The sequence below is a fragment of the Nannobrachium achirus genome (assembly GCF_963921795.1).
Source record: "Nannobrachium achirus genome assembly, chromosome: 2".
Classification (NCBI taxonomy): domain Eukaryota; kingdom Metazoa; phylum Chordata; class Actinopteri; order Myctophiformes; family Myctophidae; genus Nannobrachium; species Nannobrachium achirus.
The window spans coordinates 64974793-65046881 of NC_137811.1; the positions used below are offsets into that span (position 1 = coordinate 64974793).

General features: G+C 41.6%; 2 protein-coding genes across 2 annotated transcripts in view; one reads left to right on the forward strand and one right to left on the reverse strand.

Moving 5' to 3' along the window:
• Nucleotides 1-13276: 13276 nt before the first annotated feature.
• On the reverse strand, nucleotides 13277-49366 carry LOC308304954 (putative serine carboxypeptidase CPVL). Its single transcript, XM_080749578.1, has 13 exons — nucleotides 49296-49366; nucleotides 48873-49063; nucleotides 47061-47188; nucleotides 45397-45511; nucleotides 44768-44826; nucleotides 44550-44629; nucleotides 43053-43119; nucleotides 41513-41635; nucleotides 40259-40390; nucleotides 38902-39000; nucleotides 16934-17107; nucleotides 15020-15202; nucleotides 13277-13782 (listed from the first exon to the last, which is right to left on the reverse strand). Exons 2-13 carry the CDS (start codon nucleotides 49060-49062, stop codon nucleotides 13684-13686), a joined length of 1449 nt encoding a protein of 482 aa, XP_080605704.1. The 5' UTR covers nucleotide 49063; nucleotides 49296-49366; the 3' UTR covers nucleotides 13277-13683.
• Nucleotides 49367-53763: 4397 nt separating this feature from the next.
• Nucleotides 53764-72089, forward strand: part of chn2 (chimerin 2) — a gene marked incomplete at its 3' end in the record, with an annotated part of 100971 nt that continues 82645 nt past the window's right edge. The window contains exon 1 of the mRNA XM_080745911.1: nucleotides 53764-53850. Within this exon, the coding sequence (XP_080602037.1) occupies nucleotides 53802-53850 (49 nt within the window). The 5' untranslated portion in view covers nucleotides 53764-53801. The remainder of the gene's footprint in view (nucleotides 53851-72089) is intronic.

Below are 72089 nucleotides of genomic sequence, written 5' to 3' on the forward strand. Positions count from 1 at the left end.
TAGCGAGACACTCTGTGCATTGATGTAAACAAAGCAATGAGCACGGTCACTTCCTACCTAGGCTCTGAGAGCTGGAGCGGAAGTTCGAGGCAGCATTGCTTTCCTTAGCCCTGGTAAACAGGCTATTAACCTTTCACAGGCTACAACAGCGTGTCTGGTATGTCTAGGAAGCATGTCTGGACGATTCATAAAAAAAAATCTTTTTGAAGCGGCCAAGACGGGCGCTTTTGGATAGAGACTATACGCCCGTTTTAGCAGTGGGGACTAATCTACAGATCTCAGAACAGGGGCAGAAATGAGACATATCAATCGAACCAGGTAAGAACGTCTGTGGAAATATTCTCATTCGGGGGGGTCCTATTTTGGTCTGTATTACTCCTTTAACCAATATACTGTGTAGCCCACTTAGTCGTCCGATGAAGCTTTTAAATCGGCTATTTTTAAAGATACTTGAAATGTTGCCTATAATAACATGCCCAAAATAGAGACAGTTAGAGTACAGTTAAACACCCTGCCTAAAAGGAACTTCTCAAATAAGACCTCTTTTTTTTAGGTTGGAAGTGGTTAACATTTTATTTAAGAACAAAGATAGATTTTTTTGTACAACCAATTGAAAAATGTGATTACAAAAATATTAAATGATGTCTTCATAATTTATTCTGCGGATGAGAGAAATTTGTTTAACTTTTGATCAATCAGACCAGTCAATAGAACAAAAAAATATATATATATATATTCTTTATGACAAAGAACTAATTTATTTCTGGCCTTTTTCTGCCTTTTATTGATAGTCAAGTAGAGATGGACAGGAAACAGTGAGAGAGAAATGGGAGAGACAAACAACAAAGATCGTTGGGTATGAACCCGCGATGCGCTGTCAGGCTACATTAGAGCCTAAGCGGCCGGACCGCTAAGCCAGCGGTCCGGGCGGGCCGTGAGCACAACATTATGTGCGCAAAACAATCTTCAAATAAAACGACGGGCCTCGTCTCTCTCTCTCCTACCTCAAACGCCTCCACCCATTTCTGCTGCTGAATGAGCTGAACACCAGCGTCGGTCTGCTGGACCACATACTGCCTCTGCAGCTCATCGATCATCCCTGTCTGGTACAGGAAGTCAGCGTACCCGCCCAGCATCTGAAACACACCCAAAACAGAGCCAGACAGACTGTCAGAGACACTAAGCTAGTTGTCGTCCTTCATCAAACTCCCAAACATTTATGATTGACAGCGGTGTACTGTAGCAAAGAAAGCGCTCACATAAAAAAACTCAAAAGTGAATCACACGTCGACGAGGGCAGGTCGGGTTGGGTGTTAGTGGAATTTTCACATAATGTTGGATCGTTACAGTACGTAAATGTTGCGAAACTTGGACAATCATTTCTGTTTCAAGGTAGCCCAACAAACACATTCAACACCTTCACAAATTAAATCATTTTATACAACGGTTCCCAGTGTTTATGCTTCGTCTGAAAGGTCTTTGCCAACTAGCTCTCCGTGGATGCCAGAGGAGTTGGTACAGTATAGCAACGGATTAACATTTACCAACTAGAAATACTGTTCCTTCTAAACAGCGTGGGCTCGCATGTAACACCATGTATGGGCATAAAGATCTACCCTTTGGCTGCACCTCATTGGCTAAGGGCCCTTCCTTTGTACTGTCGACGAGAACTTGACTGATAGATAAATAATGAAGATAACATTACGTGTACAATTAGCAGCACGGCTAAAACACAACTTTGACAAATCCGAGACACACCAACGTAGGGCTGTCACGATTATGACATTTTACATGACGATTAATTGTCACTAAAATAATTGCGATTAACGATTCAATTGTGTTTTTTGTCGTTGACAATTGCATTTCTGTTTGGCTTTTAGGCTTTGAAGTTGCACATGGCAGATATGACACATAACCTAAATATACAAAGAAATGACTGACATATTTGACAACTTTATGCTTAAAAAAGAACACTGATAGTGGAAACAGCCGATCTACAAGCTCACAACGCCGCGTTGTGAGCTTGTAGATCTGCTGTTTCCACTATTTTTTTTTTATTTTTTTTTTAAACATGAACATTTTTCAACATGGAAACAATTATGACGATTATGAGAAATAATCGCGATTATGTCAAATAATCACGATTAGACGATTAAAATAATTGTGACAGCCCTACACCAACGTGCCCAATCAGATCGCTTGTTTGAAAACTACCAGCTGTATGAGAAGCTAAACGTTCAGAAACATACCAGTTCTGGGTCACAGAGTCCATCCCCAATGGCCATTCCTTTGAGGTTGATTTTAACCTTGGCATTTGGGTTGCTCTTATGAATGTAGTAGCTGATAGCAGGAACATACTTCCCTGCATAGGACTGCAAGGAGACAAAGAAAGAGAAAAACTCATTTCAAATCGCTGGAACATCTTTGTGGATTTGACCTTGAACAAAACATGACATTTGGTTGCTTGTAAAAATGTATAACGTAGGTTTGCCATTGTGCCATTGCACTTGAGTCGCTCTGAATAAACGCATCAGCTGAATGCCGGGAATACAAACAGATGAGCGTTTTAATTAGGCCATTCGTTTAGATACCAGTAGTGGTATTTCAAGATGCTGGATTGACTACCTAGCTAAACAACTGTCAAAGTGTTTCGTCTTGCTGGCTCTTTGGCATCTGCAATTATATAATGTTAATCATGGTCTCTGGCCGTGTGCATGAGACCTGCATAATAATCCCCTTTTGACAACAAGATAAGATGTAACTTTATTGATCCCAGAGGGGAAATTAGGTCGTTACAGCGGCCAGCGCTCAGATACAGATAAAAGATAAAGCTACAAATGGATAGTAATTAAGACCGATGATAACAAGCCTTTCGTAGATTCCTTACTTGTTTGAATCTACGTCAGTGTTATAAATGAATAATAACCGTGCTAAAAGAAGCAACACATACCTCTCCAGTGGCATAGAAGTCGTTGGCCTGATACTCTGGGAAAATCTGGAAGAACTGAGTCAATGCACTGGAAGAGAGATGGGGGTGGGGGGAGAGAGAGGAGCAAAGGAGAGAGAGGCGTTATTAGAGATTAATATTTAGACCATTTGAAATAATCTGAAAACACATATTTTACAGGCAGCCGAGGCAGGTTTTTAATGCGTCTGGTTTTAACATGGTTACGTTTTTGTCTTTAAGTTTTAAATGTTAGTTCTTTTTAATTTCATGCATAGTGTTATTGTAAGCATGCATCTTACTGTATAGGCCTATGTCTTATTTTACTGCATCTCAACTCTGCAGGAGTCGAGGCATTCATAAGAGTGTCAGTCTGTGTGTCTGGAGCATGCAGAGCATGTGCAAAACACATGCATTTTATACTTGAAATATTTCACTTCATCTGGGTGGAAACTAGCCCACATTTTAGTTTAGTGATAAGAAGAAAATATAGTCTACTTCCAATCAGTGTTTCAAGATTGGACAAAATGTGTACAAAATGAGCCATGTTAAAAGGTTGTCAAAATGCCCCTTACACCATTCATATGCAAATTGGTTCCGCCATTATCGAAACATCTATTTTCACTATCCACTAAATTTCACTTAGTTTCACTATTCACCTAACTGAACAAATAAGGTGTCTAGACCTATGTTTTGAGGGTCATGGATCACATTAGAAACGATTCTTAAAGTGATCACATGTACCTGTGGCATGCAAATGAGTGCTGCCTTTACAATATAAGAATTGTTCACATAGGTGTCCAACACCTCTCAATTAAATCCATTCCATCCCAGTGCTGTCTGTCTTCTAAAAATCGACGAATCGACGCGTCGTTTTAAGCCCCGGGAATCGACGCCAATTGTTTGAGTCGAAGCGAAAATATATATTTTTTTATATCACCAGTTAGCCTACTACTGCCAGTACTGCGGTGCACTGCTGGACTGGTGTGGTGTCATGTACTTCCAATGAGAAGTAGCAATTGGCGAACAGTTATTTATTGCACCAGCGTCGGGTTGAAAGTGAGACGGAACGGCCAGAACTGTTCAGACCGCCGCTTCGTTAAAACATTCAGAGCCGGGACAGTGTTCCGTTAAGAGGAGGAAGCACGCTGTCAAAATCCCATATTAAATAACCTGCCACAGCACAAACGCGCGTCCACGAAGTAGTAAACAATCTTCTAAAGTCAAATTAACATACACAAGTGTAGGCTACAAGTTACATTTTCTAATTAAAGTGCTTCTGAATTGTTCCAGTGTTGTAATCCATGATGAATGATTGTGTTTCGCTGTGTTTGCGTCCATGACATGTCCACACTGAGGGCTCTAGCTGGGAGCTGTGCCTCCACCTTTTTATGATCAGTTTCTGAAATGAATCTGTTCTCGACACTGACTCATTACTCTGTCAGTGCTCTGTGTCCCGCGACTGCGGACTGGATCCCATCGTTCATTTAAAAGAGCCGTTCAAGAGAGCGGAATCGTTCGCGAATGTCTCATCTCTACTGCACGCTGCAGAGAGACGGGGCAGAGTTGAAACAGCGGAGATGTTTTATTTGTTTTAACGGTGTGTGTTATAACTCTATGGTTGTACACTGCTATGCAGATAACATTTGTGCTCGCGCACCGATATCACCGAAAACACTGTGTATTCAATTCATCTCTTAATGTATTATTCTATTATGTTGACGTGGTTTAAAGCAACACTTTTTTTTTTTTTTTTTTTTTTACACAAAGTAGACTATAAAACGATTCGTCGACGCGTCGGATTAACCCCCGCGACTCGAATCGACTTCATAAATCCTGTGTCGAAGACAGCCCTAGTGCTGTCATTCCATAAATTCAACTACTACCATGGTGCAGCCACCCCTATACCAACCAAGTTTTCCAGAGCAGAAAGCGTCAGCACTGGGCAAAGCAGGCAGCTGCCCGCCCAGTTAAGCCCTTTGACCGCTGCTGAAAGACGGACTGAGTTCAGTTCGAAGTAATTAAGAGGTGTTAGAAGACACCTTTAAGAACACATTGGAGAAGAAAGCCATTATTACAGTTTGCTTAATAATAATAATTGGCACATTTTGTCCAACCTAGAAACACAAGATCGCAAAATCTACACGATTAGATTTGTATGCAGTTCCTTATTTGTCTGTCATACAGCAATTGGCATGTAAACATCTGTACACAGTATAGCACAATTAGTATGGCCACCACCACTGTTATAATAACTATCACTGCTAGTGGTATTACTATAATTAATTCTACTACTGCTAGTGAAAACTGCTATTACTACTACTTGCACTACTAGTGGTAGGGGAGAGCCTGCACGATTGTAACGTTTTTCACATTTCAATATTTTACTCAGAGATTCTTTCACCTACATATGTAATATTTTCAGGCAAAGGACTTACACATGTCTGCTATCATAAACCACTTCAAGTTTTTCATTTGATAAAACAGGTCATGAGTTATTAAACCGAGAGTGGGCGCTGTTCCGATGTTACATTTGAAGCCCACACGGGATTAATTGTAACAGCAAGATTTACAAATGTAACACAGCTAAAGAACCTTAATAAACAAATATTTTTTTGTTTAAATCAATTATATTTCATTCAAGCAACTCTTTTACAATGTTTTCATACCAAGTGTGTGATAAGATACTATATCATACTTTAGGAAAATATTAAATATTACAAGATGTACCAGTTTAAGCGTTTGAGTGAATTCCATGGGAAAATACATTGATTACCTAAATAAATAGCAAGTTTGATTAATGCAACATGTTATACATCCCTAATCTGACTTAAAATACACTGTAATTGAATGTCAGCTGACTGAACACAATATTGGCCAATATGTCAAATATTTCAATATGATATTATCATGTTAAATTGTGTTACAATTGAACCGTTTTGGCACCCCTGCTTTGACGTTGCCTACAGAACAGAACTAACATGCATAGCAAGGTAAAACGATGTAAACTAATGAAGAACAGATATATGCAGACAGCCATCTAGATTTTATCTCTGCAACATTAAAGAAAAGATTTGCAGACCAAAGATACTCAAGGTGAAAATTTTTACGCATTTTGAGAAATACCAGTTTTTCTGCAATAACTCGGTCTAGGCTGGATACAAATAGTTCTTACTTCCTGGAGACGTTCATTACGGCCCTGGTCACAAACTGATGTGATGACGTCATGATGGCATTGACCAATCAGGAGATAATGTGCTTGTTACAATTATGAAGCGTTACAATTGAGGCGGCTCTCCCCTACTAGTACAGTAGTCATGTTACCTATACAGGTCTCTGCCAACATCTTCCTGGTTCTGAGCAAAGCCCCGGTCATCGTCTGTGAAACTGAAGCCTGTTCCAACCTGCCACAAGCACAGATATACATACACTGGACATTAATATCATAAAGTAAATACAACACCATGCATTGTTGTTCTGTGTGTATACAAGAAACCATCTAATCAGTCTATCCCCTCTCTCCCCCCCCCCCCCCCCCTCCCCACACACACACTTTTGTTTATTGATCAAACAAATACCTACAGGATTGTCGATATACAGCACAGAATATCTGGACGCCCAAGAGTAATCCCTCGAACCGACTGCAAAGAGAGCAAAGATTGGGTGTTGTTAAGACAGCTGGCGTAGAAGGTTGTGTTTATATGAAGGAAGTGTTGTATACAGTATGGATCACTCTTTGTTCACACTGCAGTGCAGGCAAATACGATTAGATATTAAAATACAATCTTTAGGACTGACTGGCCACAGTTCACACTGTTATTTGCAAGTGATCAGATTGGATTTGTGCATTCACACCTAATTTGCGTTGGCTGCTGTGGTAATGACATTGGCGTGCACGAGTGATGCTTAACCCATTATCTCCTTATTCTAATATTTTTTCGTAAATGAATGCCCTACTCATCATACTACAGCATCACACAAATCTGCTACTTTTGCTATTTATGAATTTGAATCCTGAAAAGTTACAGTTTTGGACATTTCCACCAGAGGTTTTTCTGAAAACTTAGGGAGGATTTAGAAGGCTTTTTTTCTGTTTTCGCTGTTCAGACTTGACCAAAAGAAATAACAATTTGATTCCAATCTGGAAAAGCCAAAACTGTGATGTGGGCTGCCAGTCTGAACATAGTCTCTGATAGGCACACTCTTGTACCAGTCATGTTCTTGTACACCACATAAGGTCCATGCTCCACAAAGAGTCCAAACATGGAGGTTCCTCCAGGTCCTCCCTGGAGCCACAGCAACACTGGAGCCGTGTCTGGTCTCACCTGCAGAACAACAATACATTTAAATTAAATAGGCAATTTATGTAATGCTGGACTTTTTATGCCAGTAAAACATCTGGATCTTGAACTAAAGGAATGATTAGAGCACCATCTTGTGGCGACTTTGGCGTCTTAAAAAAGGTGATTGTGGGCTCGCCTGCGAGCACACTTTAGATATTGTCATTATTTCTATACTAGGCAGTCAGTCAGTCATATCAAGTTCTCCTCAAAACTTCGGTTCCTTTCTACTCCTACATACTCAGGCAGAAAATGAAAATAAAAACATCAGTCACTGCAGTTACCCATAGTCAGTGCACACAAATCATGAAAAGCTGTGATTAGTTATGTTTGCCTAAGTGTTTGTGTGTGTTAGGATAGGAATAGGATGTACCTACAGACAGTACAAATGTTTAAAAAATAAATGTGTTCATGTTCATCTGTAACAGTTTCATAAATGGCATGTTTAAAAAAAAGTAGATCCATTTAAAAATGGAATGTAATTGCAGGTCCTCTCAGCCAATCAGGACACAGGAAGATCCATCAATGATTTTGTATTGTGGCAACGCTTAAACAGTTTGAAGACAGACAAGACGGGCTAATAATAGTTGCCACCAGTTAGTGTAAATGACAACATATTTGCAACATTTAGGGTTCAGTGCAGTGAGTGAGTCACATGCCAATCCCTACTATGTACCCTCTCCTTCCCGTTTCTCTTCACTGACCAATCAAATTATTAGCAGAAGCAGAAAGTTATTTTTGAGAAGCCATTTTGCAGACTTGCATAGCCAGACAATATCACACTGCGTGGTAGCAATGGCAGATAAAGTCTAGCTAGGCTAGCCATTTTGAGCACACTGATAAGATACTACATAATAGAGCACATTTATTCTCAACAATTTCCAAGTACTATGCCTATGAAATCAGTGATTGATAAACTCTATATTACTCTATATTATACTATAATAAAGAAAGGGAAACCTTAGTAATTCCTCAGATAAGTGGGGTCGCTCCAGGAGAAAAGATTATGATTATACAATAGAGGGAAGACATGCAGACCTCTTAAGGATAAGACACAGACAAAGTATAAAGGGCTCCAAAAAGTAGGTTACATAAATACGGCATGAGGGTAATAAACAGAGTCAGACTAGGCTAACGTGGGTCAAAATAACAATTCTCCTACATTCTCTAATTGTGTAGACTTCTTGTAAATTACGTAATGCAGATTTTTACAATAACTCTTGAGAGTATAAAATGTTTAATTTGCATCTGGGTTAAAGATCTAATAAGGGTTAATTTGGTTACCAACTCTCCATCATTTAGCAAGGGACCACCTGGAACCTCCTCAAGGAACCACTGGCGGTCCCCGGACCACTGGTTGAAAACCACCTAAATAAAACACCATCCTTATAGCTTGCATTCTTTTGCTCCGACTGGGTAGGGTATGAAAACACACACATACTGTATGGGGTAATTCATTATCACATATTTACCGATACTACTAGATAGTGAGGTCTGTGTACTAATGTTGACTCCCCCACCCCACTGAATTCCAATAAAATATTCTAGCAGATTACTGTACCTGTGCAGGGAAAAACCAGAAGTACATGTTGCTGTTGTAGCCTACTTCTTGTTGACGGTGAGGTACCCGGCATAGCTCTTGACATTGACATGAGGGTCACCAGGCAGAGGTCCCACCAGACTCAATCTCCTGGCTATGAACAATAACATGTCAGTCCATTAAAGGTGTATTCAGTGATAATGAAAGTGGCCGGGGTCATCTTGTCCCTTACTGGCCTTACAGCATGGAAATGTTTATTTTTTTTATAGATTTTTTACATTATAATGTTCTCATTTTGATCATTAGACCCAATCACTGAATATCGGTAGGCCTACGTCTCCCGCTTCATTGTACGAGACTGTGGCATTTTAGGAGTTCAGTAGTTTACAATCTAGGCATTTAGCAGACGTTCTTAATTCAGAGCGATTGTGGTTCTCAAAATTTTTATTTTGACCATCATAACTAAACATCACAACATAACTACGGCCATAATCTACTCTGATTGGTCGAGGACTGGCTGGCCACCTCTGAAAACCGAATCTAGCTATGCTCGCAACACGGGCCATGGTGGAAGTCCTTATATGGTCAGCACACATTCTAGTGAGGAGAATGAATGGAAAATGTCGGTCGGTCGGTCGGTCGGTCGGTCACACGTCACACCTTTGCCCTGCTCATATCTCCGCATCAGTATGACATCACATAGATACGATGACATCACAGAGTCCACAGCTGATGATGTGGCGACATCACAGAGTCCACAGCTGATGATGTGGCAAACTGCGACCTACGGTCGAAATAAACAATACACAAACAAGCCCTATATAAAGGGGCAATTCTCACCAGGGAAGAGAGCATTCCTCGACTCAGACCTTATCGCTAGGATCAACTAAGCTTATAGCTTATCATCACATCCAACCATCTTAAGATACTCAGCTAGTGGGGAATGCTCTCTTCCCTGGTGAGAATTGCCCCTTTATATAGGGCTTGTTTGTGTATTGTATGACATCACGCCACATCATCAGCTGTGGACTCTGTGATGTCATCGTATCTCCATATATGGCCATATCCTTATAGATATTATAATATGTCTTTCCTTACTCACTAAAAACGAACCCCAAAAGACTGTGAAAATCACTAAACCATCATTTTGAGGGGCCATTTCTTGCCCAAGGAATGTTTTTCGTGCAAAACGAATGCTTGCAATGGATTCAGAATAATTAAAAACCCCTAGTTTGACCCCTCACATCCCACTTAAAGCAGATTTTTTTGGGAGTCATTTTTTCCTTTATAGTGTAGTGCAGTGATACTCAAACTCCGGCCCGCGGGCCACTTCCGGCCCGCGGCGCAATTTTGACTGGCCCACCAACTTAAAGTTCTCGAAGTCACGCATCCAACAAGCTTTAAACTGAGCAGATTTTTTTTTACCATTGGCTCTGCCTGACCAATTAGCATACCCAAAATGACATTGTATACCTGCAAATTAAATTAAAGAGAGATGTAGGCCTACTGTAGCTCTACTTAACAACTCAATCATTAGCCATTTGGTAGCTAAAAAGTCTGGGAATCTAATTTAAGTATTGTTTGATTTTATTTTCCTTAGTCATAACTAAATCTGTTTTCACAAGTTTATTTTCTGTAAAAAGCCATTTGTGTTGGATGTGGGCCAAGTCATAAATAACATTGTGAAGCAATTGAAAGAGAGATGTGCTCAGCTATCTTTAATGTTATCCCACTTGATAGCAGGCAGACAGATAGACAACAACCCAGACAAATGTACATTAGTTTGTTTTAGTGTTTGTGCGGAATATGCTAATTGCACAGAATTATTATAAAAGAGAGAAACTACTTTGAAATTACTTTGATTACAAATTGTGTCATTGACAGAAAATAAACGGAATTACAATCCATAAAATAATGCGCATTGCACTTGTCTTAAGTTATGTGGAAATAAAGCAAATAAAAGAGAAGTTATCAAGTAATGTCATTTTATCAACTGGCCCGCGGCCCCTTGACACTTTTGTAATGTGGCCCACCGGTTCAGAAGTTTGAGTATCCCTGGTGTAGTGTATAGTAAGTGAAGGTAGGTAGGTCGTTTTCAAAACTTTGCCCTGATGGGATTCCTTGGGGCTTTTTTTTCCCTCACTAAGGATATATTGAGGATACAAAATCAGTTGAGTTTGCTACTATTGCAATTTGTTTTAGGTTTAGCCTAATTTTGGCCTAAAATTACTGGACTATGAGGACGCATGGCATGATTGGCCAGTCTTTGCTTTGACTGGCAGTTCTGCCTTGGTGCCTTGGCAAATGCCAGGATGAAACTCATTGTCTCCCCTATACAGTACATGGTATTACAGTCAAGCCCCTAGTAGGGACTGCCCTGAGTCTAAAGTTCTCTACACATTTATGGAAGGATGATTGTTATTGCTTAAACATAAAACTTTATAATTTTGTGGGACATTGTTAAAAGGTTACATAGTGCTGCTTTAAAGATCTATATCTTTTTTTCTTAACTGGAACAAGAATTGGATAAATCTGAAAGCCACATGAATGTAAATTTCACATCTAGAAAACAGCGGACGATTTTAGTTTGATTGTGCAGAGGCCAAATCCATACACAGTATATACATAGGCCTATTCCACGCACATATATTCTTATTTTACATGCATTTCTCTTCGGCTCATTTTATACAGCTACTAATGGTATCTCTGTATTGACAGTGACACCACCATGCACCAGCAGCTCACATGGGCTGAAGAGGACTTCTCTCTCCCACAGGGAGTAGAACGTCTCCAGGGCCTGTCAGCTCCAGGATGTGATCGAACCTACGTCATGTACCATGGAACCTCCAGGCAAAGTGCCATGTCCATCCAGGCCCAGGGCTTCTGCCCATCTAAGCAGGGGATGCTGGGCCCCGGCGTGTACCTCAGCCGGGACCTGGAGAAAGCCTGCCGCTACCCTCTCGGTCTCCAGGAGTCCCAACGTGTTGTCTTAAAGGTGAATTAACCCATTTAGGCCTAGAATAATTGAATGCTTTAACCAGTGAAAAATAGCAGATATACAAGCTCACAGCACAGCACCGAGTGCCGCGCTGCGAGCTGGTGGTTCCTGGAACTAAATATTTTGAGATGGGGGTCCGTGGCCAAATAAATATCATTTTGGGGGTCCTTCACATGAAAAGGTTTGAGAACCACTGTCATAGTAGTCTCTCAAGAACAGACTAACTGAGCTCCATTTAAGTGAAAAGAACCTTTTCTTTGACGATGGCTAGCCAGATTGCTGACATAGAAACATAGGTTTTTCAAAAACTATTAGAAGGATTCAAAAGACACTATTATAGAATCGGGTCAAAATTCTAATTTTCACGATTTTTCAAAAATAGCAGATCTACAAGCTTGCAGCGCGGCACTCGGTGCCGCACTGTGAGCTTGTATATCTGCTATTTTTCATAAAAAAATAAAATAAAATAATGATACACAATAATGTGTACCCAGGTCAAAGTCAACGTGGGCAAAGTGATCGCCATCAATTACCAACCCCATCCGATGCAGCGCACCTGGCATGCCCATGGTTATGACACGGCCTGGGTGCCCCCCGGTTGTGGTATGGTGAAAAGCGGTTTGGAAGAGAATTGTGTCTGGGACCCCAAACGCATCACCATTCTGGATACCATTTCACCCAGGGGTGTAGCACCACATTCTCTGGGCCCTGGTAACTCAGTCCAAGTTTCCCACCCCCTTGTGATGCCCCAAAATTCTCGGCCAGATTATCTGGGGGCCTGGGCTGCCACCCAGGTAACTCAGTCCTACTTTACCCCCCCTTGTGATGCCCCTGGTCTCGCCCAGGATCTCAACAGAGCGTTGGGGCTAGAAATATTAAGAGGCCTCACAAATAGGAGAAAAATGTGAGACAATCAGACATGTATTTCATAGCCTCATTTTCAAATGTGCATATTTTGGATGAAGAAAGCAAATTTTGTACAAATTGTCTGTTACTCGATTACTGTATTCTGGTAATAAATTGATCTAAAAAGAAAATAATTTGCTTTGAGTAAATATGTGAGTGTTAGAACAGTTATTTTCATTTCATTGATATTTGTATTGAATAGCCTACTGGAACTACAGATAACATAGAACCACATATCCTTTAGTTAAAAAAACAATGTTCCCATTTGTGTGAACCACTCTTTGGACAGACTGGATAATACTGTGACGTCCAGTTCCGGATTATAATTTGAAAAAAGAAAAATCCAAAGACATTCTAGTATCCACACAGTATAGTTTTATGTTGGCGAATATACTTGGATGTTGAATAAAATTATCACATTGTCTTCAGTGAGGGCATCTGAAGAACTATCGACAGGCCTCCTTTAAAATCTAGCAAAAACGTTCAGGTACCCCTTTGCTCTGAGCTTCCAGCAGTCTCCTTTCACTGCAATGATTTATCAAACAATATTGATATTTAATGCCACTACCCTGGGGCGGTTTTCAATTTATTTTATTGACTTTTCATGTAATCATAACCTTTCCATCAAAAATATATTCATCCTATGCAATAGCAAAATCACACAAAAGAAAAAAGTAAAATACACAAGACAAAGATTGATTCGGGTCATTTGCAGGCATATTTGAACTTTGAACTCATTGGCAGTGCATCATAGAACAGTTCCATTATGTGTGGGTTGCTTCTTTTACAGTAATTCTAGGAAATGTATTGGATCTGCGAATGCATTATGCTTATGATGACAATCAACAGTCTTTCAAATCAATAGTTGCTCACGGTCAGCTGAAAAGAACATGGCTTGTTAGGAGAGAAGGCCCAAATCAACGTTGTTCCACTTCCAGTCCAAGAACAGAACACCTCAGCTGAAGCCTTGCGTCGACAGAAACCTGTCAATCATGTCGAAGGACCTCGCTGGTTGGTCATAAGGCAGAATGTGCCCTCCTCCTCGAATTATTACCTTGCATGATAAGAGGAGACACAGAATTATGGTTGGGTCATAATTCAAAGCGGTCTATAAAAGCAACTTCAATATGGCCTTATTTTATTTTTTACTGAAAGAAAAATGATTCAAACGTTAAATGAGGTTTTCAATTTAGGGGGTCTTGAAATCAGTATCTTACAAATGCCCATTCGTTGCTTTCAATTATTTTATATGTAATAATATGTATACAAGAGGAAGCAGGCCTCCCATTGTACATGCTAAGGTCAGGCCTACAAATAGAGTCGTATGTCATAATATAATCTTATAGTGCGGTGTTATTAACCACATTAACCTTTAATTTAGTACGGCGAAGTATATTAGGGCCTAAGTGGTTAATTAGCATTCAGTCTCTCCAAATGTTTGACATTGTGAGCGCAGAGGGGGAAAAGGTTATGTAAAGAAAATCTGTTCACATTTGTCATACATTAAGTGAGTTAATTAGCCTTGGGAGCCAATGATGATGTGGCTCAAAGCTCAGGAGCCTACTGCTGTGTCTGTAGCATGAGGCAGCTTGTTGTACAAGTACATGTACTGTACACTCTCTGGACATGATGACGCTGGTACTGTATGTCACAGGGATGTATCGTATCCCCAATCCAACCCTTGACACTGAGTGCCAAGTAGGAGGCATATTTGGGCACTTGGTATGACTCAGTGACTTGGCCGGAGATCGAACCACCTCCCTCCCAGTCCCGAGCTGCTATATCCTACATACTATACCAGGGACGTGCAGAGAATGTTAGAGAGGCTGGGGCTGAAATTTCTAAAGGGGCCTTTTGGTGAAAATATCGAAAATAGCAGAACGCGTCGCAGTTGTGAGCTTGGAGGTCGGCTAAGCACACGGAACTACGCATAATCAAGTCAATACTGGAGATGTGGTGTAACGGTATGGATTTCTACACAGAGAGGGCAATTCTTTCAACATAAGATGCTGCATTCAAGCTCAGGAGAGTTATATAGAAATTCTCTTGAATGCTGCCTTCAGGTATGGCAAGGAAAGAGGGCATTTGCATTTCTTTCACTTATGGTAAAAACTGCATCCATGGTCTGCAAATGGCACTTTTTACAGACTGATAAAAGTCTCAAAGCCCCCTATAAAAGGCTCAAGCCCCCTTTGATGTTTATGTGTGTGCATGTACTATATACTGCAATACAATAATGTTTAACATGAATGTCCCACTATCCCCTACTAGATGATCCAATGTCTCCTCACCTGGTAGAACTCTCCCACTTGTCGGACGTATCCTGCCACCTCCGTGTCGGTGGGCTGGACCTTCCAGTGGAAGCGAGGGGTTCGCTTATACTCCTCTACACCCGTCCAGTTAACCGTGGGCAGGAATCTCTCGGTCAGCGGGGCTGCGACGATGACGTCCAGCTGACCACTGTAGATTAACACCTGGAGAATGGAGAACAGACAGAGAGAAAGAAGACGATGAGCTCAATCAAATGTGTGTTAGAGGAACATGACTGGACAATGGCCGACTTGAAGCTAGACTCAGGCCACGGCCAGACAAATCTATTCTGGATATTTCATATATCCCAGATTTTCAGATATGCACATAGAAAAATATCTAGGTCCACACGACAAAGATATCTAGGTCTAAAATAATCTGAGTCCCCACTCCCCAGACCTCCACTAGGGGGAGGTCTAGTCTCACATCATCGTCTTCAGAGATATCCGTGTTGAATGGGATATTTTTCAATGTCTTCACTTATTTATCCGGAAATATCCAGCTCCGTGTCGGACTGTGTGGCTGGCACCTCAGCCCAACCCGTCTTTCTTAACCTGTACTTTTCTTTACATTAATGTATCCATAAGCATATGATTATCATCATCTTGTTTTACCTGTACGGTAACCGTTAGTACAGTCTGAAGAACATGCAACAGCATTTTGCTGCTTGTACCTGTAGCAGTGAGTGACAAATAAAGCCTATTGAATCTGGACTTAGTTAAACCAAAAGTAATTATACAAAGGAGTGCGCATACACACACACCAAGGGTGATGGACTGGACATGTCACAGACAGAAGGTAAGGCCTATGCCACAAGTAGAGCTCCATTTATTCGCCTTCTTATTGACAATGTTTTTAAACCAACTAAATGCGTGGAGGCCTGCACGGGTCCACACAAACTGAAAATGCTAAAAAGTACCCATGTGTTGGAAGGAGGGAGCCCAGGGGGCCAGTTGTCCGTATTTAAAAAGAAGCAAACACAGAACTGAAAGTTCCAATGATTGGCCGCAACATGTTCTTCATATGATTCCATTAATTTCCCCCAAACGTTTACATTTGATTTTCTTACCTTAATAAACATTGTCATAAATACTTTATGGTTACTGTTTAAAAAAAAGGAAAATATGGTCCAATTTATGTTATAATTGATGTTAAAGCAGGGTATGCTGTAGGAGGGGCTTGTGATCATAGGCTTGTGATGGTTCTTCTTCGTGTGCTTTATTTTCACCAAGCTCAAGACAATGTCCCATGTATCCCTGCAGTTGCACGTGACCGTTGGCAGCCAATAGCATTCCTGGTACCCACATTAAAACAATGATGGCGACACCCATACAAAGGCAAAAGAAATGTAATTTTCGCAGCATAGAAAAGCAATGGGTTCCCACCGTCCATATTGTTTACACAGTGGTTTTACAACTTTTTTGACTCAGGGACTTTTTCATCCACGGCACCCCTGAATTACACAGTTTTCTGAATCTTGCATGATATTACATTTCCACCTGAGATATGGTAGACTATGTTGCAGGGAAATATCGTTTTCCATCAGAACTGATTGAAAATAACTTTATTCTTGATGTTTGAAACCCAGTATCCCTATTCTGGGGGGAAAGTTCACAAAACATAGCCGATCTACAAGCTCACAACGCGTCACAATGTGTTGTGTTAGATCTGCTATTTTCGGTGAAGAGAGTTGGCTGGAGATGGAAAAAGAACTCATCAAGTACAGTGCAAATCAGGTCTTCACATAGTGAAGTGACATTGATGTAGTGCTATTGATGAATTCCAAATATCATCAAATCATTCTGAGGCAACCCTGGATTGCCGTCACGGCACCCAAGGGTGCCCCGTCTCCCACTTTGAAAGCCCCTGGTTTACAGTCTATGCTGGAGCCTCACCCTGTAGTTGTCCATCAGCTCCCCCAGCCAGGGCTTGATGCTCTTCATCACATCCTGAACCAGATGTTTCTCCACCTCCGAGCCGTCGTTGAACGTCAGGTTCCCCACGTGGATGGACCGCCTCACCTCCGCCAGGGTCACAAACTGGGAGAAGTACTCCTGGTCTTCAGGCTCCTGTAGGAGTGAACGTCGTCATCATAAGAATTACTTTCATACATATAATAGTACAGGCTAGTACAGGGTTCCCACACATTTTTACCAATTAATTTCCAAAACTTTTCCAAAACCTTTCCAGAATATTTAACCCAATTCCCAGGACTATATAACAATGATTCAGCTCAATAACGAGTCGCTTACTCCTATGCGCAATGCCCAAAGACGGGTAGTGTATGCCAGTGGTTCTCAACCTTTTCAGGATGTGATCCCCGAAATAATCCTATTTTAACTGGGGACCCGGCACCCTGACGAGCACTAAGAGTTGAGGAATTTTGTATAACACGCTTCTATTGTGAAAATAGCAGATCTACATGCTCACAACGCCTCGCGTTGCGAGGCGTTGTGAGCATGTAGATCGGCTATTTTCACAATTTCTGCCTCTAATATTTGACAATTTGGCCAATGTTTAATTTGTCATTTCAGAGGTATTAACAAAATCAATAACCAAAGACAATGCATAGCTATTTTTTCCAGGACCTTCCAGGACCCTTGATCAATTCCAAAACCTTTCCAGTACTGGAAAAATATTTTTCTAATTTCAAAATATTTCCAGGAATGTCATGACCGTGGGAACCCTGCTAGTAGGGATAGGACGATGTGAACATTTTATTTAGAATGGGCGTATGGTGTCCAAACCTTAGGATTTGTTTTTGTTTGGAGCAATTGGAGGGTTTTCGTTATTTGTTGTTTTTATTTTGTGTTGAAGCTCAGACAATGTCAAACTATCACACGGATCACGTGATCATCATGTTGCGGGGAGGGAGGGGGGTGTTACAGCGCAATCTGCTTTTAACACACTGAATGCCACCCTTTAATTAAAAGCTATCAAACTGGTGCCAGCCATTTTGTTTAATTTCACCTTTTTATGGGGGCCCAAATCATATGTTGTACTTCAATTACATATATTAATCTATGCCTCTATGGAAAGCCCCACTCCCCCTCTTTCAAAGGAAAAAAGAAGAATGTACGCGCCCTGTAAAGTAGCGGCCCGGGTTCGCCTCCCGGTTGTTGCCGTGGTCGCGCTATACCGTTAAGCCGGCATCATAGTCGCCTGGGCGGTGGAAGGCTTTACACCGCGGTGTAGTCTTTTTGAGTCATGAAACTACAACGTTACATCATTCCTCACGGTGGAGAGCTTTACACCGTGAGTCCCAACACATCTCTCTGTTTTTACTATCAGACAGACAGGCTCTACACCTCGTTCACTGATTGGTCAATCTAGACTAGTCAGTCACGGTGAATAGGACTCCACCGTGGCGTACTATGATGTCCTGCACTTATTTTCTGACTTGAGGTGGAAAGCTTTCCACCGGTGGATAGCTCTCCACCGTACACTCTGATACGGGCTTTAGAAAGCTAACATCATTCCTTATTTTCTTTCTGCCACCTACCATTCGGTTAGAATTAACGTGTTTAGTTAACGTTGATGGGGATGGGATTCCCCACGCGATTTTACTTCCTGAATCTTTGTTTACTTCCGGTACAGGTTCCGGTCCGTCGGTCAAATCAGTCCGGGCGCAGACACATACAAGACGGTGGTGAAGCACTTTTTAGCGATCAAGTCGCTTTAGTCGCTTTTGGCAACAAAGACCAAAATCGTTTTAGTCGTTTTTCTTAACTAGTTGCTAATGAGTATTACAGAGTTTGTACATGGAATATTCGGGGCTTTAATAACGTTATTAAGGGGATAGCATTTCTACAGGATACACATTTAAACAAAGAGGAACATGAGAAGTATCTTAAAGATTGGGTTGGTCAGGCTGGCAGGGTGGGGCTTGCCCACAAGTGTTGTTGCTTCTTTTTTTTTCAAATTGGACCATTATGACAGAGTAGAAAAAACCTTATAAGATTACAAAAGTTGAATATACATATATAAACAATAAAAACAAACCTGACAGTTAAACCTTAAATAATACAACAGCAATAATGACAATACAGACTAGGAAAAAAAGACAAAAAAAGACAAAAGTCAAACAAACAAACAAACAAATGGCTGAAGGCGGCACGCGTCCCCGGAGATAGGCGAACAGCATTCAGAGTAATCACACATTGTAATTAATCAGTAAAAGTTAGCAGGTGACCCTAGGGGGCGACTAAGCACCCTGGCTCCAGCACCCCGAAGAGCGCAGTTAAAGGAGCGGGAGGGAGGACCCTCTCATAAGCTTTCCCTAGAAAGTCAAAAATGTGGCTCCAAAAGTTTTGCAACTTATGGCATTGAACAAATTGATGTGCTAAAGTACCTTGCTCAATAAAACATTTGCCACACAGGGGAGAAGAATCCTTAAATAATTTATGCACTTTAGTCGGGGAGATAGTCAGTTTCATTATAGTAAGAAATGTATGTTTGTCGGATTTTTTGGGAGATTTGTAAAACTATACATTTTTGGAATCTTTAGAGCATGGGGAATTCAAAAATCAATGTTCCCATTTGCACAGACACCGGCAAAGCCCCCATTTTGGATGTTCAAAATGGCCGACAGGAAATACATAATTTGTGCTATATTGGCTTCTAGATAACCTAGAAACTTAATTAAACATGCCAATCCTATGTTTTCTGGGTCAAGGAATTGAATGAGTAAATGATGGGTGTAAAATGTTCCGGACCCCCACCCCCTTTCTGGGGGGTATCTATTTTGGGACCTCCCAGAACAGTACGCCAGCCAGTTATAATATTTGAGTTCTTTTGTAGGTTTTAAAACATCCTGAGTTCATTTATTACACTTTTAAACCAGCCAGAATAACCCTTCTGACTATTGGTTGGGTTCCTCACCTGGGACCCCCAGACAGACCCCTGAGCCTATCTCAGTAATCGCTCTGCTCCTGCTCCAGAACAATGTTAAATTAGATCATAATTGAATCATAAAAGTTGTTGTAGCTGGTCTCTGAAAACAAATAGGAGTAGTAGCAAATACCAGGGGTCTTCCACGGGGGTCCGGGACCCCAGGGGGGTCCTCAGAGTTACTACAGGGGGCCCGCCAAATCTTGATGGGATTTGAAACTTTGAATGTTTTTTTATGTATTGTACTTTGATGGTTTATTAGTATTCTCAGTATTATGTATAAAATGATTGTGTTGGACAGTTATGGTTGACAGCTGTTACTGCAGGGATTGCAATAATTAAGGTATTGCAACTTCTTACTTTGGGTGTGCAGACTAACGTGTCCATGTATTGCACTGCACTCACACTGAAAACAACACACAAACCTCTTTGTTATCGGCACCCCAAAACCCTCACCCTATCCTCTTAAAGAGCTCATGATCAATTATGTCCAAAGATATTCACTACAATACATGTCCTCCCTAATAGTGTTGACAGTCTTTATTTGTATTGTTTAAGCAGCTGCACTGGTTGACAGTCTTTATTTGTATTGTTTAAGCAGCTGCACTGTCCCTTGCAATCTGCTTTACAGCCATACATGATTAGCTCAAGTATTGCCTATATTTATATGAGTTAAAGCAAAGGACCTCAACGTCTTACGCCTTACCTTAGTTTACTTTTAGTTGACCTTGTATCAATGAACTGTGCTGTCATGAAACTGTACATTTTCCTATGCAAAACTTCTAATAAATACTTCAATCAAATCAATAAAAAAGCCTTTGTAGGAGGGAGGGCAAGACAACTGACTGGATCATACCCTCCACTCTGAATTCCATCTATTTTCGTCAATTGACGGAAGCTCAGGGGAATTTGTCAGGCATGACAAAGTAGGCATCATAATATGATCAAGGGACATGATTTTGAGGAAGTGCACTGCACAGGATTATAATTACATCTAACGATGCTTCTCCTCCATTCACGTTTGGTGAATGTAGCCTTGGCAAGGAACGTTTTATGTCTTCAGGCGGTAACCATCGATCATCAGGTGTTTCGACCATTGAACCGCTACACCCTCCTGATGGCAGGGTCGGCAGTGGTGACCAAATCAATGCCCATCTCCTCCTCCTGGCCAAGGCTAAACTCCCCTCTCCTGCTCTATTTTTGCCAGACCCAGGGGGTCGGCCTACATAAGGCTTTGTCGGTCTGTCGGTCGGTCCCTCTTTTCCTCAGTGTCCCTCTTTTCCTCAGTGTGCCTGTGTTTGCCTCTGACTGCTCATCTGCCCCTCCCTTCCCTTGCTCGGCTGATTGCCTTGAGTGCCGTCACCTGTACGGGACCAGCTGAGTTGAGTTGGCTGACGAGCTGCTGAGACTATAAATTCCTGTGTGTTCATGTGTTAGTTCAGTGCTGCAAAACATTTGCCCCACAGCCATACTAGTGAAAACAGACCATCTACAAGCTCACAAACATTTCCAGCTGCTCAGCCTATAAAATCCTGTGTGTTCATGTGTTAGTTCAGTGCCATACTAGTCAAAACAGCCGATCTACAAGCTCACTACGCTTTGTTGCTGAGACTATAAAATCCTGTGTGTTCATGTGTTAGTTCAGTGCCATACTAGTGAAAACAGCCGATCTACAAGCTCACTACGCTTTGTTGCTGAGACTATAAAATCCTGTGTGTTCATGTGTTAGTTCAGTGCCATACTAGTTTTCATTGCGGGTCTGGCACAACCAGGTGACCTGGTCTAGTTTCCCAACAAGAGGCTCCTCTGGGGAGGTATTGGGTGGGTCCCTCCTGAGGTTTTGAGGTGACACAGATGCGTAGAGTTCTCAGATAGATAGATACCTTTATTATCCCAAGGGGGAAATTTAGTAATTCTCCAGGACTGTGGGGTTATTCCTGCCTGGAGCTCTCCTTCGTATCACCAATTAACTCACCAACCAAGTTGTGCGCTGCACCTGTGACCCCTTCTCTCCACACTTGGTCCTGGCTTGATGTATTTTTACCTTTTGTGTTCCTGCAGATGTTCTTGCAGTGACACTTTAATAATAATAATAATAATAATAACTTGCATTTATATAGCTCAGACATGCAGCTGATGTTGTTTAGGTGAGCCGTCTCGTTAGCTGTGATTAATTAATGGCTGTTAATGTTATGTTTGTATTGTTGTACACATGAAGAGGCTGATACCCTGATACCTCATCAAGTCCTTGCCTCTACTGCTTATGGTGCTTTGCTAGACATATGTTTTTGGTCACACGACACTGATGTCCTCCTGCTGTTACTTCTCTGAAATTTGTCAAAGCCAAGGTACAAAAAAAAGTCAAGGGATCCTTAGCCTACACAGTTTTTCTGGTGCTGACTGGGTAAGAACATTTATTAGAATCGCCAAAAAGACATGCCAACTATGTCACAATGCGGGATAAATCATACATGACAAATGAGCCCTGAGCTCCACCAATCGAAGAAAATAGATGGAATTCAGAGAGTGGAGCATATGTTCCAGTCAAGTGTCTTGCCCTCCCTGCTCCAAAGGCAGTACTTGAGCTCATCAAATGTGGCTGCAAAGTAGGTTGCAAGGGACGGTGCAGCTGCTCAGATAACCTGCCTTTCACTCTATGCTATGGTGGAGACTGTGTCAACACTGTTAGGTTGGACATTGAAGATGATGATGATAAAGACGAATAGATCCTGCATGTCTGAAATTACTGTATAGTGAATTCCTTTGGGCATAATTGAGCATGGGCTCTTTAAGAGGATAGGGTGAGGGTTTGGGGGTGACGATAACAAAGAGGTGTGTGTGTGTTGTGTTGTCAGTGTGAGTGCAGTGCAATAAATGGACACGTTGTTCTGCGTGCCCAAAGTGAGAAGTTGCAATACCTTCATTATTGCAATCCCTGCAGTAACAGCTGTCAACCATAACTGTCTAACACAAAACCGTTATAAATAATACTGAGAATACTAATAAACCATCAAAGTACAGAATACAGAATACAAAAAATCATTCAAAGTTTCAAATGTAAAAAAAAAGAAATATATATCCCATCAAGATTTGGCGGGCCCCCTGTAGTAACTCTGAGGACCCCCAGGGGTCTCGGACCTCCTGTGGAAAACCCCTGGTATTTGCTACTATTCCTTTTTGTTTTTAGAGCCCAGCTACAACAACTTTTATGTTTCAATTATGATCTAATTTAACATTGTTCTGGAGCAGGAGCAGAGCGATTACTGAGATAGGCTCAGGGGTCTGTTTGGGGGGTCCCAGGTGAGGAAAGACCCCAACCAAAAGTCAGAAGGGTTATTCTGGCTGCTTTAAAAGTGTAATAAATGAATTCAGGATGTTTTAAAACCTACAAAACAACTCTAATATTATGAAAAAAGGACATTAACTGGCTGGCGTATTGTTCTGGGAGGTCCCAAAATAGTTAACCCCCAGAAAGGGGGTGGAGGTCCGGAACATTTTACACCCATCATTTACTCATTCAATTCCTTGACCCAGAAAACATAGGATTGGCATGTTTAATTAAGTTTCTAGGTTGTCTAGAAGCCAAGATAGCACAAATTATGTATTTCATGTCGGCCATTTTGAACGTCCAAAATGGCAGCTTTGCCGGTGTCTGTGCAAATGGGAACATTGATTTTTGGATTCCCCATGCTCTGAAGATTCCAAAAATGTATAGTTTTACAAATCTCCAAAAACATCCGACAAAAATATATAATGAACCTGACTAAGAAGTGTAATCTGTGAATGATCTTAAATTGGATGAGGCCGTGCCTGACATTAATAGAACTGTGATGAATATTACACTCCTCCCACGTTTCGTCCTAGATATCAATACCTAGCTCTCTTTGCCAGTTATTTTTAAATGGGAAAGAGAGGGTGGACTAGACAAATCTTGCAAAGTTGTATAGTATTGCGAGACTGCACCTTTATCAAAGGAGTCGACTCTCATTATGCTCTCTAGTATCGGATGACAAGTCTTTTGTTCAAATTGTGGGACATGAGTTCTGAAAAAATTCTAATCTGTCTGTATCTGAAAAAGTGCGATGCCGGAGTGTTGTTGCTTCTTGACCCAAATCTCCGGTGTCAGATCGTTCCGTTTTTAACCCCAGGAAATGCTGTTGTCGTCTGAACGGAAGGCATATCTGACTTTTCCTTTTGAGGAATTCTCGTTGCAAAAACGCAATGTAAACGGGCCCTAGAAGAGGTTAATTAATATAGCAATAAACTCTCTCCAGTCAGGGAAAGCCCCAGGTCCAGATGGATTCCCAGTCCAGTATTTTAATATAATGAAAGACAAACTATTGCTAAGAGTTTACAACAAGTCTAATGAGGAGTCAAAGCTTCCAGACTCAATGTATGAAGCTAACATAACATTAATTGCGACCGCCAGGTCGCAGCCAGTTACTAAGAAAACCTCCACGGGCTGTCAGTCCGTCAGTCTGTCTGTCTGTCTGTCTGTCACGTCACGTCACACTTTTGCCCTACTCATATCTCTGCCACCGTTGCCCCTAAACATGCCAAACCCACGCCGCAGGGAAAAAAATATGGGAAACTAGTCAAAAGTAGCCGATCTACAAGCTACTGCTCCACTCCACGGCCCGTGGTGTATACATGTGACCTGACGGTCGCCTATCTCCCCATTAGGGAGTCTTACTGGTGGTACATTATGTACATGCTGATCCATGCATCAACAGGAGATATACTGTAAGCCCTGGTAAGTCCCTGACAAGTGTCATATCCTTACATCATACTGTCAACACAGGAGATTTATGGGCATCATGGCCCATTTTGAAATGCCATTCTGGGAAATGGGCTGGCATCTCTTCAATATCTTCGAGCAACATTCATTTGACACTTCATCACCACATCATTTTGTGTTCCATTTGTTATTTCTTTTTGTGAAAATATGTTCCATACTCTAGAGTCTACCACACTCTGGTTCCATACTCTACAGCATCTTTTTGTGTGTGTCTTTGGGTTGACTCTATTTCCAAGGTAGAAATGAAACCCATCAGTAATTGCGACCGATGGTCGCAGTTTACTATGAGAAACGGCACAGCTTGTCCATGTCCGTCTGTCTGGACGTGTACACCTTTTTACGGTCTATGGGTTTGTTGCTCTGACATGATGCTCTGATATCACTGTGATGTCACACTAACAGAATCCCTTTTATGCCCATATATGGAGTTCCCTGATGTCATCAATATTAAGCCACATTGGCCACACGAACAGAATCCATATACCATATATCCATAAGACAGCTCATATCTGTGTGGCTGATTCTACAGACTGGGATCTCCATGTATGTATGTCAGATGTCATAGACATCATAGGACTTTCACAACGAATAACTGCATGTTTGGTCTCTATCTCCATATACAGTATATGGATCTCCATTTATGGGTAGGGGTCTCCATATATGGGTACCTTCAATGTTGCGACCGTTAGGTCGCAGTTACTTACACTTATACTATCAAAACCTACACCGGCTGTCAGTCCCTCCGTCACGTCACTCGTCACACGTCACACTTTCCCCCTACTCATTTGTCCGCCACCGTTTCCCCGATCCATTCCAAACTTTGCACACACACTCCTTGGCTCATTTCTCACATGGCCCTCTTCTAGCGCCACCATGAAGCCGATTCTTGCAAGACACATTTTTGGACACTGCTCCTACATATTTTGCCCTAAAATCACGAAAATCGGTACACAGTATCTCTCTACACAGTCATGTCATCAAAATGCATCTCTCCCATCTTGCGCCACCATCTGGCCGATTTTTGAAAAACACATTTTTGGATACTGCTCCTACAGATTTTCCCCTAAAATCACGCAAACCGGTACACAGTATCTCTAGAGTCATGTCATCAACAAGGATCTATACCATTTAGCGCCACCATCAGGCCTATTTTTACATTCGACCTGACAGCCGCTTATCTCCCGATTAGGGAGTCTTACTGGTCCGATATACTGTACATCACTGGCCAGATGGCCAAGAATTGGCATGTCACCCTGAGGCGTCTTACTAGTTACTATCAAAACCTCCACCGGCTGTCAGTCAGTCAGTCAGTCAATCCGTCAATCGGTCTGTCACGTCACGTCACGTCACGTCACACTTTTGCCCTACTCATATCTCTGCCACCGTTGCCCCTATCCAAGCCAAACTTTGGACACACTCCTTGCCTGCCAATCCACAACCTCCACCCCTCCAGGGACTGCCGGAGCTCCGTGCAAAAATGGTCAAATGACCACCCCAACGGGGCTGCTCACGGGGAGTTCCCGGGGACCACCGACTCCTGGTGCTCCAGAACGGATGCAAAAGTGGTCGCCCTAGTGGAGGACCCCCACCACTGAATTGCACATAAAATGCCTTAACTCGGGCAAGGAGCAACCAGGAGAGCCTGGGCCCGGTACCCACGCGTCCACCTCGGCAGACAGCCGCCGAGGAGAGACGGAGGAGAGACGGTGCCGGCACCCAGGGGGGTCCCGGGGGCCCAGCCACCACCGGGGCCCGCCGCGGACCCCCGTGCCGCCAGTCGCTTATCTCCCGATTAGGGAGTCTTACTGGTACATAAGAAAGACAAAGACCCTGAAATGTGCTCCTCCTATAGGCCTATCAGCCTGCTTGGAGTAGATATGAAAATACTATCCAAAATACTAACTAATCGGTTGGAGTGCGCAGTGACATAATGTGTTAAAAAAAAGAACAAACAGGATTCATAAAAGGAAGAATGTCGTATTACAATACAAGAAGTTTATTTAACTTTATTCACTATCTTAATTATAGTCAAATTCCAGACGCCATCGTAACGATGGACACGGAAAAAGCGTACGATCGTATTGAACTTAAATATTTATTTGAAGTATCGATCTAACTTCCTGGACTGGGTCAAATTGCTATATGTGATGCCTACTGCCTCAGTTTTGACAAATGGACTTGCGTCAACATCAACCATATGGCAGGCAACCGCACATTATGCAGAAATACATAGTGCATGCTATGCTGGAAGCAATAGAGTTGATGTCATCTTTTCAAAATGCATAATTACCGTACAGTTTGTGTTTATAAGCTTATTTCGCAATACCTATTGCGCAATCCTCTGTAGAGCAATGTGTCATTATCATCACCAAAGTCTCAGGTTACAAGAGGGAAGGGGGGGGGTCAGCTGCAGAGATAGAGAGAGAGAGAGAGAGAGAGAGAGAGAGAGAGAGATAGAGGGGTACAGTACAGTACAGTAAGTGGATGGATGGATGGATGGATGGATGGATGGATGGATGGATGGATGGATGTGAATGGATGAATGGATGGATGGATGGATGGATGGATGGATGCATGGATGGATGGATGTGGATGGATGGATGTGGATGGATGTGGATGGATGGATGGATGTGGATGGATGGATGTGGATGGATGGATGGATGTGGATGGATGGATGGATGTGGATGGATGGATGTGGATGGATGGATGGATGGATGGATGGATAGTTTTTTCTCGCATTCCTAAAACAAAAGAATTATTACAAATAAATTTACCACCACTGATCCGGAATCAATGGTCTCCATCAAGTCTCCATGACGTGAGTAATCAATAGAAAAAAAATCATTTTGAGGGTGAACTACTCGTGAAAACATGTAAAAATTCAAAATTTAAAAAATTGAGACTTTTTACTATTTTGCTTCCTAAACATGTCACACATATAGATGTTCATTTCATACGTGAAGGTGCAGAGTTAACAGCATTTGTTTCCATACATTTTTTATAAAATAAAGATATATATATAGACAATAAAAAATTAATAAAAGATGAATCAAAGAAACATGGCCCCCTCACGTATTAGGAGGGCAGTATGAGTCACCAGAACCCGAGGACAGGTGTTTTTGATCAATCCAACATGATTAAAATGGAGTTTGAAGTTACAATAACTGGTTTCTATCCACAAGTTTCCCCGGGGGTTTACTGGAGACTATCAGGACCAAACCTCCGGGTTTAACAGCAGACATACAAGCTCACGTCGCGTCGCAGATGCAACCCGTTGTGAGCTTGTAAATCGGCGGCGGAACCTCGATGCAGACGTTTGCGCAATGCACTATGGGGCGTTGGAAACTCGTGGATAGGATGGGGGTGTGTCTGATCTTTAAAAGCCGTTTTCTCAAAATGTGTTTTTCCTCATCCTAAGGTACAACAATCTCAATTCAGTTGCACCCACATACACCAAACCTTCCAGTTGTATTCTTATCTATATCCTGAAGATTTTTACAGAAGGGTTTGTTGATATATCATTCATAGCCTGATTTACATCACATTTTATTCCTAAAAACATGGCAAAATTGTTTTTTTATGCCTGTTGACACTATTTTATGATTTATGGAGTGATAAAAAGAGATATCTAAAATCCCCTCTGTAATTCTTTTTGTCTGTAATACAGTATGTCAAGAAAAGGAAACAATAGTTTTGAACCTGGCATTATCCAATCTCCAGATTTATGTACCTGAAAAGTCTGCAAATTGGGCATCATTAGCGCATATAATGCCTAATTTGCATATCTAAACATATAATTTCAGAAAACTTGTAATTCAAAAATTCTTAGTCTTGATGTAAGTAATCAACTGGAAAAGTTTCATTGTAGTAGCTATTAGTAATTTTTTTTACCCTATTCACCTGTAGTGTCTCGATCGCCTTAAGTTACTGCTACAAAACCTGTATACGGTATCCACTAAATGATATATTACCAATATACAGTAGGGTAGATCTAGCCTAGCTGAGCTAGACATCCCAGCCATGTTAAAACAAGGAGGGGATACGCAGTTACTAGTTAGCTGCACTGTATATAGGCTGGCCCCAGGCTAGGGTAGATCAACCCCCAAAGGGGGTTGATATACAAAAAAGGTGGAGCAACCCAACACAATACAATACCAAGACAAGAGATGGATTCAGAAGCAGCAGCAAGCAACAAATGGAAAAGGGTACAAGGTACGTGTATGCTTTTGCGTGTGCTATTATTCTATTAATTTCTGTTGATTTCTGTTTCTGTGTTATTGTTTATTAGAAGTGGAAAATACTCAAGTAAAAGTACTCGAGTATTTACTCAAGAGTAGTTTTTTTGAGGATCTGTACTTTTAAAGTAATTTTTAAATGCTCTACTCTTACTTTTGAGTAATTTAAAAAGTAAATACTTGCGTTACTTTTCATTTGGACAATGAGTAAGAGTACGGTAGTTTAAATTCAGTAAATAAGTAAAGTAAATTCAGGTTTTTAGACCTTTTTAGTACCTCTGGTCAAAAATAGGCCAAATTGTCAAATAGTAGAGCCCAAAATTGTGAAAATAGCTGATCTAAATGCACACAACGCCTCTGTGGCATTGTGAGCATGTAGATCTGCTATTTTCACAATGGAACAGATGTAGTCAAACTAATGTAATGCCAACTCCTACAATTCCAAGTGCTTGCTTGTCAGGGTGGGGGTCCGCAGTTGAAATATTATTATTTTGGGGGTTGCAGCCTGAAAAGGTTGAGAACCACTGACCTAAGATATGTCCTTTGTTTCCAACATTTGCAGCACTTGATTTGTGTGTATTGTTTACATATATATTCTTAAAAATGTTATTAAAAGTGGTTTTCTGATTAATGTTTTTCTCTTCCTGGTTAATGACATCACATTGGGACCGCTTAGGTAACCGCTAACATGTAACATGTAGAAAAAAGTAAAAAAAAAAAAAAAAAGAGAAAAAAAAAAAGTACTTTTACTTTTTACTCAAAGAGTAGTTTTTAAATAGGCTACTTTTTACTCTTACTTTTGAGTAATTTCCTGGACTAGTACTTTTACTCTTACTCTTACTAAAAAAGTAACAGTACTCTTACTTTGAGTAGGATTTTTCCACCTCTATTGTTTATTGTATTGTTTAAAACAGAAGGTGTTTAATGTGGTTCTGTTTTGTTGATTTCGCAGCTTTTACATTAGCTTTATGGAAATAAATCCCATTGTAGGACTACTGCCAGTCTAAAAGTGTGACCATCATCCGGCTGGGTGTGCTACAGTAGGAGTTCAATATGAAGCAGTGTTATAGGCTGATGCTGGTGGTGATGATCCTGGCTTGGATGATCCTGGCTTGGACTCTCCTTATGGGAATAAGGTCTAGGATTCTCCTTTTCCCGAATGCCTTTGTGGCTCCTGCGCCCCCTAAAGCCTTTGTGGCTCCTGCACCCCCTAATGCATCTGTGGCTACTGCGCCCCCTAATGCATCTGTGGCTACTGTGCCCCCTAATGCATCTGTGGCTGCTGGGCTTTCAAAATTGGAACAGCACCATGTTGAAATCAAGAGCCCAAAGGAGCTACTGTGTGAACTGAAGACAGCCAGGCTGAGGACTGTGGACGGATCGGAGCAGCCCTTCTCCTCGCTGGGCTGGTCCCATCTGGTGCCCTCCGTTCCTCTGGAGCGGCTCCACAGACGGCAGGAGAACCAAAGCAGCTTCAAGTCCTGCGCTGTGGTGGCCTCGGCCGGGGCCATGCTGCACTCAGGACTAGGCGAGGAGATTGATTCCCATGAAGCGGTTATGCGGTTCAATCACGCACCAACAGGGGGTTACGAGAAAGACGTGGGAACCAGAACGACTTTTCGACTCATTAACAAACAGATTCTGTATAAGCCTAAATTTCAATTCAAGACCAGCTCTCTCTACCACAACGTCACCCTGGTGGCCTGGGGAATAGCCCCTCGTGACCTCAACCTGACCAAGTGGCTGGACCCTGGTCAGCCCTTCTACGTGCTTCACCCCAGCTACATCTGGCAGCTCTGGGAGGTAATCCAGGGAACCACACAGGAGAAGATTAAGACCACCCCGCCTACCTCTGGCTTCATGGGCATCCTTGTGATGATGGCACTGTGCGATGAAGTGCACGTGTACGAGTACATTCCCTCCACGAGGCAGACGGCCCTGTGCCACTACTTTGAGGATGGCTACGACATTCACTGCTCCCTGGGGGGTGGGTGGCACCCTCTCAAATTTGAGAAGGCTCTGATCCGGCAAATCATTACAGGCTCTGAGACTGACCTCAAAAGAGGCAGGGCGACACTTCCTGGATTCAGTTCAGTCAACTGTGAGTGACACCTGAGATACTGTATGACATAAGCCCCACAGGCCCAACACCACACCACTCCACAACACACCGCCCACTTGTGCCAGGTTTTCCACTACAAGGACCTGGGTAGAGTGGTGTGAAAGCAGTACTAAATGTGGTACTAAAAAGTATCCAATCTAGAGAAGGTCTGAGCTAGGCCAAACAGGGCCAAACACTTTATAATGACTGATCACTCACTGACTTTTCATTTAGACCACCAGGATATAGTTGTAATACATGAAAATAGATTATATTGTGTTATAACCACTTTTATAATCTATTATAGTGTATTATAATTATTTACGCTCCTTCAGGTAGAACCAAGGCTCAGGGACAGCAACTTAACAAAGGGACGCCACAACAAGAGACAAACGAGTGTGCAGCCTCAAGAAAGGAGCTATTGTTTGGAACTATTGAAGATATGTTTTTGTTATTAATTACAATAAGATGATGACAACATCTGAAAGAATTGTGTTGAATTGAGTAAATCAGAATTGCGTTGTACATTCCAAATAATTCACCTCCATATAAGGAGAAACATAAGGGCATTTTGCCATAATTCTCCCAGAGATTATGTTTCGAGGAAAACGTTGAGATAATAGCCATTTTGGTTAGAACTGAAAATAACTTTGTACTTTAGTTTAAAATGATTTATTTTGTCCAAATAAATTCCAAATATTATCAAATTATCTCGCGGCGCCCCTGGACTGCCGTCACAACACCCCAAGGTGCCCGTCCGTCACCCACTTTGAAAACCCCTGGTCTATAAAGTTAGTTATAGTTCCACCGCTACGGTCTCTAATGTTTGTCAATGAAATGGGATGACAAATTCCTAGTCTTACAAATGGGTGAAGTACGTTACCACACATCTAATATTTGCAAGGTTCAAGGTATTTAAGTGTCTCACAAAGCAAGATAGCAAATAATGTCTGCACAATAAGGAAGTACAAATTTCCAGAAACTTTCTTATCCAAAGAGACTTACAAAGAGCTAATAGATGGAGTGATCCGCATGAACCTTGGACAACAAACAGGGGTCAATGGTTATATGAATTGCGTTCAAAGGAAACCCCAAACATGCTATCTAAATCATTGGTTCTCGAATTGAGATCCGCAGGGGGTAATTGGAAGAGTTCCCAGGGGATCCCCAGCAAAATGAGTTGTCTGCATTTTCTTCAAATTATTAGTGGCCAAGGCCACGAAGTGGCAAAAGGCCACTCATTGATATTGGACTTTCTCATTATTATTCTTCCGCCACTTTTTCTCTAGCGGCTAGACCGTGCAGTCGCTTTTTACGAAACTCGGCAGTATGGCAGAGGACTATGCCAAACGGCTAAAACGCGAAGCTCGCAACAATCGGCCAAAGGGTGGCGCTGTAGGAAGCCTTTGAAAAATGCCGACTTTGAACTGGTGTAGCTCATGCCCTGTTTCAGGTACAGCAATGAAACCTGTATACACTTATGCGTCTCCTCATGCCGAACAACTTTTACACTCTGACTTTTGACCTCTGACCTTTACCTCTCCCACAATTTTGAATTATATGAAAAACAGTCAAAATCTATCTCCTCCTGGGATTTTCGCGTAACGTGCGCAAAACTTTTTTTACATGAACTTTGGACCAATACGGTCTGAAAACTTAGGCGGATTTTCTTTAAAGCGAAACATTATTTTTTAATAATTCACTCAATGTTGCAGTTTTATGCAAATTATTCTTCTGCCTCTAAATCATACATGCAAAGTGACACGTTCATGGCATTTGGCAAATATGTAGAGGGTTAGTCCAAATATCACTGAGAGCAATCTTACTCCAATTGGCCAAAGGGGGGCGCTATACGAAGCGTTTGAAAACTCAAACTTTAAAGGGGCATAAGTCATGCCTCGTTTCGTTTGAAGACATGCAACTTGCTTACACGCGTGCCTTGACTCAAGCGGAAGACATCTTTGTCTTTGTTAAGTAAGCTCCGCCCTTAGATTTTCCGCCAATTTGAGCAGTTTGTAAAACACTTAAACCCGCTTTTATTCCGGAACTTTTGCGTCACGTGCACAGAACCTTTTTTTACATGAACTTTGGACCAATATCTAAAGATCTGTCAGATCGGATTTTTTAAACATTGAAACATGCTTTTTTAATAATTCAATCAACATTGCAAGTTTTATGCAAATTATTCTTCTGCCTCTAAAACATACATGCAAAGTAACATTTTCATGATGAACCACTGTAGAGGGTAAGTCCAAATATCACTGAAACCAAAAAGAATCATATTTGAACTGGGGACCCCCCACCCTGACGTGAGTAGGGTTTTCCCATGATCTGGGCCTTAGGCTAGATGCAGAATAGAGCTGGGACGTTCGCGAACGAATCAAATCTTTTGAACGGCTCTTTGAAGTGAACGTTGGGATCCGGTTCGCGCAGTAGAGAGCCGTTCATTTGGGGGGGAGACCCCCTCCCCCCAATTCAACATCTCCTTGCTACTCCACTGAGTACTGACTGAGTACAGTGAGTGAGTGAGAGAGAGAGAGAGAACAAGTGGAGGAGCAAGTTCATTGTTGCCTGCTTGTTTTTTTTAGGTGTTTTATGAATAACAAAAGTCAAGGTAGCTTAATTTACACACACATTTTATGAAAAGGGTAAATACTAAACTGTGATCTCAACTGTCAGAGGAATGTGGTGCCACCTTGTGGATTCATGTTTAAACAAATTCTTCTTAAAAATATATAAATATACAAGGAGACAAATGAGCCAGTCTTTTGAACGGCTCTTTTTAGTGAGCCAGATCGATGGTACTGTCTCACTTCAAATAGCCATAAATCCCACCTCTAATGCAGAATGGTTAGGCACAGGTGTGTGTGTGTGTGTGTGTGTGTGTGTGTGTGTGTGTGTGTGTGTGTGTGTGTGTGTGTGTGTGTGTGTGTGTGTGTGTGCGCGCGCGTGCGTGCGTGCGTGCGTGCGTGCGTGCGTGTGTGCGTGCGTGCGTTATTCTTCTGCCTCTAAAACATACATTCAAAGTCACATTTAAATCACACTTTGCAATAATGTAGGTTAGTGCACTGTGCACTTGTGCACTTGTAACCCACGGTTCAGCGGGAATTAGTCATTTTATTTTATTTTTCAAATGGAATATATTCTTATTTTTCACATGCAATGTTTTGACCACGGTCCCTGAGTCACAGCTGCCGAGCATTCGTAATCACCACACCCTGTATAAAGCCAGTCTTTTTTCAGTTTGTTCAGTAACCTCATTGGAGCTGCTGCAGGTTTGTACACATTTCATTTCAGGACTATTCCAATTTCTAACAGCATTACTCCATTTATATATAACCCACACTATATTGCTTTTAGATCCACCTGACCAACTCTGATATTGACACTGAGGCTGCGTGACTAAGATAATTGGTAAGTGAACATGTGGCTCGGAAATGTTTGTTTCTGGTTTTGGGATTGGAATGTAAAAAGATTCATTTCGGGAATGTAATTATTGCTTGTAGATAAGCAGATTTGTCGACTTTATTTTGTTTTAAGCTTGTAGATCGGCTGATTAGTTGATTTTTTTAGTTTTTTTGCCTGTGAACTGAATCTTAATTGTTTGGTTTTCAGAAAAAACTACATTTCCCAGAATGCAGCAGCTAAGATGGTTGCTTGTTGGGCGTCGGCCGATTGAATCCATCTGAACAATTTGAACAAAACACTGCTGAGTTGAGGAGTGTGTGCTGCTCTGTTAACCGGTAAGACTGTTTGCTTGTATTTTCTATGGTCTCTTTTACCGTTTTACTGTGTTATTTTGGTTATATGGTTTACAGTGAGAATGTGTTTTATATTGTCAGGAGTGTGCAGTTGTGGATTATTGCCTGTGTCCACTATTGTTTGGGGTGTGGCCTCATCTCTTTCTTCAATGTAAGCATTTAACTAAAGAGATGTGAGTATTATTTTGACTGTTAGGTCGCAGTTACTATCGAAACCTCCACCGGCTGTCACTCTGTCCGTGTGACATCATACTTTTGCCCTATTCATATCTCCGTTACCATTGCCCCTATCCATGCCAAACTTTGCACACACTCCTTGGCTGCCTGATTTCTCACATGGCCCTCCAGCGCCACCATGAGGCCGATTCTTGCAAAACATTTGTTAACACTGCTCCTACAGATTTTGGCCTAAAATCACGCAAATTGGATGGCAAATCACAACCTCCAAATCAGCAGATCTGTTGACTTTATTTTGTTTTAACCCTGTAGATCGGCTGATTAGTTGATTTTTCTTATTTTTTTATCCAGGCCCTGTTTTTTGCATGTGAACTGAATCTAACTGATGGCTTTGTTTTGTTTTCAGAAAAACTAATTTCCCAGAATGCAGCAGCTAAGATGGCTGCTTGTTGCAATCAGTTTGATTTGTCAGCACCTGGCCGCAACACAGCTTCTCCGAGTCAGGCAATCCAAATGTTTTTGCTCTTAACCACCAAGCTCTTCTTCACTGTGTAGCTGGCTCTCGAAGGGACTCTTCCATCGAGCAGTAAGCAAAACTCCACTATGTTCTCCTCTGTCGCACATTTGCTCTGTATTTTGCCACATTGCTAATGGTGGTTCTATCTGTTCCCATTGTAGGCAAATTAGGAGCTGCATCTGAGTCTTGGAAGAGAAATGGCATGTGTTAATGGAAGCAACGGCATACTGTGAAACATGTTTCGAATGTAACCCCTGTTTGTTAAGTTCTGTAAAGAAGCATATTTTGAGTTAAAAGCCCCGGTTTTGGGAAGAACTTTATTTCATGTTTTAGGGGAACGCCCCATTGAATAAAACAACGCTTATTGCGTTTTCACCTTGAGAACTGTTTCCGTGTGCTGGTTTGGGTTCAGACTTCACAATACTTAATGTTTAAAAACTTTATTTGAAGACGTTTACTACTTGAATTATTTGAAAACATTGTGATTTAAAAGACATGCCTGAAAATGGCTAGGTTAACCCTCTGTTTTGAAGGTTTACACCAATAACTATGCCGATTAGTGTAAAATCGGCAGAGTCCCTGTCATTTATAGCGCCACCAGAAGGCCGAAAACGCATTCTTCGATATTACTCCTTCAGATTTTATCCGATAATCACACAAATGGGCACACAGTATCTCTACAGTGATGTAATCATGACTGAGTTGTCCAATATCATATTCTATCTAATTGGCTAAAATTGAATTCCAAGGTTTGCAGGATTGCTCCTTTTTGAACAAAATGTCTCAAACGCAGTGTGAGATTTTGCACGCACATTCCCACTAGGCCAAGGAACAGATGCCACCCTTCTCACATTGGCCTGTTATAGCGCCACCAGCGGGTCAATTTTTGCAAAACCCATTTTTGGAACAAAATGCCTCAAATCCCGCATGCAGCGTCCGATTGCCGTGAAAGGCCAAAGAACATGTGGTACCCTTTTGACTTTGGCCTATTATAGTCACCACTAGGCCAAAAAAAAAAACACCTGACCTGCCGGAGACCTGTTCGGAAGAACACTGCTTCCAGTTTTTCTTTGATGTCTTCTTTGCTTTCCCTTGATGCTTTTTTGCTTTCCTACTTCTTCTACCTTGGCCACTTTATCGCTGCTTGCAGCTATATTTATTAATTATTATTAGACAAAAATCTTATCTCCGTCCCTGGAAAATATCAGCTGAAATGTATTGGCAGAATCCGCTGGCAACCATACTTTGGTGTGACTGTAACCTTACAAGTAAAATTCTGAATTCAACATTTACTTGAGTAAATGTAAAAAGGTTTTGGCATCAAAATGTACGTAAAGTGCCAAAAGTAAAAGTACTTATTATGCAGAATTGTACCATTTCAAGTTTTCATATGTAGGCAGGCATACAGTATAACGATCTTTTGAAAATAGCTCACAGTGTGTTGCACCGTGACGATTGTGAGCTTGTAGATAGGCTATTTTCAAATGGCCAAAATATAGTGCTGAAGTCAATGTATGTAATAGTAATAGTAAATAATAGTAAATCTACAAAGTAACTTGTAACTAAAGTTAACTAAAGTGGAGTAAAAGTACAATATTTGCATCTGAGATGTAGTGGAGTAGAAGTAAAGTAAAAGTACTAGTAAGACACCTCAGGGCGACATGCAACCACCAGTCTCTGGAAAAGCTTTTATTTAGCTGCAATTAGACAGCTGGCTGAGATCTAAGCTTTGGGCTACTGCATATTGAACTGAAGTGAACAGTTTTTTATTATGACCGATCTGATCTACATTACCTATAGGTTTTAATGGGACTCTCCTTTAGAGCTATATTTTTTATTTTAATGACTCATAATTATCAAGCACACTAGTCACTTTTTTTCTGATGCACTTTTTTTAAATCTATTATCTATCTATCTATCTATCTATCTATCTATTGTATCTATCCTTTAAACTGCATTGATGGGCCTGCACAATTTTCACCCATGTTGTGACAATAAAGTTTGATTCTGATACTAAAGGGCGAGGTCACGCCAATTCTTGGCCATCTGGCCAGCGATGTGGAGACCCCTGCATGATATATTATGTCAAATTTTGCCCATATATGGGCATTACCAAATATGGGTATTCCCAGATATGGTGCATCTTGGGAATGGGCTTATTGTATCTAAATACATACATACTTGCACGCATGCCCCAACCACTGAAAGCAATGTAATTAAAATCACTAAAATGATAGAAAGAAGTAAATGAAAACATTTTAACACTCATCTTTTCTTTTCTCAAATTACAATCTAAAATATGAACCCTTGTCATGATTATTGTGACCAAAGAAATCGCGATTTACGATATTATCGCCATAATCTAAATATCCCCAACATCCATTATCCCGGGGCGGAACGTTTGCCAAAATAGCAGATCTACAAGCTCACAACGTGTGTCGCAACGCAACGCGTTGTGAGCTTGTAGATCGGCTATTTTTTGGCAAAGAGACTATCAAGTACGTATATTATAAGTACGTTTTACCAATAGAGGGTTTAAATGGTACCGGATATGCATCTCTGCAAATAAAAGGCGAGTTGATTCCAGTGCATGACGGAGGACGATTTCACGATAAATTAAATCAGTTTTTTATCACAATAAACGATAATACCGCTTATCGTCCCATCCCTAGTGCCTAGTTACAGGTGTTTTAAAAGTAGAACATTTAAGTAAGTATAGAGAAAGAAGACAATACAAGGATCAATGTCAAAGGGTATTGTTGCCGCAGTGGTTAAAGCCCCAAAAAATCCCAAGACTGAAATCCATTTTCAGACCATGTCCCAATATGTGATTTTTAAAACATGGCATGCGCAGCGCACACCAATATTTGGCATCCATGGAGGGCTAGCTGGCAGAGAGCTTACCAGGGTTCCCACGGTCTTGAAATTCCTGGAAATATTTTGAAATTAGAAAAATATTTTTCCAGTACTGGAAATGTTTTGGAATTTATCAAGGGTCCTGGAAGGTCCTGGAAAAAATAGCTATGCATTGTCTTTGGTTATTGATTAAACATTGGCCAAATTGTCAAATATTAGAGGCAAAAATTTAGAAAATACCAGATCTACATGCTCACAGTCTCTCTTATGATTTGATCATAAGAGAGACCATGTCAAGATGGTTCTGATCAATACATTTGTAACAGTGGCTGCTTTGCACCTTACATGATCAACATCATGACTTCATGATACAACAACTAAGTCAGCAGGAGATATCGAACATCAGTTACAATTAGGTGCACTAACACTAAACTACATAAGACTCAACATGTCAACAGTGTCCAAAAGTGTATTAGTTATTGCATGGTTGAGGCATGAGCTGGGTAAAATGTCTGTCAGTGAGTGTACCTGACACGCCATATAGTTGAAATAGTTGGTGCAGCCCGTGGCATTCTGGAAGAACGAGGGGTAGGGGTCCACATCACCATTCAGCAACCTGTCGAACACCTGAAGGTCATAATATAACAGCCTTGTTAACTACTTAAAGGAGTAATACAGACCAAAATAGGACCCCCCCTGAATGAGAATGTTTCCACAGACGTTCTTACCTGGTTCAGTTGATATAGCTCATTTCTGCCCCTGTTCTGAGATCTGTAGATTAGTCCCCACTCTAAAACGGGCGTATCGTCTCTATCCAAAAGCACACATTTCGGCCGCTTCCAAAAAAAAATCTTACAGACACCACACACAGTGTTTAAAAAAAAAAACCTTTTTGAAGCGGCCAAAACGGGAGCTTTTGGATAGAGACTATACGCCCGTTTTAGCAGTGGGGACTAATCTACAGATCTCAGAACAGGGGCAGAAATGAGACATATCAATCGAACCAGGTAAGAACGTCTGTGGAAATATTCTCATTCGGGGGGGTCCTATTTTGGTCTGTATTACTCCTTTAACCAATATACTGTGTAGCCCACTTAGTCGTCCGATGAAGCTTTTAAATCGGCTATTTTTAAAGATACTTGAAATGTTGCCTATAATAACATGCCCAAAATAGAGACAGTTAGAGTACAGTTAAACACCCTGCCTAAAAGGAACTTCTCAAATAAGACCTCTTTTTTTAAGGTTGGAAGTGGTTAACATTTTATTTAAGAACAAAGATAGATTTTTTTTGTACAACCAATTGAAAAATGTGATTACAAAAATATAAAATTATGTCTTCATAATTTATTCTGCGGATGAGAGAAATTTGTTTAACTTTTGATCAATCAGACCAGTCAATAGAACAAAAACAATATATATATATATATATATATATATATATATATATATTCTTTATGACAAAGAACTAATTTATTTCTGGCCTTTCTCTGCCTTTTATTGATAGTCAAGTAGAGATGGACAGGAAACAGGGAGAGAGAAAGATGTAATGGGAGAGACAAGCAACAAGACCGTCAGGCTACATTACCCCCCGGCTCCACCGAGCGCGTCGAGCGTCGCGTCAACGTCAACGCAGGGAACGCTCCCGTTTTAATCAATGAAGGGTGCTCCACTGCCGACGTCAACGTCCGCGTCGGACGCTCAAATTCGCCCCGGTTCATTTTTTGACGGCGTCCGACGCCGGCACGACGCCGTCATTTTGGTGGAGCCCTAGCCTTAGAGTCTAAGTGGCCGGATCGCGCCAGCGGTCCGGGCGGGCCATGAGCACAACATTATGTGCGCAAAACAATCTTCAAATAAAACGACGGGCCTCGTCTCTCTCTCCTACCTCAAACGCCTCCACCCATTTCTGCTGCTGAATGAGTTGAACACCAGCGTCGGTCTGCTGGACCACATACTGCCTCTGCAGCTCATCGATCATCCCTGTCTGGTACAGGAAGTCAGCGTACCCGCCCAGCATCTGAAACACACCCAAACAGAGCCAGACAGACCGTCAGAGACACTAAGCTAGTTGTCGTCCTTCATCAAACTCCCAAACATTTATGATTGACAGCAGTGTACTGTAGCAAAGAAAGCGCTCACATAAAAAAACTCAAAAGTGAATCACACGTCGACGAGGGCAGGTCGGGTTGGGTGTTAATGGAATTTTCACATAATGTTGGATCGTTACGGTACGTAAATGTTGCGAAACTTGGACAATCATTTCTGTTTCAAGGTAGCCCAACAAACACATTCAACACCTTCACAAATTAAATCATTTTATACAACGGTTCCCAGTGTTTATGCTCTGTCTGAAAGGTCTTTGCCAGCTAGCTCTCCGTGGATGCCAGAGGAGTTGGTACAGTATAGCAACGGATTACATTTACCAACTAGAAATACTGTTCCTACTAAACAGCGTGGGCTCGCATGTAACACCATGTATGGGCATAAAGATCTACCCTTTGGCTGCACCTCATTGGCTAAGGGCCCTGCCTTTGTACTGTCGAGGAGAACTTGACTGATAGATAAATAATGAAGATAACATTACGTGTACAATTAGCAGCACGGCTAAAACACAACTTTGACAAATCCGAGACACACCAACGTAGGGCTGTCACGATTATGACATTTTACATGACGATTAATTGTCACTCAAATAATTGCGATTAACGATTCAATTGTGTTTTTTGTCGTTGACAATTGCATTTCTGTTTGGCTTTTAGGCTTTGAAGTTGCACATGGCAGATATGACACATAACCTAAATATACAAAGAAATGACTGACATATTTGACAACTTTATGCTTAAAAAAGAACACTGATAGTGGAAACAGCAGATCTACAAGCTCACAACGCGTCGCGATGTGACGCGTTGTGAGCTTGTAGATCTGCTGTTTCCAGTATTTTTGATTTTTTTTTAAAAACATGAACATTTTTCAACATGGAAACAATTATGACGATTATGAGAAATAATCGCGATTATGTCAAATAATCACGATTAGACGATTATGTAATAATTGTGACAGCCCTACACCAACGTGCCCAATCAGATCGCTTGTTTGAAAACTACCAGCTGTATGAGAAGCTACACGTTCAGAAACATACCAGTTCTGGGTCACAGAGTCCATCCCCAATGGCCATTCCTTTGAGGTTGATTTTAACCTTGGCATTTGAGTTGCTTTTATGAATGTAGTAGCTGATAGCAGGAACATACTTCCCTGCATAGGACTGCAAGGAGACAGAGAAAGAGAAAAACGAATTTCAAATCGCTGGAACATCTTTGTGGATTTGACCTTGAACAAAACATGACATTTGGTTGCTTGTAAAAATGTATAACGTAGGTTTGCCATTGTGCCATTGCACTTGAGTCACTCTGAATAAACGCATCAGCTGAATGCCGGGAATACAAACAGATGAGCGTTTTAATTAGGCCATTCGTTTAGATACCAGTAGTGGTATTTCAAGATGCTGGATTGACTACCTAGCTAAACAACTGTCAAAGTGTTTCGTCTTGCTGGCTCTTTGGCATCTGCAATTATATAATGTTAATCATGGTCTCTGGCCGTGTGCATGAGACCTGCATAATAATCCCCTTTTGACAACAAGATAAGATGTAACTTTATTGATCCCAGAGGGGAAATTAGGTTGTTACAGCGGCCAGCGCTCAGATACAGATAAAAGATAAAGCTACAAATGGATAGTAATAGACCGTTTGTCAGCCTTCTGATTGGTCCCTGAGACTCCCTGACTGGCCAACCAGAAAAAAACATTCACTTTTTGCTATCGGGGGTGGAGTTTGTGCAGTGGAGAATGTTAAATGTGGCTTTCAAAACTGTCCGCAGTGAGCGACACGGCGATCGCCCGGTACGGCCGCGATCTCGGCCATGATCTCGCTCATCATAATGAATAAGCTTCAACAAACTAGTTCACATGGACCATATCAATGGTCTAAGAGTCACGATTGGGTACATATATTTTAAATGGGCAGAATTACGAAAAGCCAGCCTATTATGTGAGGTTAGGATTATAGTTCTGTCCTCTTCCTACCCAGGATGCAATGCGCGGTCTATTCTCTTTCTGATCCAGAGGATTAAACTAATTAAAACATTTATTTTCGGGGGGAAAACTACTGTTTTGCTATGTAATTACTGTACCTTTTTCTTCCCTTTTTATTAATATCACGTAGATGTGTTTTTTGTGGTACTTTATATAGCTGTAATGAGGCTATGAAGGGAAAAATAATCCCATCCACTACCACTATAAAAGAATCTGCAAAGAGGATTCTGTCCCACTGGGATTAAACAAATTAAAACATATATTTTCGGGTAAACCCCCTGTTTTGCAATGTAACTACTGTACCTTTGTCTTCCCTTTTTATTAATATCACCTAGATGTTTTTCCTTTGGTACTTTATATAGCTGTAATGAGGCTATGAAGGAGAAAAAAAATCCCATTCACTGCCACTATAAAAACAATCTGCCCAGGGTCAAATGTCCTATCATAGTAACAGGGCAGAATGGGGCGGGATTTGCAAAAGGGCTTATTAAGACTGATGATAACAAGCCTTTCATACATTCCTTACTTGTTTGAATCTACGTCAGTGTTATAAATGAATAATAACCGTGCTAAAAGAAGCAACACATACCTCTCCAGTGGCATAGAAGTCGTTGGCCTGATACTCTGGGAAAATCTGGAAGAACTGAGTCAATGCACTGGAAGAGAGATGGAGGTGGGGGAGAGAGAGAGAGGAGCAAAGGAGAGAGAGGCGTTATTAGAGATTAATATTTAGACCATTTGAAATAATCTGAAAACACATATGTTACAGGCAATTCGTCTGGTTTTAACATGGTTACGTTTTTGTCTTTTAAATGTTAGTTATTTTTCAAGCATAGTGTTATTATTGTAAGCATGCATCCTACTGTATGTCTTATTTTACTGCATCTCAACACTGCAGGAGTCTCCATAAGAGTGCCAGTCTGTGTGTCTGGAGCATGCAGAGCATGTGCAAAACACATGCATTTTATACTTATAAATGAAAGATTTCACTTAAATTTTATAATGGAAATCAGGGGCTCTCATCTGGCTGGAACCTTGCCCACATTTTAGTCTAGTGTGTACAAAATGAGCCATGTTAAAAAGTTGTCAAAATGTCCCTTATACCATTCATATGCAAATTAGTGCCGCCAATATCGAAACATCTATTTTCACTCTTAAATCAGCCAATATTGCACCTAACTGAACAAATAAGGTGTCTAGACCTATGTTTTGAGGGTCATGGATCACAATAGAAACTATTCTTAAAGTGATCACATGTACCTGTGGCATGCTGGTGTGCAAATGAGTGCTGCCTTTACAATATAATCACATTTTTGCCAAGCCAACTGTTTTCTATCTTTCTCCACCGATGTGTTCACATAGGTGTCCAACACCTCTCAATTAAATCCATTCCATCCCAATGCTGTCATTCCATAAATTCATCAACTACCATGGCGCAGCCAGCCCTATAGTGTGTGCCAGCGGCTACGTCATTGTAGTCCTTAGCGGCCATTTCTTGGGTCAAAACACAGGTGTTTCAATTGTTTGATTGGATAGAAGTTAGAACTAATGCTATAGTCTAATCAGAACACCTGTGTTTAAGGCTGTGTTTACCCAAGAAATGGCCGCTCTTAGAACTACATTTGGCACACCCTATACCAACCAAGTTTTCCAGAGCAGAAAGCGTCAGCACTGGGCAATGCAGACAGCTGCCCGCCCAGTTAAGCCCTTTGACCGCTGCTGAAAGACGGACTGAGTTCGGTTCGAAGTAATTAAGAGGTGTTAGAAGACACCTTTAAGAACACATTGGAGAAGAAAGCTATTATTACAGTTTGCTTAATAATAATAATAATTGGCACATTTTGTCCAACCTAGAAACACAAGACTCCCATGTGGATCCCAAAATCGACACGATTAGATTTGTATGCAGTTCCTTATTTGTCCGCCATACTTGCCATGTAAACATCTGTACACAGTATAGCACAATTATTATGGCCACCACCACTGTTATAATAACTATCACTGCTAGTGGTATTACTATAATTAATGAAAACTGCTATAACTACTACTTGCACTACTAGTGGTACTAGTACAGTAGTCATGTTACCTATACAGGTCTCTGCCAACATCTTCCTGGTTCTGAGCAAAGCCCCGGTCATCGTCTGTGAAACTGAAGCCTGTTCCAACCTGCCACAAGCACAGATATACACTGGACATAAATATCATAAAGTAAATACAACACCATGCATTGTTGTTCTGTGTGTATACAAGAAACCATTTAATCAGTCTACCCCCCCCATGATCAATGATCAAACAAATACCTACAGGATTGTCGATATACAGCACTGAATATCTGGACGCCCAAGAGTAATCCCTCGAACCGACTGCAAAAGAGAGCAAAGATTGGGTGTTGTTAAGACAGTTGGCGTAGAGGGTTGTGTTTATATGAAGGAAGTGTTTACAAATGGATCACTCTTTGTTCACACGGCAGGCAAATACGATTAGATATTAAAATACAATCTTTAGGACTGACTGGCCACAGTTCACACTGTTATTTGCAAGTGATCAGATTGGATTTGTCCATTCACACCTAATTTGCGTTGGCTGCTGTGGTAATGACATTGGCGTGCACGAGTGATGCTTAACCCATTATCTCCTTATTCTAATATTTTTTCGTAAATGAATGCCCTACTCATCATACTACAGCATCACACAAAAGCATCAAATCTGCTACTTTTGCTATTTATGAATTTGAATCCTGAAAAGTTACAGTTTTGGACATTTCCACCAGAGGTTTTTCTGAAAACTTAGGGAGGATTTAGAAGGCTTTTTTTCTGTTTTCGCTGTTCAGACTTGACCAAAAGAAATAACAATTTGATTCCAATCTGGAAAAGCCAAAACTGTGATGTGGGCTGCCAGTCTGAACATAGTCTCTGATAGGCACACTCTTGTACCAGTCATGTTCTTGTACACCACATAAGGTCCATGCTCCACAAAGAGTCCAAACATGGAGGTTCCTCCAGGTCCTCCCTGGAGCCACAGCAACACTGGAGCCGTGTCTGGTCTCACCTGCAGAACAACAATACATTTAAATTAAATAGGCAATTTATGTAATGCTGGACTTTTTATGCCAGTAAAACATCTGGATCTTGAACTAAAGGAATGATTAGAGCACCATCTTGTGGCGACTTTGGTGTCTTAAAAAAGGTGATTGTGGGCTCGCCTGCAAGCACACTTTAGATATTGTCATTATTTCAATACTAGGCAGTCAGTCAGTCATATCAAGTTCTCCTCAAAACTTCGGTTCCTTTCTACTCCTACATACTCAGGCAGAAAATGAAAATAAAAACATCAGTCACTGCAGTTACCCATAGTCAGTGCACACAAATCATGAAAAGCTGTGATTAGTTATGTTTGCCTAAGTGTTTGTGTGTGTTAGGATGTACCTACAGACAGTACAAATGTTTAAAAAATAAATGTGTTCATGTTCATCTGTAACAGTTTCATAAATGGCATGTTTTAAAAAAAGTAGATCCATTTAAAAATGGAATGTAATTGCAGGTCCTCTCAGCCAATCAGGACACAGGAAGATCCATCAATGATTTTGTATTGTGGCAACGCTTAAACAGACAGACAAGACGGGCTAATAATAGTTGCCACCAGTTAGTGTAAATGACAACATATTTGCAACATTTAGGGTTCAGTGCAGTGAATGAGTCACATGCCAATCCCTACTATGTACCCTCTCCTTCCCGTTTCTCTTCACTGACCAATCAAATTATTAGCAGAAAGTTATTTTTGAGAAGCCATTTTGCAGACTTGCATAGCCAGACAATATCACAATGCGTGGTAGCAATGGCAGATAAAGTCTAGCTAGGCTAGCCATTTTGAGCACACTGATAAGATACTACATAATAGAGCACATTTATTCTCAACAATTTCCAAGTACTATGCCTATGAAATCAGTGATTGATAAACTCTATATTACATACTATATATTATACTATAATAAAGAAAGGGAAACCTTAGTAATTCCTCAGATAAGTGGGGTCGCTCCAGGAGAAAAGATTATGATTATACAATAGAGGGAAGACATGCAGACCTCTTAAGGATAAGACACAGACAAAGTATAAAGGGCTCCAAAAAGTAGGTTACATAAATACGGCATGAGGGTAATAAACAGTCAGACTAGGCTAACGTGGGTCAAAATAACAATTCTCCTACATTCTCTAATTGTGTAGACTTCTTGTAAATTACGTAATGCAGATTTTTACAATAACTCTTGAGAGTATAAAATGTTTAATTTGCATCTGGGTTAAAGATCTAATAAGGGTTAATTTGGTTACCAACTCTCCATCATTTAGCAAGGGACCACCTGGAACCTCCTCAAGGAACCACTGGTGGTCCCCGGACCACTGGTTGAAAACCACCTAAATAAAACATCATCCTCATAGCTTGCATTCTTTTGCTCCGACTGGGTAGGGTATGAAAACACACACATACTGTATGGGGCAATTCATTATCACATATTTACCGATACTACTAGATAGTGAGGTCTGTGTACTAATGTTGACTCCCCCAACCCACTGAATTCCAATAAAATATTCCAGCAGATTACCTGTGCAGGGAAAAACCAGAAGTACATGTTGCTGTTGTACTTCTTGTTGACGGTGAGGTACCCAGCATAGCTCTTGACATTGACATGAGGGTCACCAGGCAGAGGTCCCACCAGACTCAATCTCCTGGCTATGAACAATAACATGTCAGTCCATTAAAGGTGTATTCAGTGATAATGAAAGTGGCCGGGGTCATCTTGTCCCTTACTGGCCTTACAGCATGGAAATGTTTATTTTTTTATAGATTTTTTACATTATAATGTTCTCATTTTGATCATTAGACCCAATCACTGAATATCGGTAGGCCTACGTCTCCAGCTTCATTGTATGATACTGATTTACTACGAGACTGTGGCATTTTAGGAGTTCAGTAGTTTACAATCTAGGCATTTAGCAGACGTTCTTAATTCAGAGCGATTGTGGTTCTCAAAATTTTTATTTTGACCATCATAACTAAACATCACAACATAACTACGGCCATACTCTACTCTGATTGGTCGAGGACTGGCTGGCCACCTCTGAAAACCGAATCTAGCTATGCTCGCAACACGGGCCATGGTGGAAGTCCTTATATGGTCAGCACACATTCTAGTGAGGAGAATGAATGGAAAATGTACCAATTATATTTTTATTTCAATTGGAATACAATCACTGGATATACCTTTAAACAAAGTGAGGACTCAAAAAAGCAGAAGCAAAAAGTAGGCTGATCACACCATGTCTCATCAGGTGATCATGCCTCACCTGCACTCGAGACTGTACTGTTTGTTTACGTTAGCATGCCTGATATATGCCGTCTTTATGGAGGTGATGTTCACAGTGCTGTCACTTAATTAGTAACCGGTAGAGTCGCCGGAAAACACACTCTCAGAGATTTTTATTCTTGTATTTGTTTTACTGAGAATAAGGTTAGAAATAACTTTAGGATTACGCATATCTTTCTGAGGAATAGGGTTAGGTTGACCGATGATGTACTATAGGTGAGGCTCGACCATAGTAGTGCATGGAAAATAACAAATAAGCCTTGCCCTACCCAAGTTTCCTTTTAGTTGACATTGTATCAGTGAACTGTACTGTCATGAAACTGTACCTTTTCCTATCCAAAACTTCTAATAAATACCAAACAATCAATCAAAAGGCATAAACTATCAGCCCAGGCGAGTTTCTTTCCGGCGACTCTTCTGGTATTCATTGACGTTCACATGACTGATATATGCGGTCTTTATGGAGGTGATGTTAACGGAGCTGTCACTTTAGTTCATTTGATAAGTAGACCTTGTAACAGTGAACTGTACCGTCATGAAACTGTACCTTTTCCTATGCAAACTTCTAATAAAGTCTTCAATCAATCAATAACAGTCTGATAATTTACTTAATACTTCCTAATCATTTTCTGGTGATATAGCCTACTTGATTGCCATTTCCTATTGTACCCTTTATGTGCATCTTTTGTATTGTACATTCTTTCTCATATACAGTATATTGTGTAACGTTGAACTCTGTCTCTCTCTCTCATATACAGTATTATATAATATTGCTGAACTATCAGCCCTACAAAGCCAAAGTTCAGTAACTAGGTTGTTGGGCACACTAACTTATTTGTGTATCCCAAAGGTCAAATTAGCCTTTGTGATTTTGGGGGGTACACAATTACCTCAAGAACAGATATACAATCAGTGTAATATCACTTTAGAATAATGCTGATATCTCATTTGGCTGACCAGTTGGAACGCCTTTAAACCAATTTGTCAGTGAGTCAAGTCTTTAATGTTCTTAGTAAGGACGTTTACTGCACTGTAGGGCAGTGCTGTTACCTTCATCTATGTTGCCTTTCTCCAGGTAAGGGGTGAGAAAGAGGGGTGAACCAGGGTCACCCCCGGCTCCAGGGGAGCCGCTGCTCACACGGCGTGACTTTCTGCAGAAAAAACTCGAGCAGCCTCTTGTCTGCGCCAGCTCCAGACACGCCGACAGCACGAGAAGGACACTCAGCGTCTCCCGTAACATTCTGTTCAAAAGACAAAACCACAAAACGGGAAGAAAGAGTCTCATGTGGTTCTCTGGCAAGTAGCTACAGGCCCGTGGATGCATCATGATCCATGCTCTCTATACATTGTATATCAAGTTGCAAAGATAACCAAGCTCTCCTCATGTCACACCACACCAGGTGTGTATAGACTGCATTTGGAACAATATTGAATGGTTTTAATAGTGAGCTATAAAACTCAACTTATCTTTACCTTGTAATGTTTAGCCGTCTCCAGGAACCCCCCTGGAGTCTTTCAGATTGTTTCTGTTCAGCTGAGCAGCAACTCAACTGTGAGTGTTGTGACTGAACTGTCACATGATCAAATGGGCTGATCATGTGACACGCTTTGTTGTTCACTTGCCCTTTCGTTTGTTTTGTTTTGAGTCTCGAGACAGATTATTGGCACACACAATTTTAAAATGCTCCCGCCATTAGAGGGTTGTGGAATAGTTGTTTCTTAAGAGACTATTCGCCTTCTTCCGCAGTACATATGTAAACTGAAAAGCCTGGTTTCTATTTACCGTTGAGTGCTCTGATCCGCTTTGTAGCCCGCCTACTGTATCCGGTAATTTGCACATACACATGCATACAGGCTCCGTTTCCGTATCCGCTCTAGACCTAGAGAGTTCTAACCTAAAGTGGTCACTGGTCACCTCCCTGCAAAGTGGCTGACCATAATAAGAATGTTAACATTGTATATTACGTTTAATTAGGACGATATTACGACAACGCAGATTAGCGCTGTGTGTATGTATTAGTGTTTGCTACAATAAATGTGTAACAATTAAAACATTTTGGTCGTTAGTGGTCCTCTATGTCACTGTGCTGCCACGTAGTGGCAAAAATAGGCCATTCAGCTTGTTGGTTTGGATTGACGCTTATCTGTTAATAGCCTATTTTTTAACGAATTGACTTAAATTTCCATAAGTATATAGACTTTTGTGACAGCCTAAGTTATGGGAACTTTGTTCAAGTCAAATCAAGTGATGAGCAGGCATAGATCCCATTGCGTGGAGGGATGGTTGTCAGGCAAGCGCTGACACACGGGGGCAGCATTGTTTAATATAATTGAGTTTATGGGACAACACTGAAGAAATTACACTTAATACAATATGATACAATGTGAAGTAGTCAGTGTAGGCCTACAGCTTGGATTTAACTCAAACACACAGCCATGTCTAAACCGCTGGCAAGTAAAAAGTTCCAAATTGTGTTAAGAGTTAATATTCTGTGTGGCCACAATTACTTTCCAGCACTGCCTTAACCCTCTTGGGCATGGTGTTCACCAGAGCTTCACAGGTTGCCACTGGAATCCTCTTCCACTCCTCCATGACAGCATCACAGAGCTGGTGGATGTTAGAGACCTTGCACTCCTCCACCTTCCATTTATGCTTGGCCAGTCCTGACTCCTGAGTCCTTTGTACTTAGATGGTGTCAAGCGTGTGTGGTGGCAAGCTGAGGAGTATAGTGGTAGCAAAGACATGTGTGTCATACAGTCAAGCATGGTGGTGGGAGTGTCATGGTCTGGGGCTGTATGAGTGCTGCCTGCACTAGGAAGCTACAGTTCATTGAGGGAACCATGAATGACAACATGTACTGTGACATACTGAAGCAGAGCATTCTCCCTTCCCTTCGGAAACTGAGCCGCAGGACATTATTCCAACATGATAACGACCCCAAACACACCTCCAAGACGACCACTGTCTTGCTAAAGAAGCTGAGGGTAAAGGTGATGGACTGGCCAAGCATGTCTCCAGACCTAAACCCTATGGGGCTGTTAAGTATGACATCATTTTGTAGGCAGAGGAGAATTTCTGCCCCCAGTTTCCGTGAATCTTTTTACTATTTTTACCCATTACACATTTTTCTTCTCTTTGTTGAAAGGAAAGTGTTAGAATTATACTTTAGTCGTTATTTTTGTCTCGGATCTGTTGAAATAGCGAGGGATAGAAAATGCTCTGGGGGCAGAGTTATCCTCTGCCTACAAAATGATGTCGGCTTAAAAGCCCCATTGAGCATCTGTGGGGCATCCTCAACCTCAAATGGAAGGTGGAGGAGCGCATGGTCTCTAACATGTTGTCATGGAGGAGTGGAGGAGGATTCCAGTGGCAAACTCTGAAGCTCTGGTGAACTCCATGTCCAAGAGGGTTAAGGCAGCAGTGCTGGAAAGTAATAGTGGCCCAATTTGGAGATTTTCTCTTAAGGGTTTAGTCACTTTTGTTGCCAGCGGTTTAGACATTAATGGCTGTGTATTGAGTTATTTTGAGGGGACAATAACAATTACTCTGTTATTCAAGCTGTACACTGACTACATTGTATCAAAGTGTCATTTCTTCAGTGTTGTCCCATGAAAATATATAATTAAATATTTGCAGAAATGAGAGTACTCACTTTTGTGAGATAGGTCTACTGCACACACACACACACACACACACACACACACACACACACACACACACACACACACACACACACCACACACGCACGTGCGCGCACGCACGCACACACACACACACACACACACACACACACACACACACACACACACACACACACTATATGATTAATACTTTATTCAAAGTTTGCAAAAAAAAGTACAGGGTTTCATACAAAAGGATGCTAAAAGGATAAACCCAACACATACACATACACATACATACATACATACATACATACATACATACATACATACATAGACAACAACATACATGAAGTCAAATTGTTTCAGAATATAATTACATGGGGAGGAGGATACAATGTATTCAATGGACAATAAAAACAAAACAGTTTACCACTTTTCTTCAGAACTCAAGTTATACCCCAAGTTCAGAACTCAAGTTATACCCCAAGTAGCCTGGTATACTGTAGGCCTAAGCATTTATTTTCACTGTCGCTCAGGCTACACTCAAAGGACCACAATAATGGAATTTTTATTGAGACCTTTAATCTCGAAAAGAGCACTGGGGTTTTCCCTCATTTTCAATGCTGTCAAGATTACAAGAAAGATCAACAATTAAAAAACTAATTTAAGACACAGAAATAACAAAATAAAACCCAAACTGAAAACTATAGCCTAAGACCTAAGTTGCGCAATAGTCACATGCTCTAATTGAGATTTAAAATGAGGTTATCAATAGATCAACACAGAAAAGCAGACCTTACATCATTAATAAAGGAGATATTGAAATACTAAATACCGAAGATAAGTGTGGTGCTGTATCTAGGAAATTTGATGCAGGAAAACACACATGGAGATGAGATGTATCTGGTCAAGGTGCTGCTGGCAGCCAGCAAAAAAGCAATAACAAGATTGTGGTATAAAAGTGACCCTCCAACTTGTGAGCAGTGGCTGTGCATTGTGGAGGAAATATATGTGATGGAGAGATTTACACACACGCTCAGGATATAAGAAGAACTGTTCCTTGAGAAATGGACTGAGACACAAACATCTATGGACTAATGTGATACTTAAACTGTTGTAATAATGTTGACCCTGTACATTTTTACATATACACATAACAATCTGTACATAAAAATCTAGTTAAAAAAGCAGACCTTCCAAGTTCAGTGTGTGAGACCTTAGTGTAAGTGTAGTGTAAGCCAGTCATTTGAGCGGGTAGCAGGCCTGCCCTCAAGTGCTGTGGTTACAATTTTACACCAACGATAAGCTCTCTAGAGGTTCATTGAGTTTAAACCTCTTGACAGATAGGCCTTTGTACAACTACATGTTTATTTAGCCTATGTCAATAAAGACATCAATCAATTAATCACTTCGTTTAACCTCTATTTAAACAGGGTAGTCTCAAGACAGTTCTTAGCCCACAGTAGGCCCTGGATTGGTTAAGAGGACACCACACAGACAAAACATAGACATTATAAATGAATAAATAAATACCAATGATCACAGCACTGAAAGTTATATCACATCAAATCACTCATAACCAAACAGGCTACCTCTATCCCTGTCATCATTAGCCACAGTATTTTACAATTGAATTTGTCTCCTCCTCACATCAATGGTTGCCTGACAACCAACTGGCCAACCACTGCGAGCTCGTCCCTCTGGGCTATGGCATCTATAGACTCTATTTTCCCACAGACTTTCGCTTTAAGAAGGCGCGCCCACGTTGCAGTGTGTGTGGTGTTTATTGTAGAATTGTTAAAGTGGCACATGGAAAATATACTAGGCTACTATGGCCGAACTGAGTTTATAACAATTCTGCAGAAGGAAACGCATGCTGTTGAATTTAACAGATATGAAAGGAATGCAGCCAAGGAGGGTGACTAGCCTAAATAGCAGAAGTTGCTGCTGTAGTAGTTTCTCTGAAGACTATTTTTATCCTGCCAGTGGGCGAAAGTATACCTCTCTAGTATGCGGCAGTGCGTGCGTGTGCCAACCACGGCGCACAGTTAGAGGAAGCATTTAAGGGAAGTGATCGCAAAATTAAGTAGACATTTGCGTGACTGAAAAGCAGAAACATCAGACTATACGAATCAAGACACGGAATAGTCAGGCTATTGGGGTAAAATAACAATAGTAAAAAACAAGGAGTGGGGATGGAGAGAGCGATCGGGGAGCGAGCGCAGACGTGATTGAAATGGAGGCACCGGGAGGAACGTGATGTGAGCGGACTGGACTGGAGGGAGCGCACCTTGACCATCCATACGGCAGACAGACAGACAGACAGACAGACAGACAGAGGCAGACTGGGCTGGGATGGCTGCGTCCAGTAGTTCAAGCCTGTCAGGTTCATCACTGTCATCTGGTAAGTCAATGGAAACTACACACAGTTAGGTTAATGCGTATGCTACAGCCCTAAGGGGTGCATTTAAATCAATGTATGAATAAATGTGCAATTGCTGTATTAGTGTCGTTGTTGTTCTGGTTGTTATTATGCTATTATTATCAGACAATATTATCATTATTATTATTATTATTACCCTTATTATTATAGATACAAGTTGCTGTTAGAGCAATAATCCGCAAACGTAAATAATGTGAATACTATGATGCGCGTGGAAATGCTTGCACGAATAAAACTTTTCTCTTCTTTTTATTTTTTTGCATACACGATACAACATGTGTGTTTCTACAAATTACAAATTAGGCTATTATACATGCGTACGCCGCACGCAGTTGGAGCGCCTTTCATATAGCCTAGGTTACCTTTCCTTTATTTATTAATTCTCTTTTTACGCATCCAGTGATTCAGCTCAGGAAAAAGGCGGTATACTGTAGCCTGATAGCATCATCAAATAGCTCTCAAATGACTCCTAATTAACGATTGGATTCCCTAATCCCCTCAGCCACAAACTGCACCGTTCTGCTTTGAGCGATGGAAAGACCGGTTCTCATGTGACAGACAGGGGCCGTGAGGTTATAACATGCAGCCATGCAGCGTGGGGTTTGGTTTTTGGATGGTATTGGTATCATTACATTGTCAATTATCCCCCATAATTCCCTTGTTGACTTTCCATTTGGTTAAAAGAGAGCTTCTTTGGCAACTGTCCTAGCAGCAGTCTGCCGTTTTTCCAAAACACTGCCCAAGACTGGGGCTTTTATTTGTGACATTTTGAAAATGATGTTGACTATTTCATGGTCCAGTGATAGTGCATACTGTGGTAGATTAAAGCATTCATTCCGTTAGGAAACAACAATGGACCAAAAAAAGTGAGTTATTCTCTCTGTGCCTATTAAATGAGCAAAAGTCTCATACTTCATACATCCCATGTGAACCTGAAATGGGCTTGCAGCTGTTCAAACACACCCAGCCAGAATGAAACAGCAGTTCCACGCGACTGCTTGTAGCTCTGGGCTGATAAAGCCAACAGATTGCTGGGTGGTGTAAAGTACACAGTGCGCTATCACAGCACTGCTGCCTTGTATTGTGACCACACCAAGAGCCAGAGCACAAGTGTGTGTGCGTGTGTGTGTGTGTGTGTGTGTGTGTGTGTGTGTGTGTGTGTGTGTGTGTGTGTGTGTGTGTGTGTGTGTGAGTGTGGGCTTGCAAAGCTATCTTTGTGGGGACCTCATGTCCCCACAAAGATAGTACAATCCAGGGAAAAAAACACGTGGGGACAAATTAATACGTCCCCACAAGGTCTTTAGGGGTTAGGTTAAGGGTTAGGGTTAGGGTTAGGGTTTAGGGTTAGGGTTAAAATGAATGGAATGTCCCCACAAAGATAGTAGACTATGTGTAATGTCCCCACAAAGTAGCAATTGCAAACCTGTGTGTGTGTGTGTGTGTGTGTGTGTGTGTGTGTGTGTGTGTGTGTGTGTGTGTGTGTGTGTGTGTGTGTGTGTGTGTGTGTGTGTGTGTGCGCGTGCGTGCGTGCGCGCGCGCAGAGAATATTAGAGAGGCAGGGACTGACATTTCTAAAAGGGCCTTTTGGTGAAAATATCAAAAATAGACAACCTCAGCTGTTGTGAGCTTGGAGGTCGGCTATTTTCGCTGCTTGCACACTGAACTAAGCATAATCAAGTCAATAGGCTATACTGGAGATTTCTACACAGAGAGGGCAATTCTTTCAACATAAGATGCTGCATTCAAGTTCAGGAGCGTTTGGACAAGAGAATTCTTCTTGAATGCTGCCTTCAGGTATGGCACGGAAAGAAGGCATTTGCATTTCTTTCACCAGAGTAAAAACTTCATTCATGGTCTGGAGAGGGCTTTTTACAGACAGCTAAAAGGGCAGGGGCTCGAGCCCCCTTTGATGTCTATGTGTGCACGCGCCAGCTTGGACGACTCTGAAGGGGGGGGGGGGGGGGGGGGGGGTATGCAATTACCTGTTTACGCACACCTAAATACAACCTCACCATTGCAGCAGCAATTCCGTATCCTTTTATTTACAGAGCAACAATCCTTGTTAATGCTATACATAGGTCTGCCATTAGAGTGAGCATAGTAGGCTAGTGTTTATGTAGTATTTTTCTCATCCTCCTCGCGTCCCCAACAACCGTACCACACACCACACAGCTGGCATCACATTTCCCCAAGGCACTGGCCCACTGAGAGCAACAGACAGGGGCGTCACGAGGGGGCGAAAAGTGGTACTGAGTTACCAGGGCCCAAGGTGGAGGGGCCTTAATTATTTTATACTTTAGCTATTTTCGTGAAGTCGTGAAAATGTGTGCAAATCTTTGAATATGTGTATTTTTTAAGCAGACTGTAACTCAAATTTTGCTTCTGGGGATCCCTGGAACTAAATATTTCGAGATGGGGGTCTGTGGCCAAATACATATAATTTTGGGGGTCCTTCACATGAAAAGGTTTGAGCACCACTGACATAGAAACATAGATTTTTCAAAAAACCTTAGAAGGATTTGAGATATTCAAAGACTTGCACAAAATGTTCACGATTTTTCAAAAATATCAGATCTACAAGCTCACAGCACGGCACGAGCTTGTATATCTGCTATTTTTCTATAGTTAAAGCACAAAATAAGTAATGCGTAATCATGCGTTCCCAGTCTAAATGGGGTTAAACCCCCTCCCGCTATATGAAGAACATTCATGGGGGGGCCGCAGTGAATCCTTGTACCCAGGACCCAGAATTTGGTGCGACACCCCTGAGAGCAACAGACACAGTGGTTCCAACTTCCAAGCCCATTTTTCTAGGTTGTAGAAGCCCGGCGGCTTCACAAAGCATTATCTCATGCCCCGCGTTACTGAGCACGCTGGATTCTTCAGCATCTGACCACTGTGTCTTTAAGAGGAAAGTCTTTTTCTTACTGTGGCTGCGGAGGGCTGTCATTACTGCTGGGCCCTCAATATAATTATCAGAGGTTGCAAGCTGTGTCCATGCCAAGGATGGAGTGGTGGTCACAAGGGTATCATTATTTTCCTGCAGAGGTTTTTTTTGAGTCGCACACAACATTTGAATAATCTCGTCTTTGGAGGGCGTCTTTGACATGTGTCTGCAATGCATTTGAGCTCCATGTGTTAGCCTCGTCTCTCTCTCTCTCTCTCTCTCTCTCTCTCTCTCTCTCTCTCTCTCTGAGCTCAGGCTTTAAAGGAGTAGTTCACCCCCAAAATTACTTTTTTTCTATTGACTACTCATGCCATGGAGACTTGAGTTCAATAATATTCTTTAGTATTTGTATAAGACAAAAAAAATATTATAGTAAATTTACACCCATTGTTTCCGGATGGGGACCCAAATGCATTTGGGTCCCCATCCGAAATCAATGGAGGTACATTTATTGTAATCAAAGTATTGTTTTAGGAATGGATCAAAAAACTAAAATATTATAGAACTCAAGTCTCCATGGCGTGAATAATCAATAGAAAAAAGTTATTTTGGGGTGAACTACTCCTTTAAGTCAGGGGTCTTCAACGTTTTCAGGCCAAGGCCTTAGTTGAGAGAGAGATGAAGCAAGGACCCCCACAACCTTTTCATAGATTCCATATAGTTTAATCGTTTGACAGCACAATCATCAGTGTATTTTGGATTCGTGTCAATTTGTGTTTTCAGATATTTAACCACTTGAACCGTCTAAACTTGACCTTTCACCATGTACTTAGTCTGCTCTTTTTCCCCTCCACACCAAACCTTTTTTCCGAAATTAGCTGATCTACAAGCTCACAACGCCTCACAGCGCGAGGCGTTGTGAGCTTGTAGATCTGCTATTTTTGGCTCAAGTTCTCAGAATAAGGACACTAGGGTTCAAGTGGTTAATATGAAAAAGGAGGAAAAAAGTTTCTATCACACAAAGATTTGGAGGACACCCTATAGTAACTCTGAGGACCCCCTGGGGGTCCCGGACCACCTGTTGAAGACCCTTTCTTTAAGTTGAAAAGAACTTCTAATGGGGACATCCCCAGATACTTCTACAGAGGAACTCTTTTGAGTTTGTTTTACTTTGAGGCTGTTCTTTGTAAAGTCATACCATGGAGTATAACAGCAGGTGGGGAGATTATGGTTCATTCAAGTCCACCATCACAGGCAGAGTTCATTGGGTTCACTGACAGCAAATATTATGTACCCACTTAACCTCCTGAGTCACTGCCGTGTGCAATGCATACGTACAGTAGTCAGTATATGAGTTTGTTGGTTTGTGCACACTTACACCTCTGTGTGTGTGTGTGTGTGTGTGTGTGTGTGTGTGTGTGTGTGTGTGTGTGTGTGTGTGTGTGTGTGTGTGTGTGTGTGTGTGTGTGTGTTGTGTGTTGTGGAGAGAGGATTTCTATTTTAAAAGCAAATATTGTTTTAAACGTGGTCAATTAAATGAAGTCACCTTGACCTAATTTGCTGCAAATCACATCCTCTGAACTTTGACTAGAGAGGGAGTCGGGGAGATACTGTAGGTGGGTCTAATGATCGTTATAACAATGTCCTGACAATCAAAATGTGTCAGAATTGTTGATGGGGCGTCATTAAAATGTACAATGACATGGGACACTGACTATATAGAAAATGAAAACATTTCAAAAAGGTTGCTGACCCCTGATCAGGGCTATTGAGGCGATCGATTGAGTAGAACAACCATTATTGTTTGTGCATAAAACATTCTCCCAGACAGAATTCATCTTAACTTTATTAATTTTGGACGGGAACCCCATTTTGTAACTATACCTTTCAAGACGGGAACCCCTTTTAGGGTTCTTGTTGCTATGTACAGTATATAGCAACATCATGTTTTTTTGTTTTTTTTTTGTTTTTTTTAATAAATATTTTAAGTTTTTCAGAACCAGACTCAGTTCCTAATGGGTTAATTTATTGTCTCATTCTTTGTTTCATTATTAAATTATTAACGTTACGCTTCAATGCTTGTATTATTCCATTAAGTGATAGCAGCCTATAATAAAGATATTAAAGCAATGGTGGCTTGCATTGGGTCTGGCATCGGGTGATCCGTTATCACCCATCCGTGTATTAGAAACATAAAAATGGATACACTCACATTCTTGCATCTTAGGCAGCAACTCTGAATGATCTGAACTCTGAAAAAAAAGGCAGAGATAATCTGATATGTTTTGCGATCGTTTGCTGTCCCTGGAAATATAATTTGCGGCTACGCTGCTGGCACGGTGCTCTAAGGTCAGGGGGAGACTCCTACACATTCTTGGCGCTGGTCGGGCATACTGTAAAAGCTCGCTTGTACCGTACCAGCTCTACGTTCCCCAGACAGATCTCAGGAAATAAAGCTTTAAATATAAGTTGTGAAGTCATGAACCCCCCTCCCATCCTTCAGTTGATTATAGGTTTCTGTCGCATGCTGCTCCACATAAAAGAAAATGTCCTTCTTGTGCAGTACCCGTTGTCAGCGTGTACTATGTACAGTATTATGACGCCAGTACCTCTTGTCAGAGTACTTGGTGGCCAGTCTATTATCAGGGTTGTTAAGTAACGGATTACATGTAACGGGATTACGTAATCAGATTACAAAAAACAGGTAACTTGTAAAGTCTCAGGTTACATTTTAAAATGTGTAATCTGGATTACAGTAACGGATCTGAATGATGGGGGTTACATGCTGGAGTACATTCTCCCCTTGCCCTCATCAATTTTACAAATAAGTTATAACGCCAAACAATAAAATAATCAAATCGAATCAGCGTAAAGTACTGCCACTTCGCTTAAGTAAAATTCTGTTGTCCTTTTCCTAATTTCATTGGCTCAATATTCTTGTCTAGTTATCAATGGTAAAACATGTTTTATTTAATTAGAGAGTTTTTCTAAACGGTAATCCAAAAGTAACTGAAAGTAACTAGTAGTTACTTTTTAAATTGTGATAATCAGATTACGTTACTGACTACATTTTCTTTGCAAGTAACTTGTAACTGTAGGGGATTCCTTTTTAAAAGTAACCCTAACAACCCTGTCTATTATCAATACTATGCTGTCATATTGATCACATCAGGTACATCGCGTCATTTGTGACGCTCTGTGTGAGTTTGTGCGTATTCGCCTTTGCATCTTCTTCTTTTCGGTTAGATTTAGAGTAGCCAATAATGTTTTACCGCCTTTTTCTCCTCAATTTAGTCGTTGTGCCAATTCACCGTTTGTCAGCCTTCTGATTGGTCCATGAGACTCCCTGACTGGCCAACCAGAAAAATACATTCACTTTTTGCAAGCGGGGGTGGAGTTCTGCAGTCGGAGAAAGTGGGAGCCGTCTTTCACCGGCTGTCCGCACTGCGGAGCACGGCCAGGCCGCTCGCGACCATAGCGTTTGCGATCATTGTAATGAATAAGCTTCAACAGACTAGTTCACATGGACCTTATCAATGGTCTAACTTGTTACGTTTGGGTACATATATTTTAAATGGGCAGAATTACGAAAAGCCAGCCTATTATGTGAGGAGATGTTGGAGGAGAACAGATTATAGTTCTCCTCTTCCTACCCAAGATGCAATGCGCGATTTCTATTCTCTCTCTGATCCAGAGGATTAAACTAATTAAAACATATATTTTCGGGGGAAAATTACTGTTTTGCTATGTAATTACTGTACCTTTTTCTTCCCTTTTTATTAATATCACGTAGATGTGTTTTTTTTGGTACTTTATATAGCTGTAATGAGGCTATGAAGGAAAAAAAAATCCCATCCACTTCCACTATAAAAGAATCTGCAATAGTGATTCTGTCCCACTGGGATTAAACAAATTAAAACATATATATTTTCGGGGAAACCCCCTGTTTTGCAATGTAACTACTGTACCTTTGTCTTCCCTTTTTATTAATATCACCTAGATGTTTTTCCTTTGGTACTTTATATAGCTGTAATGAGGCTATGAAAAAATAAAAAATCCCATTCACTGCCACTATAAAAACAATCTGCCCAGGGTTAATGTCCCAGCCTAGTAACAGGGCAGAATGGGGCGGGATTTGCAAACTAGTGAATTAATTCCTCCCTGCACACAGTTCTGTGTTGTCACTGTGCTGTTGTATCGTACTGACTCACCTGCCAGTGAGGAGCCCCCACCGGGAGGACGTAGAGCCTTCCTCTTACTCCCCCCGAACACAGGCCAATTGTGTTTGCACAGATGCCCGACAAAGCCAGATGCACCACGAGGGATTTGAACCCACAACCTCCGTGGTGGTGGGCAAGGACTTTAACCACTGTGTCATCCGACTTCGCATGTAATCGTGGTGCATGCTGATCGTACCGACTTCACACTCCACTCCTTTGGGGTGTCAGTAATACACACACGTGTTCTTGACATATAACACGAAGGACAGACGTGTATGCACTCGCTCACAGAGATTTGTAATACAGACCTGATAGATGTCAGGTCATTTCCGGGATGACGCGAGAGAGGGATTTGTGATGGAATGTTGGAAACAGTTCTCTTTTTCTTTTGCTTCTATGTAGACAGGAGAGCGTATAGAGCAGGGGTCTTCAACAGGAGGTCCGGGACCCCTAGGGGGTCCTCAGAGTTACTACAGGGGATCCTCCAAATCTTCCAATCTTTGTATTAACAACTATTTTTGGCAAAGAGGTTTGGTGTAGAGGGGAAAAAGAGCAGACTAAGTACAGGGTAAAAGGTCAAGTTTATTAGGTAATGACGGCTCAAGTGGTCAAATATCTGAAAACACAAATTGACATGAATCCAAAATACACTGATGATTGTGCTGTCAAACAATGAAACTATGGAATCTATGAAAAGGTTGTGGGGGCCCCTGCTTAATATCTCTCTCAACTAAGGGGTCCTTGGCAAGGGGTCGTGCAACACATGTCCCCAGACAGAATTGAACCGAAGGGGATGTTGCCATGAGGATGTGGTCCATACAGTATTCCAGCCATCTACCTTTGTTTGCACGGCCCAACACACTCACGTGGCATCTACCGGTATGCCCTTCCCCTATTCACAAGAACTAGGGGCATGACGTCACTGTAGCTAAAAGAATCTCTGATGATGGCCAACAAGCAAAACCTCCATCCATTTAAACTAGCACACAGAGTGTTGTTGAACACTTCACATACAGCTGCCTAAAGGCCCTCTCCAGCCCACCCAGTGTCATATAAACACACCACCAGAGAACCTCTGACAGAGGTACTACTTAGACCAGCCAGAGATTGTATCTGGTGTCAGGGACGTGCAGAGAATGTTAGAGAGGCAGGGGCTGACATTTCTAAAAGGGCCCTTTGGCGAAAATAGAAGACCTCCAAGCCCACAACGTTGTGAGCTTGGAGGTCTGCTATTTTCGGTGCTTGATACCACACTGAACTAAGCATAATCAGTTCAAGTCAATACTGGAGATGTGGCGTATTTGGCCTTTATTTCTACACAGAGAGGGCAATTCGTTCAACACAAGATGCTGAATTCAAGTTCAGGAGAGTTTGGACAACAAGGCAATTCTCTTGAATGCTGCCTTTCAGGTATGGCATGGAAAGAGGGCATTTGCATTTCTTTCACCACATAAAAACTGCATTCATGGTCTGGAGAGAGGGCACTTTTTACAGACCGATAAAAGGGCAGGGGCTCAAGCCTCCTTTGATGTCTATGTGTGCACTTGCCTGTCTGGTGGTGTGTAGCTGTCCAGATATGCTGCTTTCATGTCAAAGCTATACGCAACACATTGTAAGCTTGCAGGTCAGGGATTTGCCGGTGGGCTATTGTTGGCACACGGCACCACCTTGCCACAAAGTATAAATAGATAGCGGTGAGGTTGTATCTGGTGTGTGGTGTGTGTGTGTGTGTGTGTGTGTGTGTGTGTGTGTGTGTGTGTGTGCGTGCGTGTGCGTGCGTGCGTGCGTGGTGTAGCAATCTGGAGATGCTGGGTTTGGGGGCAGAGTAAACCACAGATGGTCTCTCTACAGGAGGGCCTCTTCTCATGTTATGGTCAGTTGTGTGTGTACTGCATGTGTGACTGTGTACACTTCTACCTGTGTGTGTGTGTGTGTGTGTGTGTGTGTGTGTGTGTGTGTGTGTGTGTGTGTGTGTGTGTGTGTGTGTGTGTGTGTGTGTGTGTGTGTGTGTGTGTGTGTGTGTGTGTGTGTGTGTGTGTGTGTGCACTTGGTACCACTGTGTGTGTGTTCCCATGTGTATGACTGTTCCTGTGTACCGGTATGTGTCTGTGACCTCGAATGTGCATGTGTGTGTGTGTGTGTGTGTGTGTGTGTGTGTGTGTGTGTGTGTGTGTGTGTGTGTGTGTGTGTGTACAGTATACAGTATGGTATGGTAATTTCATTTATACAGCGCCTTTCGTGTATTATATTCGTACAATCACACTCCGATGGCAGAGGAAACCATGCAAGGCACCAAACTGCTAATCGGGAGCAGTTAGGGGTTCGGTGTCTTGCTCAAGGACACTTCCGCACTAAGCCAGGAGGAGTTGGGGATCGAATCGGGAACTTTCCGATTCCCAAACGGCCACGAGTCACTGCCATGTGAGTGTGTGTGTGTGTGTGTGTGTGTGTGTGTGTGTGTGTGTGTGTGTGTGTGTGTGTGTGTGTGTGTGCACACCTCCATATAGGATGAGATGGTTGTCTCTCAGAGCATATCGTCACTGTCAGTTTAAAATGTGTATCTTTTTTCGCGAAGTAAAGCCCTGCTTCATCAGACAAGGCTGTCACACAAAAGTAGTGAAAACAGCCGATCTACAAGCACACAACGCCTGTTTTCACTAGTTTAGTTAATTTTTTTTAAATGATAAAAACTAACGGTTTTTGACATACAAGGTTTCCACCCGACAACGACGATATGATGTGTGTTCATAGTCTTTTCAGTTTATGGATTTTGTGGTTATGAGGAGAAGGAGTCTGTACGTACGCAGTAACATCCGTCGTCCTTCATTAACCATGAGCTGGGATGATACCGCAGGCCTCCCTTATGCTGTTCAGAACTCATAAATGCTTTAACTAGACTGAGAGCTACCGACTACATTAACATGCACAGTACACACACAGATTTTATCTTAATTTTGTGCTACTGTATGTCTCGCACCTAAAATAGCGGATTTGCTAGCTCACAATGTGTTGTGCCGTGAGCTTGTAGTGCCCGTAACATTTGAAAAATCTACTAAAATGGTTATAGCGACCATAGGTCGCAGTTAACTATGAAAACCGGCACACCTTGTCCACATATCCGCGGATTTCTGTTGGTCACGCCTGACACTGTGGTTCCCCTGACACATCACTGTGACATCACAGGTCTATGGGTTTGCTGTGATGGGTTTGCTGCTCTGTAATCTGTATGCAATTATAGCAAAATATGTATGTAATGCATAGCCTGTAGCTTGATGTAGATTGATGAACCTCTGATGAATATAAGCTTCCGGAAATCTAGACAACCAGGTTTGTTAACACTGATTGCGACCCTAGCCTCCTTAAGGGTGATTTATGCTTGGTGTCGCATACTATAAATAGATGATCTACAAGCTAACAACGTGTTGCACTGCGACACATTATGAGCTTGTAGATTAGCTATTTTCGGTGTGCCAATTGTAAATCAAGCATTTCGAGGTTAGAAATAACCAGTTTAATCAGATTGAAATCAGATTTACATGACAGTTGCTATAGTCTGGGGCATTGCCTCGACCAGGTTAAAATCGAATGATTGTGTAGGTTTTTTCTTTCACAGCAGTTTTCAGCTGTGTGCAACCCCCCCCCCCCCCCCCCCCCCCCCCACACACACACACACACACACACACTGCCTCTCTACACACACAGATTCATCCTGCTGTGTGGAGGTTGATTTATCTCTGCGCTGAAGGTTACCTCTGTGGATGAAGTCTTAAGCAATCTTGATCTTTATTCATCTCATATTCTCTTTCCCCGCGATGGCAAACAGACGCCTGTAATTATTTTATCGAATGCTTCTGACTGGTGGGTAATGGAGGGCGCCACAATTAATATCTGTCTCCTCCAGGGGAGGGAAGATGCCACCGGCTGCTCTGCTATCTCAAATTCACCCTGCTAAACAGACTAGACACAAACTCAGCAGTCCCACCCCACTTTGGAATTCCTTTTGATGTCCTTTCCTTATATTTCTGTGTGTGTGTGTGTGTGTGTGTGTGTGTGTGTGTGTGTGTGTGTGTGTGTGTGTGTGTGTGTGTGTGTGTGTGTGTGTGTGTGTGTGTGCAGGCACGTGCACTGCACACATAGACATCAAAGGGGGCTTGAGCCCCTGCCCTTTTACCCTTCTGTAAAAAGTGCCCTCTCCAGACCATGAATGCAGTTTTTACTATGGTGAAACAAACGCAAACACCATGCCATACCTGAAGGCAGCATTCAAGAGAATGGCCTTGTCCAAACTCTCCCGAACTAGAATGCAGCATCTTATGTTGAAATAATTGCCCTCTCGGTGTAGAAATCCATGCGTACACATCTCCAGTATTGACTTAATTATGCTTCTGTTCAGTGTGGTATCAAGCACCGAAAGTATAGCACTGCGACGCGTTGTGAGCTTGGAGGTCTGCTATTTTCGATATTGCCCCTTTGGAAATTTCAGCCCGTCTCTCTAACATTCTCTGCACGTTCCTGTGTGAGTGTGTGTGTGTGTGTGTGTGTGTGTGTGTGTGTGTGTGTGTGTGTGTGTGTGTGTGTGTGTGTGTGTGTGTGTGTGTGTGTGTGTGTGTGTGTGCATGTGCACGTGTGACTGTGTGATGTATACCGTATGTATCCATGGTGTTTGCCTATTGTGTCTATGGAGTGCATCTGCATGTGTGCAGGTGCTGGTGGCTGTGCTGTACTATGCTGTACTGTACTGTAGCTTTATATGCCGTATTTGCAAGCGTGTGCATGTTTTTTGCAATAAGTATGTGCCAGAGTTTGCATCAGCTCACGACTCCCCTCTGTCCAATAAGGCTCCCCGTTCCTCAACCCAGACGCTCTGCGCGGATTCTTAGACTCAGATGGCATCAGTTTATTAAACCAAATCAGATTGAAAAGAGCATACTTGGCAGCCAGCCAGATGAAAATCACATTCTTTTAAACCCATTCAGGCCTAGAATTATTGAATGCTTTAACCAGTGAAAAATAGCAGATATACAAGCTCACAGCGCGGCACCGAGTGCCGCACTGCGAGCTTGTAGATCTGCTATTTTTGAAAAAGTTGTGAAAAAGTGTGCAGATCTTTGAATATATGTATTTTCAAAGCGAACGTTTGTAAATCAAATTTTGCTTCTGGGTGGTCCCTGGAACTAAATATTTTGAGATGCGGGTCCGTGGCCAAATACATATCATTTTGGGGGTCCTTCACATGAAAAGGTTTGAGAACCTCTGACATAGTAGTCTCTCAAGAACAGACTAACTGAGCTCCAGTTAAGTGAAAAGGACCTTTTCTTTGACGATAGCCAGATTGCTGGCATAGAAAGGATTCAAAAGACACTTATAGAATCGTGTCAAAATTCAAATCTTCGCGATTTTTCATAGCAGATCTACAAGCTTGCAGCGCTGCACTCGGTGCCGCACTGTGAGCTTGTATATCTGCTATTTTACAATAGTTAAAGCATAAAATAATGATACACAATAATGTGTACCCGTTCTAAATGCGTTTAAAACTGAGCTCCACTAGAATAATTCGTCTGCATCGGCCCGGCTGGCTGCTGCAGAGGCACCGTTACAAAGCTCCACTGTGTCTGAGGACAATACGTTTTCCCTGATCCATTTGGCGGCATATCAACAAATGGAGCCTGAAGCCTAATCAATGGTTGGTGAGCTCAGACGTCCCCGCGGGAGGTTCCCCTGCACAGAGCACATGCCCTTACAACGTCCCCTCCTCCATGGATGTACAATAGCACACGTGTCCGCTGTCAATCAAATGCACAATGGTTACGATAAGATATAAACTCGATTTGCGCCTGAACACGGGGTTGCTTCATCAGCGAGGGACAGGATAGAGTCACAGGAAGAACGATTTAGCAACTGGGTTTCTACACGGGCTAAAAACCACAGAACATTTTGAATAGAATAGATCCTCAATTCTGAGGGATAAAAAAAACCTGGGTAAATAAATACATTAAGGCAGTGGTTCTCAAACGTTTTCATTTCAAGGAAACTTGGAATGACTGTCAGAGTTCAAGGGACCTTCAGGTTCCCTGGACCCCACTTTGAGAACCACTGCATTAAGGCAATGTTGCAGTGGCTCAGTGGCTCAGGGGTAGAGTTGCCTCTTGGCAACCGGAAGGTTAATCCCCATTCGATCCCGGGATCCCTCAGAGTTAGTGTCGAAGAGTCCTTGAGCAAGACGCCTAGTTGCTCCCGATGAGCAGACCGCCATCGGTGTATGAATGTAATGCACAATCTCTGTAAAGCACCTTGGATAAACGTGCTATATAAATGCACCATTTGCCATTTATGTTCAGACTGGCTAAAATCAGATTTTGGCCTGAAATCAGATTGGTTTGATTAAGTCTGAACAGTGGAAAAACCATGTGGTAACAGATATTTTGAATGAATCAGATTTGAACCACATATACGGTAGGTGGTTTAACGGTAGCCATTCAAACCAGGAAAGCATTCTGTGTAACCACTTGATCCATATTTCATACTTTGGCTATTCATCTCATGGAGCACGATGAAATGTTACAATTATCCAGTTCTTGTGCTATAGACACTGTAAGAAAGGGAAAGCTATAGGCAACACACTATTGTATTCGGTTTAAGATTTTTTGCCATTAGAGAGAACCTGCATTTTGTAAACATTTTGATTGACGTTATCCGGGTTGTAAGGCTTGATATCTTGGACAATATAAAGTCCAACAGACAGGATTGGTCATGCTTCACTTGACATCACAATATATAATTGCGACCGTCGGTCGCAGTTTACTGTCAGAACCGGTACAGCTTGTCCGTAAACGGACGGGTAACGCCTGACACTGTGGTTCCCCTGACACATCACTGTCTTGGCCATCTGGCCAGTGGCCAGTGTGGCACAGAGTCACAGTGATGTCACAGTGATGTGGACATCAGGGATGTCGATATATGGGCATAAAAAGGACAGAGTCACGGTGATGTCACAGGGATCTCCATAAATGGGCATAAAGGGGATTTGGTTCCCCTGTCACCCCAGGGATCTCCATATATGGACATAAAAGGGACAGTCTGTCTGTCTGGGTAACGCTTGTCTTTTTTGTTGATTGACTCTCATGCTCTGACATCACTGTGATGTCATGGGAACCAAATCCCTTTTATTGCCATATATGGAGATCCCTGTGATGCCAGGGATGGGGAACCAAATACCTATGCCCAATTGCCCATAAATGGAGATATGGAGATCCCTGTGATGCCAGGGGAACCAAATCCCTTTGTCCAGATGGCCAAGACATGGCGCAACCTCGCTCGCTTGTCGCCCTGAGGCGTCTTACTGGTATAAATGGTAAGACAGAATTCAGTTCCCAGTGGATTTGCATCAGTGCAGCCACACAATTTCCTCCTTTAGTTATGATTGTTATTATTATTATCATTATCTTAGAACATTAAATAATTGCTAGTGTTCAGCAGCTGACAGGATGCTGATGAGGGCTTCACATGTCTCCTATAGCAACAAAATATTGATGAAACTGTCACTGTATAAAATCTGTCAATGATGAACTGTAGTTCATTTTGGGTACAGTAATGGTGTGTGCCACCATGCTCTGGTATAACTTGCAGTGCCAGTTGAATGGGCATAAGACAGGGGAGGACAATATGGAGGAAATAATGATGAATGCAATTGCCTGCAGTCTTTACTTGCTGCCAGTGTGACAGATGAGAATAGAACACGTATCCTTCCTGATCTAAGTAAACTATAACTTCTATTCGGACTGTGAGGCATTAGCAATCACACATGCCCAGGATTTTTCTCTCTCAGGTTCTCTCTGTCAATCACTCTATCTTTCCCCTCGCTCTCTGTCGCTCCCACACACCCACATACTCACCTAAACAAAGACACAGCCAGACAGACACACACTATGGACTGCATTTACTCCCAAACTCTTAACCTTATCTTAACCTCATACCGAGTTTTTTAACTCCATCCTAACCGTACAATTACAATTTACAATTTAGGCATTTAGCAGATTGACTTACAATAAGCAAAGTAATACTATACATCAATACATTAACATCAATACGTCAAATGCATAGAAATAATAATTTAAGAAAAACATAAATAGAACAAGCACCTATTCATTGAAGACTTTATAAAAACAAAAAAAAACATAAATATGCTATCTACTGTAAATTACATGTATGGTCATTGTGGGTAGGCAAGTGCTATGGTAAGTATGCTATGGGCTAAGGTGGAGTCTGAAGAAGTGAGTCTTCAGACCACGGTGGAAGCTACAGGGAGTGAGTCTGCTGTTCTAAGTGCAACAGGGAGTTCATTCCACAGTTTGGAATCTTAACCTAACCCTAATCTTCTTCAACCTAAGGCCAAATCACATATGGCTAATTATCCAAATATGCCTTAATACCCCTCTTTTATCTTTTGAGTGTTTCTTCATCTCTCTAATATCCACATCCTTACAAGAACTGAAGTACAAGAGCACACACACACACACACACACACACACACACACACACACACACACACACACACACACACACACACACACACACACACACACACACACACACACACACACAAACACAAACTCCTTCAGGTTCTTTTGATCCCCACAGGGTTCCAGCTTTCCAGTCCTACTCTCAGGTGTGTGTTCTCCGGTGGGCCTGCAGTCCTGCAGAGTGAACTGTGGCGTGTGTGTGTGTGTGTGTGTGTGTGTGTGTGTGTGTGTGTGTGTGTGTGTGTGTGTGTGTGTGTGTGTGTGTGTGTGTGTGTGTGTGTGTGTGTGTGTGTGTGTGTGTGTGTGTGTGTGTATGCGTGCATGGGTGCTATTGATCAGCTGATAAATGTGCAGGGATGTTTTAAATGAAGACAGCTTATCTTCTGCCCCAGCGTGATTCATTGTTCACGTGATGCAGCCAATTACTCCCGTTGTCAAATGACTGTACCGGGGTTGATGTATGCGAGCGCCGCCATCCATCACAGACACATCGCGCGGGGTTCAGTGCCTGGCTAACATTAAAGCCTCCCAAGGCAAATTAAGTTAGAACTTACAAATTAAATTCAGTGATAATAGATATTGGGGCATCCAAATGCAAAGTGGTCTTCTGGGGAAATGAGCCAACTAGTGTTCTGGAGCAGCGGTTCTCAACCTGTGGGTCGGGACCCCCAGGGGGGTTCCCACATTATTTTTGGGGTTCCCCAGATGATTAGCTTAATGTGAAACACTGTTTTCTCACTCAAAATTAAGTGTATAGAGGGTATATGCACATTTCTAAAGTGATAATCTAAGGACTTTTTAATACCTCTAAAATGACAAATTAAACATTGGCCTGAGTGTCAAATATTAGAGGCAGAAATTGTGAAAATAGCCGATCTACATGCTCACAACACCTCGCGTTCCCCACATTATTTTGGGGGGTCCCCAGATGATTAGCTTAATGTGAAACACTGTTTTCTCACTCAAAAGAACTCAAAAACAAACCAACATAAAGTCTAAGTGTATATCTGCACATTTCTAAAGTGACAATCGAAGGACTTTTTAAAGGAGTAGTTCACCCCCAAAATGACTTTTTTTCTATTGATTAGTCATGCCATGGAGACTAGAGTTCAATATTTTTTTTTGTTTTTTGTCGCATTCCTAAGACAAAAATGTGATAACAATAAATTTACCCCCATTCATTCCGGATGGTGACCCGTTTCGAAACGGGTCACCATCCGGAATCAATGGGGGTAAATTTACTCGAATCAAATTTTTGTCTTAGGAATGCGACAAAAAACAAAACATATTATTGAACTCTAGTCTCCATGGCATGACTAATCAATAGAAAAAAAGTCATTTTGGGGGTGAACTACTCCTTTAATACCTCTATGACAAATTAAACATTGGCCAAATTGTCAAGAGGCATAAATTGTGAAAATAGCCAATCTACATGCTCACAACGCTGCGCTTTGCGAGGTGTTGTGAGCATGTAGATCTGCTATTTTCACAATAGAACTGTGTTATACAAATTGTAATGCCTCAACTCTTAGTGCTCCAGGGTGGAGGGGGTCCCCAGTTAAAATATGATTATTTTGGGGGTCGCGGCCTGAAAAGGTTGAGAACCACTGTTCTAGAGAAGCGGTTCCCCTTTGGATCAGGGCCCACTTGAATCTCTTGAAAGCGTTCGATGGAGATCTAGCTTGGATCAATAGTACTAGTATAGTATATTCATTCCTATATTTATCTGGATCACAACCTCTATTTAAGGTATTAAAGAACACATACCATGACATTATGTACATAGATGTGTGTGTTGTATTTAGTGGTGTAAAGTAACTAAGTAGCCTTTTAGTTAAGTGCCGTACTTAAGTTCAATTTTAAGGTATTTGCATTTTACTTGAGTTTACAAAATGTCCAATACTTTTACTTCTACTCCACTACATCAGAGGCAAATATTGTACTTTTACTTCGCTACAATTATTTGACAACTTTAGTTACTAGCTACTTTGCAGATTATAAATTATAATATTATAAAACATACATAAACCACTTTAGCCCTATTTTATACCTTGGCCATTTGAAGATAGCCGATCACAACGCGTCGTGAGCTTGTAGATCTGTTATTTTCAAACAGTTTGTACTTTGTACTTTTGGTAATTTAAGTACTTTGATGCCCACATGTTCATACTTTTACTCAAGTACATTTTGAATTCCAGACTTGTAACAGAGTATTTCTACATTGCAGTATTTATAGGCCTACTTTTACTTAAGTAAAACATTTGAGTACTTTTTTTCCATCACTGGTTAAATTATCATTAAAATCTTAGTGTTTTGCCAATTATTTGGGGGCCCACTTGCAACATAATCATGGCCCAGCACTGGGCCCCGACCCTCAGGTTGGGAATCGTTGCTTCTAGAGCATGAAAGACACAATGCAGAGTTTTATCCAGGTGGCTCACACAGCTAGTGTTCCTACCATTATAGGCACCCACCCAACTATGTTGAGATAGGGTTGAACCTGGCCATCCCCTCTCTCTCTCTCGACTATTCGTTGTCCGAAGCCCCATATGATTTGGCTGTATGGATAGGCAT

Bases quoted from the DNA above. Each gene is read 5' to 3' on its own strand.
- LOC308304954 (XM_080749578.1), bottom strand. From the start codon at position 49,062: ATGTTACGGGAGACGCTGAGTGTCCTTCTCGTGCTGTCGGCGTGTCTG. The intron at 45,512-47,060 runs GTAATCTGCTGG...GTTGTTCTGCAG, and splicing joins TCTGGTTTTTCCCTGCACAG to GTGAGACCAGACACGGCTCC. The intron at 41,636-43,052 runs GTATGTGTTGCT...GTCTCCTTGCAG, and splicing joins ACTTCTATGCCACTGGAGAG to TCCTATGCAGGGAAGTATGT.